Raw genomic sequence first — 72089 nt, 5'->3', positions numbered from 1 at the left:
GCTAATGTGGTGATGGTTTAAAAGGAAAATGGCACCTAGAGGATGTGCGTTGACTTCACGGACCTAAATAGAGCCTGTCCGAAGGACGTTCATTCCTTACCGAGGATCGATCAGCTAATCGACTCGACAAGTGGGCATGCCCTGCTTAGTTTCATGGACGCATTGTCGGGGTATCATCAGATCTTCATGCATCCCGACGACCGAGCAAAAAATGTCCTTCGTAACCAGCGTCGGGGTGTATAATTATAATATGATGCCCTTTGGATTGAAAAATGCGAGGGGAACATATCAAATGCTGGTTGATCAGGTCCTTCCCGAGCAAAAAGGCCGTAACATGGAAGTCTATGTTAACGATTCGATTGTTAAAAGCAAAGAGGAAGACCATGTCACGGACCTAGGCGAAACCTTCACCACCCTTAGAAAACATCAAATGAAGCTGAATCCGAAAAAGTGTGTCTTCGGCGTGAATTCAGGCAAGTTCCTTGGCTTTATGGTTAGAAAAAGGGGGATTGGTGCCAATCCCGCCAAAGTTCAAGCAGCACTTGATCTTTCCGAGCCAAGAACAGAGAGGGACATTCAGTGCCTCATTTGCAGAATTGCTGCTCTGTCCAGGTTCACCTCTACAGCCTCGGACAAAGGGTTTCCCTTCTTCAAAGCGCTTAAGCTCCCAAAATCTAAAGAGCTCATCAAGGAAGACAAGAAAAAAGAAACTTTTAAGCAACTCCGTGAACACCTGGATCAACTCCCGACGCTGGCACTCCTAGTTGAAGGAGAAACTTTGTACTTATATGTGGCAGTTAGCCCGACCACTATAAGCGCGGTTTTTCTAAGGGAAGAAGAAAAATTTCAGCAGCCGATCTACTTCGTCAGCCACATTCTGACGGATGCCAAGACTCGCTACCTCCTACTCGAGAAAGTTGCATATGCAGTAGTTGTAGCCGCTCGAAAGTTGAGTCCCTATTTTGATTGCCATCAAATAATGGTCTTAACTGATCAGCCGCTGGAAAAGGTCCTCGGCAAAGTTCAAAAATCTGGTAGGCTCACAAAGTGGTCCTTTGAGCTCACTAAGTTCAGCATTAGCTACCAGTCGAGAGCAGCTATCAAATCTCAGGCCTTGGCGGACTTCCTGGCCGGGTGTTCTTATCAAGAGACACTAGACGAGGAAAAGAAAGTGTGGACTGTTTTCACTGATGGATCCTCCACCATAAATGGTTCAGAGGTAGGGGTAGTCATAACCTTGCCCGAAGGCAAGTCCTTTGAATATGCATTGAAATTCTTATTCAAAGCTTTAAATAATGAAGCTGAATATGAAGCAATAACCGCTTGCTTAGAGTTGTGCATAGCATTAGAAGCCGAGCATGTCTGTTAAAAAACAGACTCTCAGCTTGTCGCAAATCAGATCCGAGGTGAATATGAGGCCAAAGAGCCCTCAATGATAGCTTACCTCGCAAAGATCAAAATAGTTATTGCGAAGCTGAGAACTCTTGAAGTTGAGCTGATCCCAAGGGGTTAGAACACGCAAGCCGACGTACTCTCCAAACTTGCAAGTTCAACTCTAACTGAGCTGAACCGATCTGTATATGTGGAGGTGCGCCGAGAAAGAAGTGTGGACCAAGAACCTGAGGTTTACTGCGTCACACACGAGCCGAGCTGGGTGGACCCCATCCTAGCTTATAAGCTTCAGGGAGAAATTCCCGAAGACAGAAACCTAGCCTCTAAACTGAAACGAATCGGATCAAGGTTCGTCGTCCTCAGAGGAGAGCTACTGAAGAAGTTCTTTTCAGCCCCAATATTAAAATGCGTGGGACCGACAGATGCTGACTACATCCTTCGGGAGATCCACCTCCGCATATGTGGAAACCACATCGGGGGGAGAGCTTTAGCCCATAATGTATTGAGGGCTGGGTATTATTGGCCCACCATGATCCTAGACGCTAAGGAGCTAGTTAGAAAATGCGAAAATTGTCAGAAATTCGCACTAGTTATCCATCAGACAGCCCGAGATCTTCAGTCGATTGCTTCCATTTGCTCAATGAGGGCTGGATATCTTAAGGCCATTTCTCGATGCTCTGTATTAGAAGAGATGGCTGATAGTCGGCATTGACTACTTCAGCAAATGGATCGAGGCCAAAGCAGCCTCGAACAACACAAAGCAAATTGTCAGGAAGTTCATCTAGTAGAATATTATCACTCGCTTCAGAATTCCAAAGGTCTTTGTCTTCGATCATGGGAAGCATTTTGATAATTTGCCGCTAAGGCGGTACACTGATCTGTTCTGCATCAAATTGGCATATCCTGCAGTATGTCATCCGCAGAGTAATGGTTAAGCCGAAGCTGCGAACAAACAGATTCTCAACGTTCTCAACAAGAGAGTTGAAGATCAAAAGTCTAAGTGGATAGAGGAACTTCCAGGAACCCTATGGTCACTTCGAACGACTGAAAGAGAGGTAACAAGACATTCACCTTTCGAATTGGTGTATGAATCCGAAGCCATTCTCCCTGTGGAAATTTGCACAGAAAGTCTGTGAGTAAATCTCTTCTCGACCGAAGAAAATGAGAAACTCATGAATGAATCCCTTGACTTTCAAGACAAGATCAAAGACTCAGCCCGAGACAGAATGGCTGCATATAAGCAAAGAATAAGCAAACTTTACAACCAAAGAGTCAATGCAAGACTTCTTGAAATTGGGGATCTTGTTCTTTGGAATGTTGTAGTTTTTCAAAAAGGCCGCATTCAAGGGAAACTCTTAGCCACTTGGGAGGGACCCTATCAAACTTATGATGAACTTCAGCCAGGAACATACCGACTATGGCAGTTAGATGGAATTTAGCTGAAAAACCACTAGAATGCTAATGTACTTAAGAAATATCATGTGAAGCCCTTCGGGGAAGAACAATTTATGTAAGTGCATCTTTCTGATTAATGAAAGGCCCTTGAGCCACCATTTCTTTAAATTTAGCAAGTTTCTATTTTTTGTCTTCGATGTTTTTTGAAAAAATTCAAGGTTTCCCTTCGGCGCTGTCCGAAGTAGTGCTTACCAGCAGCATTGTACTTCGGCAAGCCGTCAAACCTGCCGAGACGAGGATAAATGATTTCACCCTCTAAGTATTGCCCCCAGCGGCATTGTACTTCGGACGAATCAGTTCCTCCGGGCAAAGATGCCGTGGACGAATCTGAAGCATTGCCTAAAAAATAGGAACAATGATTTCACCCTCGAAGTATCGCCCACCAGCGGCAATGTACTTCGGATGAATCAGTTCCCTGGCATTGTGATTGGACAGTCATTCCCTCAGATGAATTATAAGGATCAGGAGAATATTGTTCTTGGAGTCTAAGACTTCAGAACAACGAAATCAGATCCTTCAAGAATAAAGTAGAAGAGAAAAGAAAAAGAGCAGAAACATCAAAATCTGAATTATTATAAAAATTTTGCCATGGCAAAGCCTCGGCTGAACTGAAAAAGTTGAAGCAAGTAGTTTAGAAACCTAAAGATTACAAATTCAGATTTATGGGAGGGCAAGAAGTCCTTAGCTAAATATTAATTCCAAGCCGAAGCTCCTTAGAATTTTTTTTGAAAATTCAAGAAAAGCTAAGCAAAGAGAGCAAGACAATGGAAGAGAAAATCAAAGTAAAGCATCAATAAATTCAAACTGAGAGTGTCAAGTCAAGTACAAAGAAACATCCTAAATCGGCAGCCGCTCACAAGCAGAAAAATACAGCTCCCGAACTAAGTACAATTACTCAAAGTAAAAAATAAATAAGAGTTTGTACAATTCAAGGCAAGCTGAAGCAAAAGAAAGGCAAAAGCAGATTCGGCAGAAATAATAGTTAGGCACAAGTAGATCTGCAAGACTCTGAAGACGAATGCCCGAATCCCTATGCTTCAGCATCAGCAAAATCAAGCTGAGCAATTAGGCCCTAAGAAGTTCCAGCACCGGCTAAAGAGGAAGTAGGTTGAGGTTCTTTTGTCTTAGCTTCTTCTGCTTCCCTCTCAGCTCGAGCCTCAGCTTCAGCCTCACGAGTAAGGAAAGCAACCTCACGATCATGGGCTATGAGAATATTCGGGTGGTTCGGATCCATTGACCACTCTTCAGCTGCATCCCAGTTAATGCTCGGATCAGCATGAAAAGCCAGGCGTCGAGCTACTTGAAATCCATTGTCAAAACCCTTTTGATATTGATCTTAGGTATAGATTTTGACTTGCACCAGCTTCTGGGTGGCCTCAAGATCAGCCTGAGCCCTAGCAGCCTCATTAGTCTGCACTTCCAGCTGGCTCTGGACGCCATTTAGCTCATCCTAGGTCTTGAAAAGTTCTACATCTTTAGCTTCTATCTGATGCCTCAGTCACTGAACCTCAGCCTCCAGCTCAGACTGCCTCTTCTTGGCTTCAGCCTTGACCAGAGCAGCCTTCTCATTAAAATCCTCGGCCAGCTTCGCCGAGCCTCAGCTTCCTTTTGCATCTTCTGCTCGATCCAAGCCTTGAAGCTAGGAATATCCGCTGCCCCATCTTCTAGATTTGGGCCTAACCCTCGACTATCCAAGGAAAGATGGACTGTTCTATTTCCTGGCAGAAGTTGTGGAAGTTGTCAGCCATTGCATCCATCAGAGCTCGGCACGCAGCGAATTCTTCCTCTGCTTTTTGGCTCTTTAGTTCAGCAAGCTGAGCTCAGCATTCAGCTTCTTCGGCCCTTTTGACCTTTCCCTTCAGCTCAACCATCATTTCCATAGCCATAAAATGGTTATGAATGGCCTACAAGGTTCAAAGGTAAATCAGCCGAAGAAAAAACTTAAGTGAAAAAGCTCAAGTATAAACAGGTTTACTTGCATCAGTAGCTTCTGATTCTCTGCAAATGGATCTAGAACCCTCACAAAGGGCTCAGACACCCCAACTGCGGCCCGAAGGGACCAGACCTTCGTCTTCTCCAAGCCGGACCGGCCAGACAGGTCACCGAAGAACTCAATTGCTGAGGTTCGGTGAGAAAGAAGAGTGTTCCTAGCAGCAGTAGGAATGGCTAGTAAGGGGGCAGACACAAACCCCATCTCAAAAGATTGGAAGGTCTTGAAAGAGTTGCTAGCCGAAGTCGAAGGCATGTCAAAGTTCTTTGCTTCCTCAACTTTTTCCTCGGCCTCCTTCTGACCCTCAGAATTGAAATTTTTGGGCTCCTCATCCAATATCTGCACATCATCATCCTTGTGCTGGATAACCAGCGCATCAGCCTCCTTCCAAACCTCATCAGCAAAAGGTTCGGCTAAGTGTCGAGGAGATGGTGAAGGAGTCAAGTTCGGGGGAGTCCTCTGCTGAACTTCCTCGTCCCGAGTCTTGGGAGGAGGAGGAGTCTTCTCTTTAATTACCTCGCCCTGGTCTTCACCTAGCCGAGGTCTCTTAGCAGCAGGTTCGGCAGCTTGAAACTGCCGAGGGTTTATGAAGATTCTTTTCCTCCTCTAACATGCCATTTATTCGGTGGAAGACTCGTCCAAAGAAGATGTTTGCTCAGCTGGCTCTCTTATGTCTTCTTCTTCTTCGTCAGACAGCAGCAGGAAAGACAGGGGGGCAAAGAGTAGTATGAGCATTATCAATTATCATAAAAAAAAACAAAAAACGAGCCGAAGCTCCTTTTCTTCGGCATTGAACTCATCTGGTCCAATCATGCTCCTCCGAGGATCTGGCTAGCTTAGATACGTCGGTCCCCCAAAATAGTTCGGATGACCCTCCTCAACAGGGTCTCGAACCCAAATCCACCGGCCACGCCAGTCCTTATCCGAAGTATCATTCGGCCAGGTGGTAAGGTATCCTCTTTGAGTCTCAATTCGCCACCAGCCAGTGCCGTGATGTTCATCAAATTGTTGGTTTGACATCAGCTTGTGATGCTTCCGAAAAACATGGAGACTCGGCGCGAAACCATAGAAAAGGCACACCTAAAGGAACATCATCACTCTTCGGATGCTGGTAGGGGTTAGCTGGCACAACGAGATGTTGTACCCATTTAGTACTTCGACCACAAAGGAGTACAGGGGGGAACCGAAACCCGAACTGCAGCTGCGTGGTGTACACCCCAACGTAACCAGGAGGAGGCCGATGAATTTTATCCTCAGCAGTGGGCATTCGGCACCAATACCCATCCTCTTCCATAATGCCGTAAAAAATTTCTATTTGTTCGGCAAGGCAATGGAGAGCACTTCCTTTGACCCACCAGTCATATGGAGCAGTGGTCATCAGCCCATAGTTTTCGGGGGGATTATCCCACTCACTGGTTCCAACTAGCAACTCCCGGGGCCCAGTCGCTGAGCCACTGCCGAAGGTGCTAGCCTCTTCCGAGCCTCGGAAAGGCACCGACGTCAGCGACACTACAGTAATGGGAGCCTCACTCGATGAAACCCCGATATCCACCTTAGGACGAGGATTTCGGTTGCTCAATGGCGGCATCGGCTCAGGTGGTCGATTGCGCCGAGGAATGAATTAAGGAATTTCCTCTTCCTCTTCCTCTTCCTCTTCTTCATTAGCAACTACCAGTCTCTAACCTCGGTCTTGAGCCATTTTTGTTCGGAAAATCGAGAAATCGGGAAAAGGGGATGCTTTAAAAATTAATGAAATCCGAACAAGTTTCAGAGAAAATTACCTATGTCATACGCGGAATTCGCTGATCTATATGCTCGGGGCAACGAACTTCAGTCTTAGGCACGGGGTCGTAGAGAATATTCAGAAAAAAGGAGAGCGTTTTGTCAAGGGTTGATTAGCGAAGAGCGGAAGTAGAATTTGCAAGAAGTGAGGAGAGAGAGTAAGACGAGTGGCTTAAAAAGGCTCTCGGGAAGAAGAATTCCAAGAGTCCGCGCCACTAAAGCCCCCACTAACTCCACTTAAATGCAACCGTTAAACACTTCCCTAATTAACTACCCATTAAACCTTCCAACTTCCTGATGAGTGACATTTATGTCACTCTTAGGGGTAGTATTTAGGTCTTTTTCCTCTTGTTTTTCTTAGGTTTTTCCACCTCATTTATCCTCTTATGGCTTCTTTATGTGTTGATGAAAAGTAATGCTTATTTGCGCTTATTTTGATAATCTTTATGCATTATTTTATCATCCCCATGATCTCATGAACTTTGGTATCTTCTGCAGGTTCCATGACGGTCCTATGCACGGTGGGAGGCCCCTTGGCCAAGTATGGAAGCCATGGACAAAGGCAAGAGGAGCAAAAGGGAAGGAGAGGAAGCAAGAAAAGGAAGTGCAAGAGGAGGTGTGGCCGAACCTCTGAAAGGTCCGGTCGAACCTAGGTGTGGTCAAACTTTTGAAAAGTTTGACCAAACCTCCAGGGTGTAGTGAAGGCAGTGTCAAACCAGTTTTCAGCAATTTTGCAGGAGAGGTCGAACCTCAAAAGTTCGACCAAACAAGGATCAGGGAGGTTCGACCGAACCTACACTGAGTCCAACCGAACCTACCCAGAGTTCGGTCGGACCTTTTCCCGATCTCAGCCAATTTTGTACGGACTATTTAAGGTCCTTTTGAGATCGAAAGGGAGAAAGATAGTAGCCTAGTTTTCAGAAACCTCTCTTAGTTTGAAACATTCCTTAGGATTAATTTAGCTTAGTTTTCATCAAATCAAATCATTGTATTAGTGAAATTCAAGAATTATTCTCAAAGTTTGGCAATTTGTATTCAACATTTGAAGCTTCAATTAGTAATTTCTCCAACCTTCTTCCTTTTAATTTCAGATTTTATTTGGTATTTGCATGTTATTTAAATCTTCTTAGTTCTTGGTAATTTGTTATTGGATGATAGTTATTTCAATTGTTAACCACTTTTCCCCAATTATTGAAGTATTTAGAACCCTAATTCTTGATTGCATGTTGATAAACATGAGTTGTGAGTAGTCTTCTTGCTAGGGGTTGGGTGAAGCTCGACCTTTTGGGTTAACTATGCAAATGTGGGAGAAGCATTGATGTTTGTATTGCAATTAAATTGATTATATGAGATTGCTTGTTAGTTCCTCATGATAGGTTTAGCTACCCTTGACTAAGGAGCTTGATAGTATGATATGCCTAATTTGACATGGAAGTGTAAATTGAGTACGTCATTACTTATTGTAATTTGATTATGTATCATATATTGCTAAAATAATGAGGAATCTAAGTTTAGTAGTGTGAGTTGTTTTCTAATTGCATGAGGTTGATTTTACGTATATTCCTTGCTATATCTTGTCTATTTTACTCCCCGTTTGCCTATTTTCCTTGGTTAAGTGGACCTCATTCCCTAGTATCTTTGATTCATTGATTTAGAACCATAGTTTGTTTGTCTTCTTGACGAACCCCAATTTACCAATTGACTTCGAGTTAGCTTAAGTGTAAAGATCTTTGGCAATCATATCCCGTTCCTTGTGGACCGAACTCTTACTTGTCATTATGCTTGGTTTGTAAGGTGTTTTTTAATAAATGTGTTTGATTGAGTGTGGAATGTACGACCGTTCTAACGCCCATCAAAATGGCGCCGTTGCCGGGGAACGGTGTTGTTGATAGCTAATTGATTACTTGAGTCTAGTTCACCATAAAAAAAATTTCAAAAAGATTGTTTCTTTTTGGCTACACTTGTAGCCTTGGTACTAATTGCGTTTGTTGAGAGTGTATGCGCAGAACTCATAACAGGATCTTGGTACCTTACGATCCCAAGATTGAGCAAACTTATAGAAGGAGAAAAAGAGCCGGTTCTAGGCCGTTTACTACTCCCCCAGCTAGAGAGACCAATTTCGAGGAGGATCGAGATCAAATGGGTGACGCGGAACCACCACCTCAAAGACCTTTAAAGGAGTTGGGAACTCCGGGAGCTTATAGAGCTTCAAGCGGCATTGCTCCACTCGTTACTCAAGCCAATGACTTCGAGATTCGGCCCGCAATGATTAATTTGATTGAAAGGAGGCAATATAGTGGAGCAAAACATGAGAGCCCTCTTGCACACTTGAAAGAGTTCGAAAAATATTGTAACACGATCAAGGTAAATGGGGTAACTCAAGAGTTTGTGAGACTAAAGTTTTTTCCTTTTTCTTTTATAGGAAGAGCTCTTGAATGGCTTGAGAAGGAGGTGAGGCCTAACTCCTTGAGAACTTGGGATGATGTCACCACGGCTTTCTTAGGAAGATTCTATTCCCAAAAGAAGACGGCCGAGGCAAGAGCTTTGATCCAAGGTTTCCGTCAAAAATCTAGTGAAACCATTTATGAAGCATGGGAACGATACAAGGAATATCAAAGGGAGTGCCCTCATCATGGCATTCCGTCATATCAAGTGCTTCAAATTTTCTATGGGGGCTTGAGCCCACAAGGAAAGACTAGCTTGGATGCAGGAGCGGGTGGCCCGATTATGAACAAGACGGAGGAGAAAGTCATAGAGATAATTGAGGATGTGGTGAGGCACCACATGGATTGGCAAGAAGGAGAGAGAGATTCTCTAAACAAGGGAGGAAATGCGGTTTACTTCGTTGATCACCTCAATGCCATCAACAATTTGACCTCCCAAATCGCCAACCTTGGAAAGGAGATGACGTCCATTAAGGCAAAACTAGAGACCTCTAGTTCAACACAAGAGCATCCCTCCCAATCTAAGGGGAGAGGTATGAATTCTAACTCTTCTCCCTCTACTTCTAATAACATGCCTCATGGATGTTTGTTTTGTGAAAATTGTGGGTCTTATGACCATGATACCTCTTCTTGTAATTATGATTTCCAACCCCAACCCCAATACGAAGATGGTAATGAAAATGAACAAGTCAATGCCTTGTCTTATGATAATAGACATAGGAATGACAATCAAAGATACTTACCACCAAATAGAAGAGAACAAGGTGGGAATTCCTATAACCAAAGAGGAAATGATTACGATTACCATAATCAAAATCAATGGGGAAGTAGGAACCAAAGGGACCAAAATCCCCAAGGTAACTACAACCAACAAGGTGGTTATGGTAACCATAATCATAATAATCAAGGAAACTATGGGAATCAAGGGCAATTTCACCAAGGGGGAAACTCTAATAATCGGAACAATTGGAACAACAATAATAATAGAGGTTCTTCTAATCAAAATTCGTCCAATTCGAATGTTAGAGGTAATAGGGCTTCCCAAGACAACCACTATGCACAAGCACCACATAGTAGGTCTAGCTTGGAGGAAATGATGGAAAATCAAACTAAAATGTTCAATTATTTCATGGCCTCAAGTGAAAAGAAATTTACTGAAGTGATGACCCATAATAAAATGCTAGAGACACAAATTTCACAATTGGCCAATGCTTTGAAGGAAGGGACTAGCACTTCTAAACTACCACCCCAAGGACTAGATCCTAAGAGGCCCGTAAATGTTATATCAACAAGGAGTGGTAAAGTTTTTGAAGAAAGTGTTCCTAAAAAAAGCAATGAGAGAATGAACATGAGTGAGCCTCCCTTTAAAAGTGATTTTGAACAAGAGAGAGAGCAAAACCATGAGAATGAAAAGGAGAAAGAATGTGAGAAAGAAAAAGAATTTGAGAAAGAGAAAGATTTTGAAAGAGAGAGTGAAGAGAGAAGAGAAAAAGAGAGAGAAACAAAACAATTGCAAAAACTACCATATCCTCACATATTTGTTAGAAACAAATTAGATGTGCAATTCGGAAAATTTCTTGAAACATTGAAACAAATTCACCTTTCAATTCCTTTTACCGATGCTATCAAGCAAATGCCTAACTATGCTAGGTTTTTGAAAGAGATTTTGAGTGGAAGGAGAAAGTGTGAATTGGTTGAAACGGTGAGTCTCACCGAGAATTGTAGTGCAATTATCATGAACAAGATGCCACTCAAATTAAAAGACCCCGGTAACTTTTCTATCCCATGTGCAATATACAAGATGCAAATTGATAATGCTTTGTGTGACCTAGGGGCTAGTGTTAGCCTAATGCCATACTCGGTATACCAAAGACTTGGGATAGGGGAACTTCTACCCACCAACATCACCCTACAATTGGCCGATCGCTCTATTAAATTCCCAAAGGGTAAGGTAGAGGATGTTCCTCTAAGGGTGGGGAAGTTTGTAATCCCGGTGGATTTTGTTGTGTTAGAGATGGATGAAGATGTTAACATTCCAATAATTCTAGGAAGACCTTTTCTTGCTACTTCGGGTGCTTTAATAGATGTTCAAAGTGCTAAAATTTCACTAAAAGTAGGAGATGAGGTGATAGAATTTGATTTGAATGAGAGCATGAAATATCCAAGCTCTAGTCTTGATAATTGCATGATGATTGATACTATTGATTCTATTGTAACTTCTATGCATGAGCACTTGCTCACTACTAACGATGCCCTTGAGAATGTCCTTTTTAACAAGGAAAAGATAGGTGACCAAAGCAAAGAGATGGCATTGTATGAAGAGATGCTTGAAGGAAGTACGGAATCAAGCAATGAGCAAGTGTGCATGGGAATCACAACACATGATGCATTAGAAGTAGCTACCTCAAGAGAAGGTAAGGGTGTTCCAATGGTAGAGTTGAAACCTCTACCATCACACCTAAGGTATGAGTTTTTGGGCCCCAATTCAACTTTTCCGGTTATTGTGAATTCTTCTTTGAACAAGTGCCAAACTCAAATGTTATGTGGTGTTTTGAGAGATCACCAAGGTGCTTTAGGCTATACCATAGATAACCTCAAAGGTATTAGCCTCGCTTTATGTATGCACCACATAACACTTGAGGAGGGTGCTAAGCCTTCCATTGAGAGGCAAAGGAAACTCAATCCTCAAATGGGGGAGGTGGTGAAGAAAGAAATCACCAAACTCCTTGATGTCGGCATCATCTTCCCCATTTCGAGTTCTAGATGGGTTTCCCCCGTTCATGTGGTCCCTAAAAAGGGAGGAATGACCGTAGTTGAAAATGAGAATGGTAATCTCATTTCAACTAGAACGGTGACTGGTTGGAGGATGTGCATAGACTATAGACGTCTAAATGCATCCACCAACAAGGATCATTTTCCTCTCCCTTTTATCGACCAAATGCTTGAAAGACTAACCAAGCACAAGTATTATTGCTTTCTTGATGGTTATTCGGGTTTCTTTCAAATCCCTATAAACCCGGATGACCAAGAGAAAACAACTTTTACTTGTCCCTATGGAACTTTTGCATATAGGAGGATGCCCTTCGGGCTTTGCAATGCACCAGCAACCTTCCAAAGATGCATGATGAGTATTTTTGGGGACATGCTTGAAGCCGAAATGGAAGTTTTCATGGATAATTTCTCGGTAGGGGGCCTTTCGTTCGAAGATTGTTTGTCCAACTTGGGCAAGTGCTTGACAAGATGTGAGAAGGTCAATTTGGTTTTAAATTGGGAGAAATGCCACTTTATGGTGGAAGAGGGAATTGTCCTTGGTCAAAAGATTTCAAACAAAGGGATCGAGGTTGACAAGGCCAAAGTTGAAGTGATAGAAAAGCTTTCGCCACCAATCAATGTGAGAGGAGTAAGGTCATTTTTGGGGCATGCCGGGTTCTATAGGAGATTCATCAAGGATTTCTCACAAATTGCTAGACCCCTAAATGCTCTTCTTCAAAAAGATGCCATATTTATTTTTGATGAAGAGTGTCTCCAAGCTTTCAACAAATTAAAGGAGGCTTTAATCTCAACTCCAATTGTGCAAGGGCCAAGATGGGATTTGCCATTTGAACTTATGTGCGATGCAAGTGATGTTGCGATTGGAGGAGTATTGGGGCAAAGGGTAGAGAAGAGGCTTCACGTGATTTACTACATGTCTAAGACCTTGAATGAAGCTCAACGGAACTACACCACAACGGAGAAAGAGTTTCTTGCCGTGGTTCATGCTTTTGAGAAGTTTTGGAACTACCTCATTGGTTCCAAAACTATTGTCTACACTGATCATGCGGCTATTAGGTACCTTGTGGCAAAGAAAGAGTCCAAGTCTCGTCTTCTTAGTTGGGTGCTATCACTTCAACAATTCGATGTAGAGATTCGGGACAAAAAGGGGGCCGAAAATATGGTTGCGGATCATCTATCCCGGTTAGAGAACGTGCAAGATAATGACGATGGGGTCCCAATTTGTGATGAGTTAAAAGATGATGTGCTTTACTTGTTGGCCGCGAAAGATCTTCCTTGGTTTGCGGATTTGGTGAACTATTTGGCTTGTGGGGAGTTTCCTCCAAATGCTTCAAGGAACCAGAAGAAGAAGTTGAAAAGGGAAGCAAGGCATTACATATGGGATGATCCGATCCTTTTCAAAAGAGGAGTAGATGGTTTACTCCGTAGATGTGTGCCAAATGATGAAGTGAAGAGTGTTTTGAAGATGTGCCACTCCGATCCTTGTGGAGGGCACATGGGTGCCAACAAAACAGCCTTGAAAGTACTACAAAGCGGGTTATGGTGGCCTCATATCTTCAAAGATTCATGGGGTTTTGTGAAAACATGTGACTCTTGCCAAAGAACTGGTAATGTTTCGAAGAGAAATGAAATGCCTCAACAACCGATTCTTGAACTTGAGGTGTTTGATGTGTGGGGCATTGATTTCATGGGACCTTTTCCCTCATCTAATGGAAATCAATACATCCTTGTGGCGGTTGATTATGTTTCTAAATGGGTTGAAGCCATTGCCTCCCCAACTAATGACCACAAGGTAGTGATGAAGATGTTCAAAAAGGTGATATTTCCAAGATTTGGGATCCCTAGAGCAGTGGTTAGCGATAATGGTTCTCATTTTATTCATAATGTGTTTCAAAAGATGCTGAGAAAGAATGGGGTCCATCAACGCTTTGGCACGACTTATCACCCACAAACAAGTGGGCAAGCGGAGGTTTCCAATCGCCAAATCAAGGTAATTCTTGAGAAAACAGTGGCTAGGAATAGGAAAGATTGGTCGGACAAGCTAGATGATGCCCTTTGGGCCTATAGAACCGCTTTCAAAACCCCCATCGGCACTACCCCCTACCGGCTTGTATATGGTAAGTCTTGTCACCTTCCGGTTGAACTTGAACACCGTGCTCAATGGGCTATCAAAAAGATCAACTTTGATTTGGCGAGTGCGGGTGAACAAAGGTGGCTAGACTTGCATGAGTTAGAGGAACTATGGATGGATGCTTATGATTGTGCAAGCTTGTACAAAACCCGGTCAAAGGAGTGGCATTACCGGCAAATTGAAAAGAAGACCTTCAATGTTGGAGATAAGGTGTTGCTTTACAATTCAAGGATGAAACTATTTCCCGGAAAGCTCATGTCAAGGTGGAGTGGTCCATTCACCGTTAAGGAGGTGTTCCCCCATGGAGCCGTTGAGCTAAATGATTTGGATGGATCGAGGTCATTCAAGGTCAATGGGCATCGCCTCAAGCTTTATTATGAGGATGCTCATGTTGGTTTGATTGAGTCAATGCAATGCAATCTCATCTTTTGAGTGTATGAAGTACGTCAAGCTAGTGACGTTAAAGAAGCGCTTCCGGGAGGCAACCCGAGTTTCTAACCCTCCTCTATTCTATTTGCTTGATGTTTTCTTTTCTTCTTTCACAACTTTGGATTGATGGTTTTGCGTTTATTTGGTTTGTGTTGGTATTCTTGTTTGTCTTGCCTTAAAAAGGAATGCATTTTCCATATACCTTAGGCATGATTGTGTTGTATTTTAGTGTGTCTTGAGGGGAAGTTTTGTGCAAATTTTCAGATAGAGGGATTTAGGGGTGTTCGACCAAACTGCAACAAGGTTCGGCCGAACTTTGCAAAAGTTTGACCGAACCACCCAAGAGTTCGGCCGCTCCTCCCCTAGGACTCAAAATGGGCTAAAAACTGTCGGATTCTGGAAAATCAAAAAGTTCGACCGAACTTTTCAAAAGTTTGGTCGAACCTATGCTGGTTCGACCGAACCCCTAGAAAGTTCGGCCGCTCCTGTTCTGGAAATCAAATTAGGCTGAATTCTGGCAGCTTCTGGAAAATCCAAAAGTTCGACCGAACTTTTCAAAAGTTTGGTCGAACTTATTATGGTCCGACCGAACCTCATAAGGTCCGACCGAACCTTTTTTGAGCTTGCCCAGAATTAATAGGCTTGAGCCGCTGCTTTCTCGCTCTTACTTCATACATTCGGCTCTCTCTCTCCCTTCTCCTCTCCTTCTCACCCTAATACTCCCATTGTCACCCCTCCTTCAACCTCAAATCTCCATAAAAATCACTCCTATCTTTTTCCCTCCTCACTTCATTAACATCCACTCCTCAATTCCTACAATCTCCTTAAATTTTCCCCAATTTCTAGGGTTTGAGTGACTTGAAACTTCTTGATTTCTACTTACTTCCAATCAATTGTGGTATGGATATTCTAGATTTTGCAAGCTCATTTCTTCAATTTCTCTTTGTTTTACCATGTTTTACATGTTCAAGTATGATATGTGGTATAATTGATATTGTTAGTCATGGCTTGTTTGATTTAAGTGGTTATTGGGATTTCCTTGTTGTAATTGGTTGGTTGTTGTTAGTAGAACTTGTTTCATGATGAATATGCATGTATGACTTGGGTTTTCATGATTTCAATTTGTTTGCTTGAATGTGTTAATATTTCACTAGGTTGTTCATGCTACATTTTGATTGAGAAATTCTTGAGTTGGATGGAATTTTGTGACTATTACTCATTGTTCTCGGTTTGATTTCGATGAGTTTTGAGTGGATTTCATGAATTTTAGGGGACATCATGCCCAATTTCGCCTAGGTTTTCTTAGGATTTGCATTCGATTGCCATACGATTTTTAGCTCATGCCTTGGTTTATAAGTGTCCATTAATGCCTTGAATTGTATTGTTGCTACCGTCTACATCTATTTCACAACTCATGGCTTTTACTCTCATTGCACACACTTTTAATCTCGACGAGCTTCTTGTGCCCCCTTTTGGCTTGAATCTTCCTAATGTTAATTCTTGGCGATTTTTGTAGATTCACAATGCATCTTTTTGGCAAAAGCAAGTCCAAGAGGAAGAGGACGGGTGAATCTTCATCGTCAAATTTTCCACCTCCACCCGGCATCTATGATCATGGCATCATCGCTCCAAACAAACACTTTTGGGATGTCTATAAAACCCTCATAGACCGTCCCATACGATCTACAAGGTTCTTCTGCGGGAACACCTAAAGAAAGCTTGGCATCATGGATGAAGTAGTCCGGCTCGCACAAAACTTTGGTTGGGGCGAGTTCATTGACCTCCATGCTCACACCTACGAGTGCGTCACATTGGAGTTCCTTGCTTCCCTCCGCAAGGAAGTCATTGAAGAAGATGATGAAGGGAATGAATCTCAAATTATTCTTCACTTTCGTATGTTCAACGAAGACCATTCCCTAACCGAGAGTGAGCTCAATGAGATCTTCCATTGGCAAGCAACCGGGATGCATCGACCTTCCGATATGACCTCAATGTGTCGCATTCCCTATAATGAACAAGAATGGTGGCAGAGCATCTCCACCAAGCCCGTCTTTCGCACTAACACCGCAAAGGTCAACAACATCATCCATATTGCTTTGAGATACTTTGCCCGGCTCCTTCAGTATGCCGTATTCTTCAAGGCAAACCTCGGCTCTATGGTGAAAGATGAGGTAGCTTGCCTTTACTTGGCCGACAATCCTCAGCGTTTAAAGTTCAAATGCTCCACCACTTTTATCTCGAGATTGTTGGACACTCGAGATGGGCGGCTTGGTGATGAGATACACATGGGGGGCATGATCACCCTCATTGCCCTTTCTTTGAATGGTGGAGCTTTCAAGGACCAAATTGATTTGCTCCCCCATGTGCTCCAAAACAAAGAAGAAGAGGTCGTCGGCTACCCTCCTTATGCTCTTTCTATTGTTGCTCTCCGCAACTAACGCTTCATCAACTACACCACCCAGAATCGCAAATTTATCCTCTTGGTTGATAATGGAGAAGAATGGTGTGTCCTCCCGGATCCTCCTCACACTTCGGTAGACCCTTCCAACCCGCTAAGGTGGAAGATTGCGCGAAAATTCATCCCCGATGAATTAAGGAAAAATCAAGTCCGCGGTGCAATCCCTCACCCTCAACCGGTCTACCAAGTGGAGCATCCCTTTCCCCCCCCCCCCCTAGTGGGGGAGGTGAGACATCTTCTTCTTCTTCCTCTTCTCCTTTTGATATGAGTGCCCTGCGTAGTACCCTCGATGGTATTCGTTATGATAATCAGGCTTCTATTGAACAATGGGGGTACTACGCAAGGATGAACTATGATAGTCTTGTGCAAGCGGGCGTTCAAACGCCCTATGTTAACTATCCCTACCACCCGCCTCAAGAGGGTCCAGTTCCACATTGGGACCCCTATGACCCTAACAACCCCTCCCCCAACACCTATGCTTATTGGGAAGGTCCTATCGACCCATCCCAACGTGTTGGTACCCCACCATAAAACCCTTATCGGCCGGGTGGGTGTGACTACGCCTATGATCCGGCAAGTCCATCAACCCCGAATCCTTTTGATGGTGGTTAGGGTACACAAGGGTGGCCCTATGAGCACTTTAACCAACCTTTCCATCCATTCATTGATCGCCCGGTGTTTGATTTCATGAACCCTCCTAAGGAACGGGAGGATAGAAACCCCTAATGAGGGTTCTCTCCTTCCCTTTTCCCCCCGGACTTTCATGCCTATTCCTTTTGCTCGAGACGTGCAAAAGACTAGCGTGGGGGAGGATGTTCCTTTTGGTTGAAGTGTACATAGGAGGGTAGTGTGGTAGGATGGTAGCTTGTGCATATGGAGAACCATCAGGGATAATGAATTTATTGTAGTTAGAGATGATTTTTGGTTGGTAATATTCTTATGATGATGATGTTATGAAGCTTCATTTCAAAAAAAAAAAAAAATATATATATATATATTTTTTTGAAGTTGTTTTTCCCTCTTCTCTCTTGATCCCATAATCCAAATCCCAAAATCCAAATCCCTTAATCCAAATTTTGTAGATAGCTTTTTGTCAATCATTTTCTTTTGTTTATAATTCTAGTCTTTTCCTTTTGTTCACTAACTTTTCTTTGTATAGTTGTAGTGTTTCTTTTCTTTTGGCTCACTTTCCTTGTAGCTTGAAAACGGAAGCACAAAACGATGGAATAAGGAGCAACTCAAGCTCCAGAAACCTTGGTGAGATCGCAATTTTGCCTTGTGTTCTATTTCAAGCAGCATTTGGTGAGATCTTTCCCTACTTTCCTTTATTTTTCTTTGTGTGCATAGTTAGTTTAGACTAGAATGGAGTTGATTGTTCGAGGTTGTTTGCATTTGATTCCACGGAATCTGGTGATCGTTGGTATTGGTGCCGAACGATCTTTGTTTGTCGATTGAGAATTATATGTTTACTAGCCTCTTATCTCTCTTGTACTCCTTGCATTAAAAAAAAAACAAAAAACAAAAAAAAAAAAAAAAAAAAAAAATTTACTACCATATCCTCACAAATTTGTTAGAAACAAATTAGATGTGCAATTTGGAAAATTTCTTGAAACATTGAAACAAATTCACCTTTCAATTCCTTTTACCGATGCTATCAAGCAAATGCCTTACTATGCTAGGTTTTTGAAAGTATTTTGAGTGGAAGGAGAAAGTGTGAATTGGTTGAAACGGTGAGTCTCACCGAGAATTGTAGTGCAATTATCATGAACAAGATGCCACCCAAATTAAAAGACCCCGGTAACTTTTCTATACCATAATCAAAATCAATGGGGAAGTAGGAACCAAAGGGACCAAAATCCCCAAGGTAACTACAACCAACAAGGTGGTTATGGTAACCATAATCATAATAATCAAGGAAACTATGGGAATCAAGGGCAATTTCACCAAGGGGGAAACTCTAATAATCGGAACAATTGGAACAACAATAATAATAGAGGTTCTTCTAATCAAAATTCGTCCAATTCGAATGTTAGAGGTAATAGGGCTTCCCAAGACAACCACTATGCAAAAGCACCACATAGTAGGTCTAGCTTGGAGGAAATGATGGAAAATCAAACTAAAATGTTCAATTATTTCATGGCCTCAAGTGAAAAGAAATTTACTGAAGTGATGACCCATAATAAAATGCTAGAGACACAAATTTCACAATTGGCCAATGCTTTGAAGGAAGGGACTAGCACTTCTAAACTACCACCCCAAGGACTAGATCCTAAGAGGCCCGTAAATGTTATATCAACAAGGAGTGGTAAAGTTTTTGAAGAAAGTGTTCCTAAAAAAAGCAATGAGAGAATGAACATGAGTGAGCCTCCCTTTAAAAGTGATTTTGAACAAGAGAGAGAGCAAAACCATGAGAATGAAAAGGAGAAAGAATGTGAGAAAGAAAAAGAATTTGAGAAAGAGAAAGATTTTGAAAGAGAGAGTGAAGAGAGAAGAGAAAAAGAGAGAGAAACAAAACAATTGCAAAAACTACCATATCCTCACATATTTGTTAGAAACAAATTAGATGTGCAATTCGGAAAATTTCTTGAAACATTGAAACAAATTCACCTTTCAATTCCTTTTACCGATGCTATCAAGCAAATGCCTAACTATGCTAGGTTTTTGAAAGAGATTTTGAGTGGAAGGAGAAAGTGTGAATTGGTTGAAACGGTGAGTCTCACCGAGAATTGTAGTGCAATTATCATGAACAAGATGCCACTCAAATTAAAAGACCCCGGTAACTTTTCTATCCCATGTGCAATATACAAGATGCAAATTGATAATGCTTTGTGTGACCTAGGGGCTAGTGTTAGCCTAATGCCATACTCGGTATACCAAAGACTTGGGATAGGGGAACTTCTACCCACCAACATCACCCTACAATTGGCCGATCGCTCTATTAAATTCCCAAAGGGTAAGGTAGAGGATGTTCCTCTAAGGGTGGGGAAGTTTGTAATCCCGGTGGATTTTGTTGTGTTAGAGATGGATGAAGATGTTAACATTCCAATAATTCTAGGAAGATCTTTTCTTGCTACTTCGGGTGCTTTAATAGATGTTCAAAGTGCTAAAATTTCACTAAAAGTAGGAGATGAGGTGATAGAATTTGATTTGAATGAGAGCATGAAATATCCAAGCTCTAGTCTTGATAATTGCATGATGATTGATATTATTGATTCTATTGTAACTTCTATGCATGAGCACTTGCTCACTACTAACGATGCCCTTGAGAATGTCCTTTTGAACAAGGAAAAGATAGGTGACCAAAGCAAAGAGATGGCATTGTATGAAGAGATGCTTGAAGGAAGTACGGAATCAAGCAATGAGCAAGTGTGCATGGGAATCACAACACATGATGCATTAGAAGTAGCTACCTCAAGAGAAGGTAAGGGTGTTCCAATGGTAGAGTTGAAACCTCTACCATCACACCTAAGGTATGAGTTTTTGGGCCCCAATTCAACTTTTCCGGTTATTGTGAATTCTTCTTTGAACGAGTGCCAAACTCAAATGTTATGTGGTGTTTTGAGAGATCACCAAGGTGCTTTAGGCTATACCATAGATAACCTCAAAGGTATTAGCCCCGCTTTATGTATGCACCACATAACATTTGAGGAGGGTGCTAAGCCTTCCATTGAGAGGCAAAGGAAACTCAATCCTCAAATGGGGGAGGTGGTGAAGAAAGAAATCACCAAACTCCTTGATGCCGGCATCATCTTCCCCATTTCGAGTTCTAGATGGGTTTCCCCCGTTCATGTGGTCCCTAAAAAGGGAGGAATGACCGTAGTTGAAAATGAGAATGGTAATCTCATTTCAACTAGAACGGTGACTGGTTGGAGGATGTGCATAGACTATAGACGTCTAAATGCATCCACCAACAAGGATCATTTTCCTCTCCCTTTTATCGACCAAATGCTTGAAAGACTAACCAAGCACAAGTATTATTGCTTTCTTGATGGTTATTCGGGTTTCTTTCAAATCCTTATAAACCCGGATGACCAAGAGAAAACAACTTTTACTTGTCCCTATGGAACTTTTGCATATAGGAGGATGCCCTTCGGGCTTTGCAACGCACCGGCAACCTTCCAAAGATGCATGATGAGTATTTTTGGGGACATGCTTGAAGCCGAAATGGAAGTGTTCATGGATGATTTCTCGGTGGGGGGCTTTCGTTCGAAGATTGTTTGTCCAACTTGGGCAAGTGCTTGACAAGATGTGAGAAGGTCAATTTGGTTTTGAATTGGGAGAAATGCCACTTTATGGTGGAAGAGGGAATTGTCCTTGGTCACAAGATTTCAAACAAAGGGATCGAGGTTGACAAGGCCAAAGTTGAAGTGATAGAAAAGCTTCCGCCACCAATCAATGTGAGAGGAGTAAGGTCATTTTTGGGGCATGCCGGGTTCTATAGGAGATTCATCAAGGATTTCTCACAAATTTCTAGACCCCTAAATGCTCTTCTTCAAAAAGATGCCATCTTTATTTTTGATGAAGAGTGTCTCCAAGCTTTTAACAAATTAAAGGAGGCTTTAATCTCAACTCCAATTGTGCAAGGGCCAAGATGGGATTTGCCATTTGAACTTATGTGCAATGCAAGTGATGTTGCGATTGGAGGAGTATTGGGGCAAAGGGTAGAGAAGAGGCTTCACGTGATTTACTACATGTCTAAGACCTTGAATGAAGCTCAACGGAACTACACCACAACGGAGAAAGAGTTTCTTGCCGTGGTTCATGCTTTTGAGAAGTTTTGGAACTACCTCATTGGTTCCAAAACTATTGTCTACACTGATCATGCGGCTATTAGGTACCTTGTGGCAAAGAAAGAGTCCAAGCTTCGTCTTCTTCGTTGGGTGCTATCACTTCAACAATTCGATGTAGAGATTCGGGACAAAAAGGGGGCCGAAAATGTGGTTGCGGATCATCTATCCCGGTTAGAGAACGTGCAAGATAATGACGATGGGGTCCTAATTTGTGATGAGTTAAAAGATGATGTGCTGTACTTGTTGGCCGAGAAAGATCTTCCTTGGTTTGCGGATTTGGTGAACTATTTGGCTTGTGGGGAGTTTCCTCCAAATGCTTCAAGGAACCAGAAAAAGAAGTTGAAAAGGGAAGCAAGGCATTACATATGGGATGATCCGATCCTTTTCAAAAGAGGAGTAGATGGTTTACTCCGTAGATGTGTGCCAAATGATGAAGTGAAGAGTGTTTTGAAGATGTGCCACTCCGATCCTTGTGGAGGGCACATGGGTGCCAACAAAACAGCCTTGAAAGTACTACAAAGAGGGTTATGGTGGCCTCATATCTTCAAAGATTCATGGGGTTTTGTGAAAACATGTGACTCTTGCCAAAGAACCGGTAATGTTTCGAAGAGAAATGAAATGCCTCAACAACCGATTCTTGAACTTGAGGTGTTTGATGTGTGGGGCATTGATTTCATGGGACCTTTTCCCTCATCTAATGGAAATCAATACATCCTTGTGGCGGTTGATTATGTTTCTAAATGGGTTGAAGCCATTGCCTCCCCAACTAATGACCACAAGGTAGTGATGAAGATGTTCAAAAAGGTGATATTTCCAATATTTGGGATCTCTAGAGCAGTGGTTAGCGATAATGGTTCTCATTTTATTCATAATGTGTTTCAAAAGATGCTGAGAAAGAATGGGGTCCATCAACGCTTTGGCACGACTTATCACCCACAAACAAGTGGGCAAGCGGAGGTTTCCAATCGCCAAATCAAGGTAATTCTGGAGAAAGACAGTAGCCTAGTTTTCAGAAACGTCTCTTAGTTTGAAACATTCCTTAGGATTAATTTTGCTTAGTTTTCATCAAATCAAATCATTGTATTAGTGAAATTCAAGAATTATTCTCAAAGTTTGGCAATTTGTATTCAACATTTGAAGCTTCAATTAGTAATATATCCAACCTTCTTCCTTTTAATTTCAGATTTTATTTGGTATTTGCACGTTATTTAAATCTTCTTAGTTCTTGGTAATTTGTGATTGGATGATAGTTATTTCGATTGTTAACCACTTTTCCCCAATTATTGAAGTATTTAGAACCCTAATTCTTGATTGCATGTTGATAAACATGAGTTGTGAGTAGTCTTCTTGCTAGGGGTTGGGTGAAGCTCGACCTTTTGGGTTAACTATGCAAATGTGGGAGAACCATTGATGTTTTTATTGCAATTAAATTGATTATATGAGATTGCTTGTTAGTTCCTCATGATAGGTTTAGCTACCCTTGACTAAGGAGCTTGATAGTATGATATGCCTAATTTGACATGGAAGTGTAAATTGAGTACGTCATTACTTATTGTAATTTGATTATGTATCATCTATTGCTAAACTAATGAGGAATATAAGTTTAGTAGTGTGAGTTGTTTTCTAATTGCATGAGGTTGATTTTACATATAGTCCTTGCTATATCTTGTCTATTTTACTCCCCGTTTGCCTATTTGCCTTGGTTGAGTGGATCTCATTCCCTAGTATCTTTAATTCATTGATTTAGAACCATAGTTTGTTTGTCTTCTTGACGAACCCCAATTCACCAATTGACTTCGAGTTAGCTTAAGTGTAAAGATCTTTGGCAATCATATCCCGTTCCTTGTGGACCGAACTCTTACTTGTCATTATGCTTGGTTTGTAAGGTGTTTGTTAATAAATGTGTTTGATTGAGTGTGGAATGTACGACCGTTCTAACGCCCCATCAAAATGGCGCCGTTGCCGGTGAAAAAAAAAAATTTGAAGTTGTTTTTCCCTCTTCTCTCTTGATCCCATAATCCAAATCCCAAAATCCAAATCCCTTAATCCAAATTTTGTAGATAGCTTTTTGTCAATCATTTTCTTTTGTTTATAATTCTAGTCTTTTCCTTTTGTTCACTAACTTTTCTTTGTATAGTTGTAGTGTTTCTTTTCTTTTGGCTCACTTTCCTTGTAGCTTGAAAACGGAAGCACAAAACGATGGAATAAGGAGCAACTCAAGCTCCGGAAACCTTGGTGAGATCGCAATTTTGCCTTGTGTTCTATTTCAAGCAGCATTTGGTGAGATCTTTCCCTACTTTCCTTTATTTTTCTTTGTGTGCATAGTTAGTTTAGACTAGAATGGAGTTGATTGTTCGAGGTTGTTTGCATTTGATTCCACGGAATCTGGTGATCGTTGGTATTGATGCCGAACGATCTTTGTTTGTCGATTGAGAATTATATGTTTACTAGCCTCTTATCTCTCTTGTACTCCTTGCATTAAAAAAAACTATAAAAAAAATTCGAAAAATGTGAAAAAATGAAAAAGATTTTCCTTTTTCTTCATGGCAAACCACGAAAAGCTTAGTTGTTTCATTTTCATTTCGAGCATAATAATGTTGACTCGTGTGTTTGAATGCTTTGCTTCTTGAGTATTATAAGTTTGCATGCTTCAGGATTGTCATTGGTTGACTCTGGGATATGTTCATGCTAAGGTAGTTGTTCTAGAACTCGTTAGGCCCATCGAACCCAAATTCACTTGTTTGTGGTAAGAAGGTGTTGCTCTCATTAGGGGATTTGAAGCCCTAGAGATGGTTTTTGTAACCCGATGTGAGCTTTATTGTTCAAGCCTCCAACATTACTTGTATGAGCGGCGTAGGATCCTCACCAAGGCATGCTTAGATCTAGAACTTGGTGTCTGGCTCCCGAGATCGAGACCGAACTAACCTACGAATGACAAAGGCATTCTTCATTCGGTGACTATTTTTGTTTTCTAGTATTAGTTTTTTTTTTTTATCTTTTGTATTTTTGGGTTGCATTTGCCCTTACCATGTTGAGTCTTCCCCTCCTTGATTATAGCACATTGCAAGCCCATGGCCCTTTTGTTTTACTTTCACCCTTAGAATCGTGAAGCTCAAGCCATGAGGGCTTATTGTAGTTTTGATTTGAAATTTGGAAGGGAATGGTTCTACTTGGAAAGTGAAGCAGTGTTTTTGTGAATATGTGTTCAAGAAAAGCAAATGTAAATCCTAGAAAAAGCCTTTGAAACTAAAAAAAAAAAAAAAAAAAAACAAAACAAAACAAAAGAATGTGACAAACGAAGAGTTGATGAATGAAGATGTAAGAGGAAAACGAAAGCTCCAAAGTGTTTGGCATTATAGTTCAAGATTGTGGCAACGTAGTTTGAAAATTGGTTGATGATTGATTTTGAAAAAGAGGCTTGATCACCCTTTGCTTCACGGTTAGGCTAAGCACCAATTTCCAAATTCCTCCACACCCTTACCCCTTAGCCAACGTTACAACCCTTTCAATGCCCTGTTGACCTAGGTTGGTTGAGTCACTAGTCGGTGGAGGGAGCTGGAACTCAAGCATATGGAGAAGGCATGACTTGGTGAGATGTCGGGTTCCTCTATTTTGCAGTGTTTTATCTTTGTTCCGGCTCCTTCGAGGAGTCACTTGATGCTATCTCTAAGGGCGGATTTGAATCTAGATGAGAGAATGCGGTAAGATTGTATGGAATGCGGGGGGGAGTGGTGCATGTTTGAGTTCTCTATGCTTAGCATAACTTATCCTTCAATAAACTTTCGGCATCCCCTTGCATGCTCACTTCTACTACTCAGAAAGTTTGACACTCATTCATGTTTGTTATCTCCAAAAGCTCGATTTGGCTATGATTTGTGTTGGATTTGTTGTTTCTCTTTCCCTTGTTTTTGGTTTGTCTTGAACACAATTTTGTAAGAGTTGTGGGGTATGCTCTCTGGAAACCCTCCCGAGATCACAACTCGTCCTCATCGGCGACCTTGGGGTTTAAATGGCTTGTTGCTTTTGCTAAAAGCAATTTCGGTTTTTCTTTTGTTCCTTGTATGTTTGAATAACTAATTCTTTCTCCCTTGTTCATTTTCCTTTGCTTTGCTCGAGGGCGAGCAAAGGCTTAGCGTGGGGGATTTTGATGAGTGACATTTATGTCACTCTTAGGGGTAGTATTTAGGTCTTTTTCCTCTTGTTTTTCTTAGGTTTTTCCACCTCATTTATCCTCTTATGGCTTCTTTATGTGTTGATGAAAAGTAATGCTTATTTGCGCTTATTTTGATAATCTTTATGCATTATTTTATCATCCCCATGCTCTCGTGAACTTTGGTATCTTCTGCAGGTTCCATGACGGTCCTTTGCACGGTGGGAGGCCCCTTGGCCAAGTATGGAAGCCATGGACAAAGGCAAGAGGAGCAAAAGGGAAGGAGAGGAAGCAAGAAAAGGAAGTGCAAGAGGAGGTGTGGCCGAACCTCTGAAAGGTCCGGTCGAACCTAGGTGTGGTCAAACTTTTGAAAAGTTTGACCGAACCTCCAGGGTGCAGTGAAGGCAGTGTCAAACCAGTTTTCAGCAATTTTGCAGGAGAGGTCGAACCTCAAAAGTTCGACCAAACAAGGATCAGGGAGGTTCGACCGAACCTACCCTGAGTCCGACCGAACCTACCCAGAGTTCGGTCGGACCTTTTCCCGATCTCAGCCAATTTTGTACGGACTATTTAAGGTCCTTTTGAGATCGTTTTTCAAAAGGGAGAAAGATAGTAGCCTAGTTTTCAGAAACCTCTCTTAGTTTGAAACATTCCTTAGGATTAATTTAGCTTAGTTTTCATCAAATCAAATCATTGTATTAGTGAAATTCAAGAATTATTCTCAAAGTTTGGCAATTTGTATTCAACATTTGAAGCTTCAATTAGTAATTTCTCCAACCTTCTTCCTTTTAATTTCAGATTTTATTTGGTATTTGCATGTTATTTAAATCTTCTTAGTTCTTGGTAATTTGTTATTGGATGATAGTTATTTCAATTGTTAACCACTTTTCCCCAATTATTGAAGTATTTAGAACCCTAATTCTTGATTGCATGTTGATAAACATGAGTTGTGAGTAGTCTTCTCGCTAGGGGTTGGGTGAAGCTCGACCTTTTGGGTTAACTATGCAAATGTGGGAGAAGCATTGATGTTTGTATTGCAATTAAATTGATTATATGAGATTGCTTGTTAGTTCCTCATGATAGGTTTAGCTACCCTTGACTAAGGAGCTTGATAGTATGATATGCCTAATTTGACATGGAAGTGTAAATTGAGTACGTCATTACTTATTGTAATTTGATTATGTATCATCTATTGCTAAACTAATGAGGAATCTAAGTTTAGTAGTGTGAGTTGTTTTCTAATTGCATGAGGTTGATTTTACATATAGTCCTTGCTATATCTTGTCTATTTTACTCCCCGTTTGCCTATTTGCCTTGGTTGAGTGGATCTCATTCCCTAGTATCTTTAAATCATTGATTTAGAACCATAGTTTGTTTGTCTTCTTGACGAACCCCAATTCACCAATTGACTTCGAGTTAGCTTAAGTGTAAAGATCTTTGGCAATCATATCCCGTTCCTTGTGGACCGAACTCTTACTTGTCATTATGCTTGGTTTGTAAGGTGATTGTTAATAAATGTGTTTTATTGAGTGTGGAATGTACGACCGTTCTAACGCCCCATCAAAATGGCGCCGTTGCCGGGGGAAAAAAAAAAACATTGAAGTTGTTTTTCCCTCTTCTCTCTTGATCCCATAATCCAAATCCCAAAATCCAAATCCCTTAATCCAAATTTTGTAGATAGCTTTTTGTCAATCATTTTCTTTTGTTTATAATTCTAGTCTTTTCCTTTTGTTCACTAACTTTTCTTTGTATAGTTGTAGTGTTTCTTTTCTTTTGGCTCACTTTCCTTGTAGCTTGAAAACGGAAGCACAAAACGATGGAATAAGGAGCAACTCAAGCTCCGGAAACCTTGGTGAGATCGCAATTTTGCCTTGTGTTCTATTTCAAGCAGCATTTGGTGAGATCTTTCCCTACTTTCCTTTATTTTTCTTTGTGTGCATAGTTAGTTTAGACTAGAATGGAGTTGATTGTTCGAGGTTGTTTGCATTTGATTCCACGGAATCTGGTGATCGTTGGTATTGATGCCGAACTATCTTTGTTTGTCGATTGAGAATTATATGTTTACTAGCCTCTTATCTCTCTTGTACTCCTTGCATTAAAAAAAAATATAAAAAAAAAAATTCGAAAAATGTGAAAAAATGAAAAAGATTTTCCTTTTTATTCATGGCAAACGACGAAAAGCTTAGTTGTTTCATTTTCATTTCGAGCATAATAATGTTGACTCGTGTGTTTGAATGCTTTGCTTCTTGAGTATTATAAGTTTGCATGCTTCAAGATTGTCATTGGTTGACTCTGGGATATGTTCATGCTAAGGTAGTTGTTCTAGAACTCGTTAGGCCCATCGAACCCAAATTCACTTGTTTGTGGTAAGAAGGTGTTGCTCTCATTAGGGGATTTGAAGCCCTAGAGATGGTTTTTGTAACCCGATGTGAGCTTTATTGTTCAAGCCTCCAACATTACTTGTATGAGCGGCGTAGGATCCTCACCAAGGCATGCTTAGATCTAGAACTTGGTGTCTGGCTCCCGAGATCGTGACCGAACTAACCTACGAATGACAAAGGCATTCTTCATTCGGTGACTATTTTTGTTTTCTAGTATTAGTTTTTTTTTTTTTTATCTTTTGTATTTTTGGGTTGCATTTTCCCTTACCATGTTGAGTCTTCCCCTCCTTGATTATAGCACATTGCAAGCCCATGGCCCTTTTGTTTTACTTTCACCCTTAGAATCGTGAAGCTCAAGCCATGATGGCTTATTGTAGTTTTGATTTGAAATTTGGAAGGGAATGGTTCTACTTGGAAAGTGAAGCAGTGTTTTTGTGAATATGTGTTCAAGAAAAGCAAATGTAAATCCTAGAAAAAGCCTTTGAAGCTAAAAAAAAAAAAAAAAAAACAAAACAAAACAAAAGAATGTGACAAATGAAGAGTTGATGAATGCAGATGTAAGAGGAAAGCGAAAGCTCAAAAGTGTTTGGCATTATAGTTCAAGATTGTGGCAACGTAGTTTGAAAATTGGTTGATGATTGATTTTGAAAAAGAGGCTTGATCACCCTTTGCTTCACGGTTAGGCTAAGCACCAATTTCCAAATTCCTCCACACCCTTACCCCCTAGCCAACGTTACAACCCTTTCAATGCCCTGTTGACCTAGGTTGGTTGAGTCACTAGTCGGTGGAGGGAGCTGGAACTCAAGCATATGGAGAAGGCATGACTTGGTGAGATGTCGGGTTCCTCTATTTTGCAGTGTTTTATCTTTGTTCCGGCTCCTTCGAGGAGTCACTTGATGCTATCTCTAAGGGCGGATTTGAATCTAGATGAGGGAACGCGGTAAGATTGTATGGAATGCGGGGAGGAGTGGTGCATGTTTGAGTTCTCTATGCTTAGCATAACTTATCCTTCAATCAACTTTCGGCATCCCCTTGCATGCTCACTTCTACTACTCAGAAAGTTTGACACTCATTCATGTTTGTTATCTCCAAAAGCTCGATTTGGCTATGATTTATGTTGGATTTGTTGTTTCTCTTTCCCTTGTTTTTGGTTTGTCTTGAACACAATTTTGTAAGAGTTGTGGGGTATGCTCTCTAGAAACCCTCACGAGATCACAACTCGTCCTCATCGGCGACCTTGGGGTTTAAATGGCTTGTTGCTTTTGCTAAAAGCAATTTCGGTTTTTCTTTTGTTCCTTGTATGTTTGAATAACTAATTCTTTCTCCCTTGTTCATTTTCCTTTGCTTTGCTCGAGGGCGAGCAAAGGCTTAGCGTGGGGGATTTTGATGAGTGACATTTATGTCACTCTTAGGGGTTGTATTTAGGTCTTTTTCCTCTTGTTTTTCTTAGGTTTTTCCACCTCATTTATCCTCTTATGGCTTCTTTATGTGTTGATGAAAAGTAATGCTTATTTGCGCTTATTTTGATAATCTTTATGCATTATTTTATCATCCCCATGCTCTCGTGAACTTTGGTATCTTCTGCAGGTTCCATGACGGTCCTTTGCACGGTGGGAGGCCCCTTGGCCAAGTATGGAAGCCATGGACAAAGGCAAGAGGAGCAAAAGGGAAGGAGAGGAAGCAAGAAAAGGAAGTGCAAGAGGAGGTGTGGCCGAACCTCGGAAAGGTCCGGTCGAACCTAGGTGTGGTCAAACTTTTGAAAAGTTTGACCGAACCTCCAGGGTGCAGTGAAGGCAGTGTCAAACCAGTTTTCAGCAATTTTGCAGGAGAGGTCGAACCTCAAAAGTTCGAGCAAACAAGGATCAGGGAGGTTCGACCGAACTTACACAGGGTTCGACCGAACCTACCCTGAGTCCGACCGAACCTACCCAGAGTTCGGTCGGACCTTTTCCCGATCTCAGCCAATTTTGTACGGACTATTTAAGGTCCTTTTGAGATCGTTTTTCAAAAGGGAGAAAGACAGTAGCCTAGTTTTCAGAAACCTCTCTTAGTTTGAAACATTCCTTAGGATTAATTTAGCTTAGTTTTCATCAAATCAAATCATTGTATTAGTGAAATTCAAGAATTATTCTCAAAGTTTGGCAATTTGTATTCAACATTTGAAGCTTCAATTAGTAATTTCTCCAACCTTCTTCCTTTTAATTTCAGATTTTATTTGGTATTTGCATGTTATTTAAATCTTCTTAGTTCTTGGTAATTTGTGATTGGATGATAGTTATTTCGATTGTTAACCACTTTTCCCCAATTATTGAAGTATTTAGAACCCTAATTCTTGATTGCATGTTGATAAACATGAGTTGTGAGTAGTCTTCTTGCTAGGGGTTGGGTGAAGCTCGACCTTTTGGGTTAACTATGCAAATGTGGGAGAACCATTGATGTTTTTATTGCAATTAAATTGATTATATGAGATTTCTTGTTAGTTCCTCATGATAGGTTTAGCTACCCTTGACTAAGGAGCTTGATAGTATGATATGCCTAATTTGACATGGAAGTGTAAATTGAGTACGTCATTACTTATTGTAATTTGATTATGTATCATCTATTGCTAAACTAATGAGGAATATAAGTTTAGTAGTGTGAGTTGTTTTCTAATTGCATGAGGTTGATTTTACATATAGTCCTTGCTATATCTTGTCTATTTTACTCCCCGTTTGCCTATTTGCCTTGGTTGAGTGGATCTCATTCCCTAGTATCTTTAATTCATTGATTTAGAACCATAGTTTGTTTGTCTTCTTGACGAACCCCAATTCACCAATTGACTTCGAGTTAGCTTAAGTGTAAAGATCTTTGGCAATCATATCCCGTTCCTTGTGGACCGAACTCTTACTTGTCATTATGCTTGGTTTGTAAGGTGTTTGTTAATAAATGTGTTTGATTGAGTGTGGAATGTACGACCGTTCTAACGCCCCATCAAAATGGCGCCGTTGCCGGGGGAAAAAAAAAATTGAAGTTGTTTTTCCCTCTTCTCTCTTGATCCCATAATCCAAATCCCAAAATCCAAATCCCTTAATCCAAATTTTGTAGATAGCTTTTTGTCAATCATTTTCTTTTGTTTATAATTCTAGTCTTTTCCTTTTGTTCACTAACTTTTCTTTGTATAGTTGTAGTGTTTCTTTTCTTTTGGCTCACTTTCCTTGTAGCTTGAAAACGGAAGCACAAAACGATGGAATAAGGAGCAACTCAAGCTCCGGAAACCTTGGTGAGATCGCAATTTTGCCTTGTGTTCTATTTCAAGCAGCATTTGGTGAGATCTTTCCCTACTTTCCTTTATTTTTCTTTGTGTGCATAGTTAGTTTAGACTAGAATGGAGTTGATTGTTCGAGGTTGTTTGCATTTGATTCCACGGAATCTGGTGATCGTTGGTATTGATGCCGAACGATCTTTGTTTGTCGATTGAGAATTATATGTTTACTAGCCTCTTATCTCTCTTGTACTCCTTGCATTAAAAAAAATATAAAAAAAAAATTCGAAAAATGTGAAAAAATGAAAAAGATTTTCCTTTTTATTCATGGCAAACGACGAAAAGCTTAGTTGTTTCATTTTCATTTCGAGCATAATAATGTTGACTCGTGTGTTTGAATGCTTTGCTTCTTGAGTATTATAAGTTTGCATGCTTCAGGATTGTCATTGGTTGACTCTGGGATATGTTCATGCTAAGGTAGTTGTTCTAGAACTCGTTAGGCCCATCGAACCCAAATTCACTTGTTTGTGGTAAGAAGGTGTTGCTCTCATTAGGGGATTTGAAGCCCTAGAGATGGTTTTTGTAACCCGATGTGAGCTTTATTGTTCAAGCCTCCAACATTACTTGTATGAGCGGCGTAGGATCCTCACCAAGGCATGCTTAGATCTAGAACTTGGTGTCTGGCTCCCGAGATCGAGACCGAACTAACCTACGAATGACAAAGGCATTCTTCATTCGGTGACTATTTTTGTTTTCTAGTATTAGTTTTTTTTTTTTATCTTTTGTATTTTTGGGTTGCATTTGCCCTTACCATGTTGAGTCTTCCCCTCCTTGATTATAGCACATTGCAAGCCCATGGCCCTTTTGTTTTACTTTCACCCTTAGAATCGTGAAGCTCAAGCCATGAGGGCTTATTGTAGTTTTGATTTGAAATTTGGAAGGGAATGGTTCTACTTGGAAAGTGAAGCAGTGTTTTTGTGAATATGTGTTCAAGAAAAGCAAATGTAAATCCTAGAAAAAGCCTTTGAAACTAAAAAAAAAAAAAAAAAAAAACAAAACAAAACAAAAGAATGTGACAAACGAAGAGTTGATGAATGAAGATGTAAGAGGAAAACGAAAGCTCCAAAGTGTTTGGCATTATAGTTCAAGATTGTGGCAACGTAGTTTGAAAATTGGTTGATGATTGATTTTGAAAAAGAGGCTTGATCACCCTTTGCTTCACGGTTAGGCTAAGCACCAATTTCCAAATTCCTCCACACCCTTACCCCTTAGCCAACGTTACAACCCTTTCAATGCCCTGTTGACCTAGGTTGGTTGAGTCACTAGTCGGTGGAGGGAGCTGGAACTCAAGCATATGGAGAAGGCATGACTTGGTGAGATGTCGGGTTCCTCTATTTTGCAGTGTTTTATCTTTGTTCCGGCTCCTTCGAGGAGTCACTTGGTGCTATCTCCAAGGGCGGATTTGAATCTAGATGAGGGAACGCGGTAAGATTGTATGGAATGCGGGGGGGAATGGTGCATGTTTGAGTTCTCTATGCTTAGCATAACTTATCCTTCAATCAACTTTCGGCATCCCCTTGCATGCTCACTTCTACTACTCAGAAAGTTTGACACTCATTCATGTTTGTTATCTCCAAAAGCTCGATTTGGCTATGATTTGTGTTGGATTTGTTGTTTCTCTTTCCCTTGTTTTTGGTTTGTCTTGAACACAATTTTGTAAGAGTTGTGGGGTATGCTCTCTGGAAACCCTCACGAGATCACAACTCGTCCTCATCGGCGACCTTGGGGTTTAAATGGCTTGTTGCTTTTGCTAAAAGCAATTTCGGTTTTTCTTTTGTTCCTTGCATGTTTGAATAACTAATTCTTTCTCCCTTGTTCATTTTCCTTTGCTTTGCTCGAGGGCGAGCAAAGGCTTAGCGTGGGGGAGTTTGATGAGTGACATTTATGTCACTCTTAGGGGTAGTATGTAGGTCTTTTTCCTCTTGTTTTTCTTAGGTTTTTCCACCTCATTTATCCTCTTATGGCTTCTTTATGTGTTGATGAAAAGTAATGCTTATTTGCGCTTTTTTTGATAATCTTTATGCATTATTTTATCATCCCCATGCTCTCGTGAACTTTGGTATCTTCTGCAGGTTCCATGACGGTCCTATGCACGGTGGGAGGCCCCTTGGCCAAGTATGGAAGCCATGGACAAAGGCAAGAGGAGCAAAAGGGAAGGAGAGGAAGCAAGAAAAGGAAGTGCAAGAGGAGGTGTGGCCGAACCTCTGAAAGGTCCGGTCGAACCTAGGTGTGGTCAAACTTTTGAAAAGTTTGACCGAACCTCCAGGGTGCAGTGAAGGCAGTGTCAAACCAGTTTTCAGCAATTTTGCAGGAGAGGTCGAACCTCAAAAGTTCGACCAAACAAGGATCAGGGAGGTTCGACCGAACCTACACAGGGTTCGACCGAACCTACCCTGAGTCCGACCGAACCTACCCAGAGTTCGGTCGGACCTTTTCCCGATCTCAACCAATTTTGTACGGACTATTTAAGGTTCTTTTGAGATCGTTTTTCAAAAGGGAGAAAGACAGTAGCCTAGTTTTCAGAAACCTCTCTTAGTTTGAAACATTCCTTAGGATTAATTTAGCTTAGTGTTCATCAAATCAAATCATTGTATTAGTGAATTTCAAGAATTATTCTCAAAGTTTGGCAATTTGTATTCAACATTTGAAGCTTCAATTAGTAATTTCTCCAACCTTCTTCCTTTTAATTTCAGATTTTATTTGGTATTTGCATGTTATTTAAATCTTCTTAGTTCTTGGTAATTTGTTATTGGATGATAGTTATTTCAATTGTTAACCACTTTTCCCCAATTATTGAAGTATTTAGAACCCTAATTCTTGATTGCATGTTGATAAACATGAGTTGTGAGTAGTCTTCTTGCTAGGGGTTGGGTGAAGCTCGACCTTTTGGGTTAACTATGCAAATGTGGGAGAAGCATTGATGTTTGTATTGCAATTAAATTGATTATATGAGATTGCTTGTTAGTTCCTCATGATAGGTTTAGCTACCCTTGACTAAGGAGCTTGATAGTATGATATGCCTAATTTGACATGGAAGTGTAAATTGAGTACGTCATTACTTATTGTAATTTGATTATGTATCATCTATTGCTAAACTAATGAGGAATCTAAGTTTAGTAGTGTGAGTTGTTTTCTAATTGCATGAGGTTGATTTTACATATAGTCCTTGCTATATCTTGTCTATTTTACTCCCCGTTTGCCTATTTGCCTTGGTTGAGTGGATCTCATTCCCTAGTATCTTTAATTCATTGATTTAGAACCATAGTTTGTTTGTCTTCTTGACGAACCCCAATTCACCAATTGACTTCGAGTTAGCTTAAGTGTAAAGATCTTTGGCAATCATATCCCGTTCCTTGTGGACCGAACTCTTACTTGTCATTATGCTTGGTTTGTAAGGTGTTTGTTAATAAATGTGTTTGATTGAGTGTGGAATGTACGACCGTTCTAACGCCCATCACTTCCCTAATTACTCTCTAAATGGCCGTTATTACCTCAATAACTACCCACATTCAAATTTTAATTAAATCATTTACTTCCCTCCATTTTACAAGTCAAAACTTGACCCGTCATGCTTCTGAATCGGGTCTAGGGGGGCAAGTTGTTTGGGTCCAATTCACTCTAATTGGGCCGGTCCAAATGTTTTAAACAAAATTCCAAAAGCAAGGTTCAACTCTCCAGTCCAAATGCCAAGTCAGTCAGTGGTCCAGTCAACGTGGCAAGCCCACTTGATCCCAAGGCCAATTCATCCATTAAGCAAAGGTATAAAAGCCTTCAATTGTCTCATTTAGAAGGGATACACATTAAGCCTCAAGCAATTCATTTTCTTGCATAGCTTTCTCTCTCTAACACTGTACTAAGTTCGGCATCGGAGGGGCCTTCATCGGCACAATCTCCGAGGCTAGTTTACGTGTGTTTGCTGTGCAGGAAATCCTCGGCCCAGTCATCACTTGGACCGAGATTAGTCTTCTCCCACCGAAAAGGACCAGCCGAAGGTCCTATTATTTTCATCCGAAACTATATATAAAAACTTACCATGAATCTCTATACCTTTCATCTCCCCAGTATGACTGACACTAAACCCCAAACTCTCCATCTCCCTCTTTTTGTATATAAATATAGTCATCCTCTTCTCCATTTTTATTACAACAAAAAATCAAAAGTGATATAGGTGTACTTAATACCTTATACTCTTTTTCCAGCAATTGTATTAAGAAAGCTAAGTCCGCCACCACAGACTCCACCACAGCAACCTTTTTATTTTTCTATCAATTCAATCTGATTTTATTTCAGATCTAAACTAGTTTTTTTTTTTTTTTTTAAAAAAAAAAATTGAGATTATTATCCACCTTTCTTCACCGATGCGTGCTTGGGCTGTTTTTGTTTCATCTGTTCTCTTACTCAAACTCCATTTTCGTATCTTTATACAAAAAGCCTCAGACTTGTTGCAAGACCATCTTCAATGGTGAGACTTGAATGAGTTTTTTAGGAGAGAGTGTTTTTTGCAAAGGATACCAATAAGTTGGTATCTAAACTTAGCAACTCCAAAAGAAAGTTGCTAAATTTAGATACTCAACTTTGAGTCTCATTTAACAAAAAGTGTCGGCCCTTTATCAATATTGTAATAAATTATGTAATTTATTTAAGTTATATTTTTTAATTTTATTTTTTTTGAAAAACTTACAATATGGATTTGGTGGGCCTTAAATTGAAAGTGGCATTAGTATATTTTAAAGAGTCTCACCATTGGAAAATTAGACTTCACATGAGTTGCTAAATTAAGAAGCGAGTTGGGTATTACCATTGAAGGTAAAAAACAACTCATTTTTTATTTCAATATTCAAAGTTGAGTTTCATCAATGGAGATGGTCTAAATACTCATTTTGTATTTCAATACTCAAAGTTGAGTTTCATCAATGGAGATGGTTTAAATACTCATTTTGTATTTCAATACTTATTTTGTATTTCAATACTCAAAGACCATCTCTAATAATGAGACTTGAGGGAGTTTTTTAGGAGAGAGGGAGTATTTTTTGCAAATGATACCACTAGGTTGTTATCCAAACTTAGCAATTCTAAAAGAAAGTTGCTAAGTTTAGATACCCAACTTTGAGTCTCATTTGACAAAAAGTGTGATCCCTTATCAATATTATAATATATTTTGTAATTTATTTAAGTTTAATTTATTTATTTAAATTTTTTTTAAAAAACTTATAATATGGATTAGGTGGTCCATAAATTATAAGTGATATTAGTATAATTTATAGAGTTTCACCATTAAAAAGTTAGACTTCACAAAAATTGTTAAATTGAGAAATGGGTTGAGTATTACCATTAGAGGTTAAAAGCAACTCATTTTGTATTTCAATACTCAAAGTTGAATCTCAACGATGAAGATGGTCTAAAAGGGTGCCTTGTGTAATGATGGGTGTTCATATTACAGAGGAGGACAAAGTTTTGTTTTGCAATGTTTTTGAAAACCGAGGACCGGCTTTTGTTTTGTAAAGTTTTTTATATAACCTTATTCCCTTTACTGATCTATATTAAAAGCAAGATATGGGATTCGGGCTTTTGATACCAAAACTCCACGCAACTTTGTGTTTTTTTTCATGCATATATATTACTTATTTTCTTTTTTTTTTAAAGAATGCATATATATTACTTATTAATTCCTTGTTTATTCTTTTATGGGCAACTAACTATAGGTTTAATAGTATCGACAAAACATGTAGGCTAATTAAGGATTTTTTTTTTTTTTTTTTTTTTTTTTTTTTTTTTTTTTTTGTAGATGGAGGTAATATAGGCGTCGATCAAGAAGCTACTAGTTTTGGACTTTTGGGTACTACTTGGTTTGGATTTTTGCGCACTTATAAGGTAATTTTTAATATCCATCAAGAACTTAGAATCCCGTTAGAAAACCATTTTGATGTGTCTATGTGATAGACGTGTTATATGAATAAATTATAAGTATGTAATTTACTTTATAAAAATTATAAACGATTTTCATTTAAGTGAATGAGAATACTTATACTACTAGTAGTATCTATGTATATAAATATGATACTTTTGAATTATTTTTGGTATGTTTGAATTTTTAGTGTGTTGTTCTGATGCGATGGCTATATCTAACATGGGTCAAGCACAGAACGTACTATGATGCTTAATTTCTTTGAAAAAACGACTTGGGTACTAAAAGTATAATTTTGGTTCTTATGTGAATTATATGAGTAAGTGTTTATTTGCAAAGATTTTAAAATATAATAATTTAAGAAGGGAAATGAAATCCTAAAAGGGTGAAGAATAGGTTGCCCTACTAGATGATGTTCTATTGGTGCACATATGTGGATACCCAATAGGCTTCTAGTAGGTTTGGTACTATATTTTCTATCAACTATCTTTCATAAGTCTTCCTCCTAATAATATTGGTGCGCGGTAAATTACGAATACCCATTAGATTAGTGAGGAGGGTGCACACCAGGGATATTTTGTTAGCATATACTTGGCCAACACAGGGTGATGTGCAACCCTTTGTAAGTAGGTGGTTACTTTGGACTTAGTCCCGACCTACTAGCGTTCTTTTTCCCTCTCTTAAACGTAATTTAAATATGTCATTCATTTGGATTATATAGTTTGTTAATGTGTGTTAGGTCTAAAGTTGATTTTGTTGTCTTATATCATCTTAAGTTAAGTATTAAATATGTTTTCAAAACAAAAATATTTACTTTATGGGATGGAGTCATAATTACTCAGTTTTTATGATTTTGGAAATTTCTCATTGTGTTTCATATTTATTTTTGCAGGTTGGTAAGACGGGTTGGTTCAAGTGAGGAAGTATCGTAGAATAAGACCATTTATCTTTGTCACTACATGTATAATATACTTTTGGTTTAAGTTTAATGTTAAGTTTGAATTGTAATAAGTTATACTTGTTTTAGATCACCTAGCTAAAGTATAACAGTTTATTATAAATTGTTTGTTTTTTTTAAAGAACTTTCTTATGCCTCTAAGTAATACTCCCAAAGTTTGAACGATCATTTAATTAAAAATATGATTTTGGTTTATATAAAAGTGTTCAAATTTTGGGGGGTGTTACAATCAGCCCCTTGCCTAACAATTTTTTTTATTCACAATAGATTTATATAAAAGACAAAGAAAATTAACTCATCTATGATATAATTACAGAGTTAGTTCATGAGATTTCTCCGAAACCTCAATCCTCAACTCTCATAAATTAAGGGCTTTTTTATTTTTATTTATTTATTTATTTTTGGTTGGCTATAACCTCCAGTTATATAACTTCCATTTCTTCATTTTTTTCATAACTTCCACCTCTCCTATTATTTTTCTTTCTAAATTTACATGTTACGTATATACCGTGAATTAGCACGGATACACTCTAGTTTTATTTAAATTTAAAACAGAAATTAAAATGTGATAAATTTAGATAAAAAAAATGGAGGAAAAGTTGTGTACTTGTATTACCTTTCTCTATTCGATAACTTAAAAGAAAGATCAAGTCGATGTTGTAACTTTTATCGGAAACAACCAATAACATTACAAGAAAATAGTTGGATTCCGTCGGAAAAATTCCGTTGGAATCAAGCCTTCCGACGGAATTCCGTCGGAAGTAGTCTGTCGCAGCACCCTTTGTAGAAAATTCGACCTTTTCCGGCGGAAATTCCGTCAGAAGGCGTTATTCCGATGAGTTTTCCGACGGATCTAATTCTGTCGGCGCTATTTTTGACTTTAATTGAAATTCCGTCTCAATTTTTCGATGGAAATTTCCGTCGGAGGTGGAAAGGTATCCGACGGAAATTTCCGTCAGAAAAGTAAAAAAAAAATAAAAAAAAAACAGCACCCCACCCTACCTGCCCAGACCACCCCCACCCCACCTGCCAAGACCACCCCCACCCACACCCACACCCACACCCACACCCAGCGCCACCATCCTACATCCCCACACACCACCAGCCTACCCCACCCCCCTGCCCCCCTACCCCCCTGACTACCCACCCACCCACACCAACACTGCCCCTCTACCCCCCTGCCCCTAAACCGAACCACCAGCCCACACCACCCACCTTGACCCACCAGCCCCCCTAACCCATACCACCAACCCACACCACCCCACCCCACAACCACCACCGAAACTTGAAAACTTCCAAAAATACCCGAAACTACCCAAAAAAACCCGAAACCACCCAGATCTACCACCCAAACCCACGCCATCAAACCCACGAAACTACCAAAAACACCCACCACCTTCAAAAATCTCCACCCACCACCAGCCCACACATCACACACTCACACACAACAACTTTACACCCAAAAATTTAAAAAAAAAAACAAAGAAAAAAAAACCGAAAATCGAAAAATTAAATAATAAAACATACCTTATTAATTGAAATGGGCTCGAATTTCACCACGAAAACGGTTTAACAAGGCCAAATTCGTCCATGAAAAATCTAGATCTAGGCTTTCAATTTTCGAATTTGGCCTAAAAAACCTTAAAAATAAACAAAACAAACCCCGTGGTGGCTAGTAGAGGCGGTTACGCAGCGGCGATGGTGGTGGTTGTGCAAGGAGAAGAGAGGAGAAATGACAAGGAGAAGATACGAGAAATGAGAAGGAGAAGGGAAAAGAAGGGAGGAGAAGGAAGGAGAAGGAGAAGAGAGAGAAAGAAAGGGCGGAGGAGAGAGGAGGGAGGAGAAGGAAGGAGAAGGAGAAGAGGAATCCAGAAGAAGAGGAAAGAGAAGAGAAGAGAAGAGGAGAGGAGAGAGAAAGAGAAAGGGAAAGTGGCGGAAATGGGGGTTTGGGCTGTTTTAGGGTTTAGTTGTTAAAAGAATTTATTTTTTATTCCGTTGGAAACTTAATGTACCAACGGAATATTCCGTCGGAAATTTCCGACGGATTTTAATTATGTCGGAAATTCAACGTTTCTACGGAATATTCCGTCGGAAGTTTCCGACGGATTTAATTTCCGTTGGAATATAAATTTTCCGACGAAATATTCTGTCGGAAAGCCCATAACTTCAGACGGATTTTTATTCCGTAGGAAATCCGTCGGAAAATTCCGACGAAATATAAATCCGCCGGAATAAATAAGATTTCCGACAGAATTTTGTGTCCGTCGGAAGATGTCCGTCGGAATCTGGTCTTTTTCTTGTAGTGTAATAAGTAGATGGGAATTGAATATATGGTGATAGATGAACTATTTTTGCTTCTATTTATCTTATTAAATATCTTAACCATTGTCATAGTATTATTAACAAAAATTAAAGGGATTGAATTTTGATAATTGAAGAACAAGTAAAGCAACGTAATTAGATATTTTTATATTTTTGGAGTTGTTATTCATGGAAGAAAACATTGTAAATTTCACCTAATTAATTGATGGGACACTAAGTAATTATTGCTAATTGCTAAATAAATGGAGTAATTAACTTTTTAGAAAGCTTTCTTTGTATACTTTAAGTTGGACAAAGAACACGGAGCCAAATCTACAATTTGGTGTGGGCCCTAGACGATCGCACTCGCGACCTACTCAAGGTCGGGACTGGTTACAGTTACCTCCTTAGAGACTGGCGGCTCTCAAGGATGCCGACACTAAAAATACTAACCTGAGAGCCCAAGTTAATGCCCTTAAGACCGAGCTTGCCAACCAAGAGATCCAACAAAAAGAAGTAATTAAGGAAAAGCAAATCTAGCTTATTACTGAGAATGAGGACAGGATGACTGCTAGACCCGCATGTGGATCGCTTGGGAACTCTGATTCCCTGATTCTCACTGTGGGGCGTGGACAACGCATTTTGATTATGACTCCCAATTCTTCAATGACGAACAGTTAGGTCATTAAGTGCAACTAGGGCTGTTAATGAGCCAAGTCTGCTCGTGAACTGTTCGAGCTCGACTCGGTAGGGCTCGGCCGGAGTTCGAATTCGGCTCGAGACTAAACAAGACGATACACAAGTCATGCTAAGCTCGACTCGAAAAACTCGTAAGCGGCACGATTTATTTTTTTTAAATAAATATTATATTTATTTTTAACATTTAAATAAGCTAATATGTCTTGTTAAAAAAAATTTCAAAAAATAATAAGCTAATAAGTTCATTGGCTCAGCCCCAATACCCAATAATATCTATACCCAATACCAAATAATTTCTAAACTCCCTAAGCTAATAAATCTAATGGCCCAACTCAAAGTTAAAACCCCAGAAGCTCTTTTCTCCACGGCCTCCAGCTTCACACAATCACACCTCATCTCCTTTTCTCTACCTCCACTCATCTCCCACGAACCTGTACCGCAACTAGAGATGTACATAAACAGGATCGGACTTGAAAACCGACCCAAACTGTACTTGTTCGGACCGGACCTTACCCGGACCTGCAAATTCAAGTCTGGTTCCGATCCTTACAAAATGGGGAATCCGATATTCAGGTCCGAAGCAGAAAACCCGTTTAACTGTAATTTTTATTTTTTTTTTATAAGAAATTTGATTATATATTAAGTTTAACCTAACCCTAAATGCCTAACTACAACACCACCTATCCCCCATCATCGCAACTCAACACCACCTCCACTTATCTCCTACCACCGCAAGCCCGCAACTCAACACCACCTCCACTCATCTCCTATCACCGCAAGTCCGCAACTAACCAATCAACATCACAGCAACTCAACTACAGGGAAAGCCTCCACTCATCGCCGCACCACAGGACAGGCCTCCCACCTATCGACCATTCGACCTAACTACAACAAGTCAATACATGTGTTTCTTCTGTTTTGATTTTCGAATTTGCAACTTATTCGAATTTGTTTAAAGTATTTGGATTTGGGTGTTCCGGCCAAGAGTTTACCTTCGATCTATTATGGAACTTGAGTTGAGCCACGAGCCGAGCTTTACTTATGGGCACTCGAGCTCAAGCCGATCTCAATTTTCAAGGCTCGACGAGCCACGAGCTCGAGCCAAGCCTCGAACCTTGATTCACGAGATCGAGCCGAGCCTACGAGTATTCGGGCTCAGCTTGGCTCGGCTCATTAACAGCCCTAGGTGCAACTTCCATTTGAGGAGTGGGCAGAGATGAAGGTTGATAGGGTGGCAACTAGTTAGGGTAAGTAGGAGGTGGATATGCTGGTTGAGAACCCTGAGCATCCTCAGCCCCATCAGCAAGAATGATTTTATTTTTTTTTTTGTCTTTCGTCTTTCCGGCCTGCTGAGTATGTGCTTTTCCAACCTTTATGCCGAGTATCTCTTTTTTTACGGACTATGGAGTCAATTTTAACAATTTGATTCTTTATCGATCGTGGGATCTGGTTCAACAATTTTAAGTTTCTATATATATATTTATGCTGACCGTATGGTCGTATTTGAAAACTTTTCATGTTTTTGAATTGGAATTTAATTTGAAGTCTTATTGAATTTTGCCTCTATAATTCATGCGGTAGTGAACTAACCGCTTATCCCTGCCCTGGATGGTTATTTTTTTGGTTTCTAAGTTACATTGATTGACTTAAAAAAATTTATACTTCTTTTAGTATGACTAATTTCTAAGTCAATCAATCATAATCGTGATTGCCCCAAACCATGTAAATAACCGACCAAAAGCAGGCGATTATTTTTATTGGAAGATACAAATATTTAATTACTGTCCTTGTTCCATTTTGGACAGGTGGTCTGAGGTTACCGTCTGTGTAGTAAGTTTATAGAGCAAGTGTTCCACCCAAATGGGCGGTGCTTTCTTTGAGTGAATTCACCCAGATGGGTGTCCCCGAATGTGTCCTACGCTTTAAAGTGGACTATTAGATTAGATTTTCCATCACTACAAAGCACAGGCTACGCTTTGCCTATTCTGAGGGAGAAGTATCCGACTTAAGATTATTAAATAAAAATAAACTGAAACAAAAGGCGTTATTCATTAATTTAGCTTTTCATTACAAAAATTTACAAGGCTAGAAGTAGTATATTTTCAAGTTATCTACATTCCAGGTCTTGGCTAGGTGCCGGCCATTTGTGGTTTCCAGACAGTAGATACCGTCTCTAACCTCTTCCCGAATGCGGTAGGGTCCTTCCCAATTGGGAATCAGCTTGCCTTGTTCATTGCCCTATCAGTTACCTCCATTTTCTGTAACACAAGGTCCCCAACTTTAATTTCACGGGTCGTTTGTGTACTCTCTTGTTGTAGGTTCTTGTCATTCTCTAACGGTATATTTCATGACGTAAAGCGGCATAGCCCCATCGTTCGGTAATAAGAAGTCCAATACCAGTTGTATGCAATGGCCTCCCAACTGGCCACTTCATCATATAACATGACTCTTAGAGTTGGCTCATACAACTTAATTGGTAAGACAGTTTCGACACCATATACCATGAAAAATGGGTCTCGCCGGTTGCCCCTGTTGTTGTTGTCCTTATAAACCAAAGCACTGCACATAGACTAACTCTTCAGCCCACAGCCCGCCAACTTTCTCAATCTTCTTTTTAATATCGTATGATATCAACTTCTTAAAGGCCTTAACCTAGCCGTTTGCTTGTGGGCGACCAACATATGCAAAGCAGTGTGAAATTCCTTGGTCTCCTAACCAATTGTTCAGGTTAGGCGTCTCAAAAAGAGGGCCATTGTCAAAGACCATAGCCATGGGGACCCCATACTGGGTGATGATGGTCTTCCAAATAAAAGAAATGATTTCTTAGGTTTTGATGCCCTAACGGCCTCAACTTCAACCCATTTGTTGAAGTAGTCAACGGCTACTAGAATATACCGCCTCTACCCTGACATAGGTGTATACGATCCCAGGATATCCAATCCCCATTTAGCAAATGGTACCAGGCTGTGAATTGATGTAGTCAAGTCAGTTGCCGAACGATCGTTGTATGAGTTTTCCAAATAGCTGACACTTGTCATCCTTCTTCACCATTTCCATGGCATCTACTTGCATAGTTGGCTAAAAATAGCCTTGTCAGATGGCTTTTCCTGCGAGTAATATACACTACAGAGTATTAAATTTGGCATTTGTATTAGAGATGGTGTAGGGTTTCGTAGTGACCTAACACTACGCGGAAGGAAACCAACCAAGACCCGCCCCTTGATTAAAACAATTAACAAGCATAATAAACTTAATCAAACAAGATTAAGAACAAGAATTATACCTTTGACGCGTGCTTCGCTCCCAAAGAGCTCTTACTTCAAAATCCCGAAAACACGATATCTCCGACGGATCGTACCCACGACCCGACCCGAGCGTCCTAAGTCTTGAAGGTTATTCAAGACCCGGACAAAAGAACTATGAGTTTTACGAATCAAAGGTTTACTCTTTCTTAGAGTTGCCTTTTTAATTCCATTCAAGGTTGTTCATTTCCCAATACCCAAGCTTGGTATTTATAGGGAAATGAACCCTTGAACTTCATTCCCCAACCAATATGGGAGAATGAATAATTTTGCTAATTAATTTATTTCTAAAATAAATTAATAAATAAATCCAATCACAAGTGTCAATGCACCAATATGGGACCATGTACCTTGGGGGGGACGATTGTCTTGCTCCCAAATGCATGGCTCTAAGCTTTGATCCCCACTCTCCTCACAAAACTGCCTCAAGCATGCTGCTAGACTGGCAGCCAGCTGACACTTCAAGCATGCCCAGCCTAGCTAGCACTAGCCCACCAGCAGCCTTTGCATCCCAATTAGGCAGTGCTGCTTGGTGCTGGGCGATGCTTGGCGCTGGTGCGTGCCAGTGCTAGGCGCTGGTGCGTGCTGGCGCTGGTGCTGCCCCTAGAATCCCACGCACCACACGCATCCACGCTTCACCCTTCGCACATGCTCGCACGCCCAGCATGCGTGCTGCTAGCTAGCCACGCATGCTGGCCAATTTTGCCTCGCACACACCTTCACAGCATCTCTCGCACACGCACTAGCCACGCACCATGCGCACTAGTTATACACAACGTGCATTGGCCTCGCACCACACGCAAGCCCACGCATCACACAACAGCCTTGGTGCGTGGTGATGCTGGGCTGCTGTGCGTGGCCTAGCACTATGCTGGCGCCCAGGCCCTCGCATATGCATGGTGCGATGCTTGGTGCTTCCATGAGAAGGCTAGCACACAAGCCAGCACGCATGCTGCGCCAATGCTAGCTAGGCACCCATGCTAGCACTCGGTGCCAGCGATGGTGCTGCCATGCCAGGCACGCACGCACACAACACCCAGTGCCTGCGATGCTGCGCCTGGTGCCTACGATGGGCAGCGATGGTGCCTAGCCTCTTGCTAAGGCTGTGATGGCTGCGATGGGTTGCTAGGTGCGCCTGGTGCGCCTATTGCTTGCGATAGGCTACCAGGCCGCACCTAGGCTGCGATAGTGCCTAGCACACCATGGTGCTCCTAGCACACACATGGTTTGCCTAGGCTTGCGATGAGCTAGCCTAGCCTAGCTACGGCTACGCTCATACTTGTTGCTTGTGATTTTGCGGCGCTCGGTCTCGACGCCCTAGGCTCGATATCCGATGTCTGTATTCGTAAAGCTTTGCTGACTCATTAAATTCTTTCAGATTAATTCGTCATCTCGGATCAGTGATTCGATTGGGTTCGACCCGAAGGGTTCAGTTAAGATTAAGCTGTAACATCAATTGTACATTGATATTACTGATCGGAAGCGGCCTCTACTTAGGCATTCCGATCACTTGACCTTACTGAAGAATTAGCTCCGTAATAATTCTGAACCCTTTATCGGAAGAATACACTTGTTTGAAGGACACCATTCCTTTCAATCTCCCACTTGTCCTTCCGGACAACTGTACATATAGTGTATATCCAATTTCCTATGCCACTTAATGTTTCTTCGTGAACTATAAGGTAAGATTCTTTGTCATCCTTATTACGTTCAGAAGTGTTTCTCGATCTCCGAGTTTGACTGTCAATAAGCAGATGATTTCTAAAATCCATCTGAGCACGGCCATGTATTTTCACAGTCTCGCTCTTCGAGCGGCCTTGTAAACAACAAAACATTTTCCCTATTGTTAGTAGGGGGACAATCCCAGTCTTGTATTGTAAGTTCTTCTTACTAAGAGGACATAGTCTCATGAGTGTTCCCGTTATGATCCCCAGTTACGGCAGACGTTTAGAAACATCAAAGAGTCTAGTACTCAAACAAGAAAACTTCACAGTACTCATGGTCGGAGGAAACAAGTTCCGATAGTCATAATGAGAAATGTAATTATGACAAAATTTAAATTTTCTTAAAGTACTCTCATAGGTCTTATCCAGTACAGTTCCAAACTGTGCCTGTGTAAATGATTTATGACCGTCACGTCCTCGCAACACAAGAAACGGTGCTGTAAATCATACTACACACTAATCTACGGCGGTCATCAATCGTCCATCTGTTAGATGACCTCGATTAGGGATACATTTCGATTTAATATTCAATGTTCACTTAACAGGTGTTTCTTTATCCAAGACATGGTCTTGATACCCTGTTTTGAATATTTCCGTAAATCGAATGGACTCATTATTTAATTCTAAACCACAATTAAATAGTAATGGAGTGAATGATAATTTCGCACAAAAATTAATTACTCCATTAATGAATGGTTTTAATATAGTGTCTTACATTAAATATCCTATTTAATTAAAACACATGTACAGGGAATTTCAAAGCCAGTCTCCAACATGCTTGATTCCCATTGCCTCAATGTGCTTGTTGTGTTTCACTTGAGGCAGCGGTTTAGTCAAAGGATCGGCTACATTATCATCCGTGCCAACCTTAGAAATTCTGATTTCACCTTCGGATTTCCATTCCCTTATCATGTGAAATCGCCTTTGCACGTGTTTGATCTTCTCGTGCTCTCTCGGCTCCCTGGCCTGAGCGATAGCTCCATTGTTATCACAATAGAGATTTATCGGCCCCTTGATTGAGGGTACAACACCAAGTTCGTTAATGAACTTGCGAATCCAAACAGCTTCCTTGGCAGCTTCTGAAGCGGCCAAGTACTCGGCTTCAGTTTTAGAGTCAGCAGTGGTGCTCTGCTTGGCACTCTTCCAACTAAACGTTCCTCCATTCAGACATAATATGTACCCCGACTGTGACTTGAAGTCGTCTCTGTCAGTCTGGAAGCTAGCGTCGATAACCTTCAACAACCAGTTCTTTGTGGCCTCCATACACCAAGAATTTATCCTTGTTCCTTTTCAAGTACTTAAGGATGTTCTTGGCCGCAGTCCAATGCGCCTCTCTTGGGTTCGATTGGTATGGACTCATTGCACTCAGTGCATACGATACATCTGGCCTTGTACATATCATGGCATACATGATCGATCCGATTAGAAAAGCATATGGGATCTGATTCATTCTTTCTCGCTTAACAGGTGTCTGTGGACACTGTTTCTTGCTGAGAGTTACGCCATGGGACATGGGTAAATGCCCTCTTTTGGCATTCTCCATGTTGAATCGAGCCAATACCTTATCAATGTAAGTACTTTGGCTTAATCCAATAATCCTCTTAGATCAATCCCTGTAGATCTTGATGCCCAATATGTACTGTGCCTCCCCTAAGTCCTTCATTGAAAAGCATTTTCCCAACCAGCCCTTTACGGACTCCAACAATTTTGTGCTGTTTCCAATGAGAAGTATGTCATCGACATACAGGACTAGGAATGCAATATCACTCCCACTGACCTTCTTGTATACACAAGATTCATCTGGATTCTTGATAAATCCAAACTTGCTAATGGCTTCATCAAATCGCAGATTCCAACTTCTGCTGGCTTGCTTTAGTCCATAAATGGACTTCTTCAGCTTGCAAACCTTTCCAGCGTTGCCTGGATCGACAAAACTTTCTGGCTGTGTCATATACACAGTTTCTTCCAAAATTCCATTAAGGAAGGTGGTTTTGACATCCATTTTCCATATTTCGTAATCGTAATATGCAGCAATCGCTAGGATGATCCGGACGAATTTTTAGCATTGCAGCTGGTGAAAAAGTTTCGTCATAGTCAATCCCGTGGACTTGTCTATAACCTTTTGCCACTAGTCTAGCTTTGTATATTGATACATTTCCATCCTTGTCTGTCTTCACTTTGAAGATCCATTTGCAACCAATGGGTGTATAACCCTCAGGCAAATTCACGAAGTCCTAGACTTGATTTTCAGACATGGAGTCCATCTCGGATTTCATGGCCTCTTACCATTTTGCAGAGTCGGGGCTCGTCATAGCTTGCTTGTATGTCGCCGGCTCATCACCATCCATAACTGGAATTTCCTGATCATCGGTTAAGACGATACCGAGGTATCTATCTGGTTGAGATCTTTGCCGTTGAGACCTACGAAGGGTAATCGGTTGAGCATTTACATTGCCTGTTTGATTCTGACCAATCTTCTTAGATGCTTCAAAAGTATCTAGATTGTCAATTTTGTCAGATTGACATTGTTGCTCGTCCTCTCGAACTTCGCCGAGTTCGATTTTCCTCCCACTTGTTATTTTGGAAAGGTGATCCTTCTCCAAAAGACACCATCACGAGCAACAAATACTTTGTTCTCGGAGTAGAAGTAATACCCTTTGGTTTCTTTTGGATATCCCACAAAGAAACACTTATCCGATTTGGGATGAAGTTTGTCCGAAATTAATCGCTTGACATATGCTTCGCATCCCCAAATCTTGAGAAAAGACAACCTAGGAGGTTTCTTAGTCCATAATTCATATGGAGTCTTTTAAACAGCTTTTGACGGAGCTCTATTCAGTGTTAGTGCTGCAGTTTGTAGCGCATGTCCCCAGAAAGAGATAGGGAGTTCACTAAGACCCATCATTGATCGAACCATGTCTAACAAGGTCCGATTCCTCCGTTCGGACACTCCGTTCCATTGAGGAGTTCCGGGAGGTGTCAACTCTGAAAGAATGCCAATTTCTTTCAAGTGATCGTCGAATTCATGGCTCAAATATTCGCCACCTCGATCCGATCGAAGTGCTTTAATTTTCTTGCCAAGTTGATTTTCAACTTCTTTCTGAAATTCTTTGAATTTCTCAAAGGATTCAGAGTTATTCGACATTAAGTAGATATAGCCATATCTACTATAATCGTCAGTGAAAGTGATGAAATATTGGTAACCTTGTCTTGCGGGTATGCTCATTGGTCCACATACATCCGTGTGTATTAGACCTAATAAGTCACTTGCCCTTTCTCCCAAGTTGGAGAATGGCAGTTTTATCATCTTGCCTAATAAGAATCCTTCGCAATTTTCAAACGACTCTAAGTCGAAAGAGTCAAGAACACCTTCTTGAAGAAGTTTCTTGATGCGCTTGATGTTAATGTGGCCAAGACGACAATGCCACAAGTAGGTTTGATTCGACTCGACGGTCTTAGCTAGTGGTATCAACTTTTGTCTAATCATATGTAAAAACATGCAATTTAATTGAACATAAATTTGTAAGACAAACTTGAAACAACTATTGTCAAGGTCTTACATGCAAAATTCCTTAGCTGTCTAACACCGTGGATCATAGTATGTTCAAAGGCATGATGAAAACTAGAATTAGTTTAATTACATGTCATAGACAAAATAGTGCATGCAAGCACGACCGAAAAACCATCTTCGTCGTCTTCTTGTCCATGCACCAACACTTGATAAGCTTCTCGCTTGGTTCCTGAAAAGGAAACATTAAGTGAGTCATAATTGGTATCCAATACCTTATGATAAGCTTAATTCACAAGTGTTTAGGAAGATACCTGAGGCGGATGCTCCATTCCTATCCTCCTCTTCCGGAAAGAGCTTGCATTCTCTCTTGAAGTGGCCTTGCCCGCCACAGTAGAAGCAACGCATCTTAGCCTTAACCTTAAAATCCCTCCTTCTTGATGGTCTTTTGGTTGCCCCAAATGATTTGGCTCGGTGAAGTAGCTCCACCACATTCTTCAAGGAATGTGTCTCCTTCGATTCAGAAATATATGCCTTTAGTGCATCATATCCTGAGTGGAGTGAAGTGAGCATAATATGACCAACCATTCCATCTTCTAATGGAATTCTGAGGAGTTCCATGTGCTTGAAGAGCTTAGTCATTCTTGCCACATGGGGTCGGAGGGGCATACCTGGTCTCAACTTGGTGTTGCAGACTGTAGACCAAATATGGTACCTCTCTTTCGCAAGACAACCTTGATCCGATGGCATTACATTCATGTCTGTAAGTGACCTAGTCACTTCAAACAGGAGTCCATCATTGTTGTCGTTGAAACTCTTAGAGAATCTCACACCGACAACATCCCTTAGTCCTCCAAGGAACAAGTCAGGGAAAGAGAATGGAAGTTTTTCTTTCCATTCTTCCGGGATGGAGTTTGCCATGAGTTGTGACACTAATTTGCAATCTTTAGACCATGCACAATAAGTTTCGTCACTCAAGAGTTTCTTGGAACAGAGGGTTGGGAGGGAAGTATCCAGAACATATTCTTTGGAACAACTCCGGAGAGTTCTCCTGAGTTCTTCTTCCCATTCTTCAAGGTTTGTTAAGTTAAGCTTGATAGCTAACTTTTCGGGGAGTGTCGGGCACATACGGTCGTTGTTTGAGTTACTAGCAGACATGATTCTACAATTGAAAGAATTTGAAGTGAGAAACCATTCATCCATCAATAAGTTGAAATTTATAACGTTCATGCATATATATTCAATCTTATTGAACTTTTTATCCACGCATTTAAAATTCTCCCTTATGGGCGAGAATAAAATGATTCCGAGATCCCAAAGATCAAGAAATGGTTAAGCATGCTTTGGCTTGTCTTAATGATTAAATATCTTAAGGTAAGCAATCCAATTGCTAATAGCTCCAAGCTACTCTCGGTTTGATAAAATGTCGCATCTAATACATCCTTGACATTTTATCTCTTTTGCCATGACATCTAAGGACTCCTTACTAATATCGTTGAGCTTAACCAAGACAACTTGTATATATAGTATACCTTACGTTCCTAGGGAATTAGTGATGCCTCGCTTTGCGTAATCCATCACGTACGCGCATTAGTTCGGTAAGTGTTGTTCTTGGAATGGCAAATTTTTAGCTCAATATTATTAAGGGACCTAGGGTTTCTATGTTGGTTGATTTAAGTGAACTTAACTAATCGTCGCAACATAATAGAAATCCTAGACATGCATCTAGAAATCATATATATAACAACAATATATAAGGCATAATAATATATGCATTTGGCAACTAGCATCACCCCTTGAAATCTTCAATTTCCATGGGTCTTCATCTTGGCTCGTCTTCGTCGAAACGCCGTCTTGAGACATCTTGGCCAAAATGAAATAAAAGAAGCTAGCTAGAACGACTAAGATTAATCTAATAGTACAAAAGTACTTAACGGTTCGCAGACCGTATTTAGATTTACAAAAATACATAACGGAACGCAGTCCGTATTTTCTATCCTAGTCGGGCCCCACTAGTTGCCATTTTCAAAGTACCTGTTTTGAAAACAATCTTCCATTCATCCATTCACTGTTTGTGAATGGCCCATGCAATTTTACGAAATACATAATTAAACACGCAAAACTAGTAACTAACTTAGGTGGTTAATCCAATTAACGCGCCTAATTAAAACTAGTCAAAGTGGTTTAATCCATTATTTCTAAACGCAAAATGCTAACGCACTTAATTAAGCTCCCACTAAATTCCGCATCCGTACTTAATTAATCCGATTAATTAAGTTGGCATAACCCATAATTTGTCAAAATTTTGCAAAATTGAAAATCGAGGTTTTTAGCCTCGTTAAAATAATTATTTAAAAATATTAAAATGGCCAAAAAATCGCAAAACATAGCTCAAACTTAAGCAAAATTGTCCCACAAAGCCCTTTGAGGGTGCGCACCATGGCTGCTAGGCAGCCCATGGCATGGCGCCTTGGAGCGTGGGCGAGGCCTGCAATGCCCAGCAAGCATCGTTGCTAGCCCAGCTGCTTGCTAGCACGCTGCGCATGCTTGCTAGCATGCTGGTGCTTGCGAGCTGCTTGCGTGCTGGGATGGCGCCTACTGCTGCTAGCCAGCATGCATAGGCAGCCTCTGCCCGGCCATAGCCCCACGCACAGCTGCGCCCAGCCAGCTCCCCGCCACACAGCCCCACGCATAATCATGCCACACCCTTGTTCTTGCCTTGATTTTCGTGCCAATTCTCGGAATTTAATTCTGATTTGTGTGTGACAATAATTAATTCCAAATTACATTTTAGAATTAATTTGAGGGAAAATAAAATAAAATAAAATAAGTCTAACTTAAATAAAATTTATTTTATTGGTGCACAAGCCTAAATTATCCAAAATTTCAATTTTGAACAAAATTAGGTCTAAATTTTATGCTTAAAATAAAATGAGCTATGTCCTAAATTAATCTTGCCAATATGCAAATTAATAATGGATTTGACAAATGGGAGTTGGAAAAATAAATTAACCATCCAATGATAAAATTTTTCCAACTTGCATACTTGTATAAAACACCAAGATTACATCTTCCAATATGTGGATTAATCAAATTTTACTCACAAGTAATAGAACTTGATGGATTTTAATCAACCAAACATGAAAAAATCCAAAATTTGTTCAACATGGAATTTAGGGTTAGGGTTCCAATCATTTAAACCTTTAAAGATTAGAACTTTAACATTATTTGGGAACTTAAAATACAAAATCACAACAAGTTTTCACACTTTATTGCAATTTATTTGCAAAATTTGTGAAAAACAAGTTTATGTGAAAAATTGGTATATCAACTTAAGCACAAATAAAAACTCCATTATTATGCTCAAGGATATATTAAAACCAGTAGATTAGTGATGCAAATGTGCATTTAATCTAACCTTGTAATGCTTGCATTAATCAAGGCTTAAAAAGAATTAAAATTTTCGTTGAAAAACGAAAAACCCCAGAAAAATTGGGTTTCTGGTTCGAATTTGGCTTCGAGACAACCCTTAAAGAATTCAATCTGTTCTAGAATGTCGATTCCACCCAAAAATCTCTATTTTTGAGCCAAAATCTGGGTTCGACAACCAAATCGAAAATAAATCGAGTTTTAAAATTAATTAAAACGAGCATCTAATCTAATTAGAAGAACATGAACAGAAAATTAAATTCTTTTAAAACACCTTAATTAAAAAATAATTGAAAAAAATTAAAAGGAGCGTGGCTCCGATACCGCTGTAGGGTTTCGTAGTGACCCGACACTACGCGGAAGGAAACCCACCAAGACCCACCCCTTAATTAAAACAATTAACAAGCATAATAAACTTAATCAAACAAGATTAAGAACAAGAATTATACCTTTGACGCGTGCTTCGCTCCTAAAGAGCTCTTACTTCAAAATCCCGAAAACACGAGATCTCCGACGGATCGTACCCTCGACCCGACCCGAGTGTCCTAAGTCTTGAAGGTTAGTCAAGACCCGGATAAAATAATTATGAGTTTTACGAATTAAAGGTTTACTCTTTCTTAGAGTTGCCTTTTTAATTCCACTCAAGGTTGTTCATTTCCCAATACCCAAGCTTGGTATTTATAGGGAAATGAACCCTTCAACTTCATTCCCCAACCAATGTGGGAGAATGAATAATTTTGCTCATTAATTTATTTCTAAAATAAATTAATAAATAAATCCAATCACAATGCAACAAGTGTCAAAGGGAGAGAGAGAGTTAGGTGAGGACCATGTACCTTGGGGGGGGGGGACCATTGCCTTGCTCCCCAAGGCATGGCTCTAAGCTTTGGTCCCCACTCTCCTCACAAAACTGCCTCAAGCATGCTGCTGGGCTGGCAGCCAGCTGGCACTGCCAGCATGCCCAGCCTACCTAGCACAAGCCCACCAGCAGCCTTCGCATCCGAGCCAGGCAGTGCTACTTGGTGCTGGGCGATGCTTGGCGTTGGTGCGTGCCAGTGCTAGGCGCTGGTGCGTGCTGGCGCTAGTGCTGCCCCTGGCATCCCACGCACCACACGCATCCACGCTTCACCCTTCGCACATGCTCGCACACCCAGCATGCGTGCTGCTAGCAAGCCACGCATGATGGCCCCTTTTTCCTCGCACACACCTTCGCAGCATCTCTCGCACACGCACTAGCCACGCACCATGTGCACTAGTCATACACAGCGTGCATTGGCCTCGCACCACACGCACGCCCACGCATCACACAACAGCCTTGGTGCGTGGTGATGCTGGGCTGATGTGTGTGGCCTAGCACTATGTTGGCGCCCAGGCCCTCGCATATGCATGGTGCGATGCTTGGTGCTGCCATGCGAAGGCTAGCACACAAGCCCGCACGCATGTTGCGCCAATGCTAGCCAAGCACCCATGCTAGCACTCGGTGCCAGCGATGGTGCTGCCATGCCAAGCACGCACGCACGCAGCACCCAGTGCCTGCGATGGTGCGCCTGGTGCCTGCGATGGGCAGCGATGGTGCCCAGCCTCATGCTAAGGTTGCGATGGCTGCGATGGGTTGTTAGGTGCGCCTATTGCTTGCGATAGGCATCCTGGCCGCGCCTAGGCTACGATAGTGCCTAGCACACCATGGTGCGCCTAGCACACACATGGTGCGCCTAGGCTTGCGATGAGCTAGCCTAGCCTAGCTACGGCTACGCTCATACTTGTTGCTTGTGATTTTGCGACGCTCGGTCTCGACGCCCTAAGCTCGATATCCGACGTCTGTATTCGTAAAACTCTGCTGACTCATTAAATCCTTTCGGATTAATTCGTCGTCTCGGATTGGTGATTCGATTGGGTTCGACCCGAAGGGTTCAGTTAAGATTAAGCTGTAACATTAATTGTACATTGATATTACTGATCGGAAGCGGCCTCCATCTAGGCATTCCGATCACTTGAACTCACTGAAAAATCAGCTCCGTAATAATTCTGAACCCTCTATCGGAAGAATACACTTGTTGGAAGGACACCATTCCTTTCAGATGGTACTGAACATTCAATTGTATCAGGGAAGGTACTCCCGGTAGAGTATTGAAGTTTCTCATCTACAGCAACCGATTAACAAGTAAATAAAAAATATGGAAACTTAATTCTGATCACACAAGTAATGGGAAGGTACTGAACTTTCAATTTGTTCCAAAAATTGTTGTTGCAACTTTCTCTCTCCTACTCTTTCTCTCTCCTACATTTATAACTTACATTACTTTATTCCCACTCTCCCCCAGCCCCTTTTTTCTTCAAACCCAAAAAACAAAATTTAAAGTAAAGATAAAACGAGAATAGCTTATGGATTCTTCTTCTTCTGTAACAATTAAAAACTTAATTTTAATTTAATTCAATTATTAGGGAAGATGGAGAAAGTGCCGGCGACGGTGAAGATGGCGACAAAGGAGGTGGTGTATGTGGGGTGGGAAGAGGTTATGTGTGTTGAGAGAAAGGGAGGAGAGAGATTCATTATGTATGGAAGAGAAAAGATGGAGGTTCTGATCTTGCTGTTATTGCTAAAGAGAAGAGTTTGAGGCATATGACTTATCGATTTTTGCTTGATTATTCTTCAATTCGTTTGTTAAGCCTAAATTGAAGGTGTTGTTTTTTGATTTTTTTGATTGATTTTTTTCTCGGATTGGGAGGTGGTTTGATTTGTTCGAGGTTAATTTCAGATCTGAAATTCTATTATTTGTTCTAATTTTTGGGAGATTTGGGTTTTTTCCCCAATTTTGTTGAGTATTTTGGAAATTTTGTTGAGGTATTTTACTGACAATTGAATTTTGTTTACCGAGGTATTTTGCTGACAATTGAACTTTTTTATTTTTTTTATCAATGAAATCGGCTAAAATAGGTAACCAACGGAAAGTTTACCTCCGGTCACCGTCAGAGTACTCTATTTGATACATTTCAAAGTTCAGGTACCCTATGTGATACATTTGCCAAAGTTTAGTACCTTCAAGTGTATATTACTCCTTTTCCTGCCAATGCTCTGCTGCCTATATGTGAGCCACAATGGCCTTTGTGCAATTCATCTAGGATGTCATATCCTTTCTCTACAGTGATGCATTTCAAATAAGGCTTGCTAAAACCCTCTTTGTACTACTCTCTTTTGTATATGACAAAAATCTGTTGCTCGCTTCTTCATGGCAACCGTTTCTTGGTAAGTACTTGGAAATATATAGTCAGTTAGGTATGTCCGAATGTCTTCCATCCAAGTTGAGCTTCGGTTGATGGGTGCCTCTTCAATACTTCTTTTTTCCATAACCTCCCAAAAAGACCGATCGTGGATAATCACAAGAAGCCGAGGATGGGTGGCCTTTTAATAGAAGTCATTCATTGTAGAACTCCCGTATACGTAGACCTTCCTAACATGATCCTGATTTTCCAGCTCTGTCGGCCGTGTCATTTCACGATGAAGTCAACAAATTCCTGGCTCTTCACTGCCTTCCTTGGTCCGAAGGAGATTTTTATACTTTAAATTTCAATGGCCCATTTAATCATGCAGCCGGATGATTCTAAGGTTGTCATTGGCCGTCTAAGGAGGTTGATCTGTATAGACCACCACCTGATATTCTAAGAAGTATGGTTTAAGCTTCTTTACCGCTTGTAACATTGCGAGGCCAAAATTTTCAACCATAGAGTACCAAAACTATGAATTTTAAAGAATGTAGCTGAAAAAATACATTAGGATTTGATTATCGTCTCTCTCAGGAAGGAGAACAACACTAAGGTCATGACTTGAGGCGGCTAAATACATGTAAAGAGTCTCTTTTGTCAAGGGGTATACAAGCCTTGTCAAAGAGTACAAATGTTGCTTCAACTTTTGAAAGGTCGCCTTAGCCTCATCTCCCCATTTAAACATTGCTTTCTTCTTTATCGCTTGGAAAAAATAGTACATCTGCCCCTAACTTAGCAAAAGCAACCATCTCCACCTTAACAGTTTGGTCCTGACATGCATCGTCCAGAACGATATCGATGTGCTCACCAACTTGCTGGGGACGGAGTTCATCTGATTGTTCATCTGATTCTTTTTTGACATTCACCAAGTGGTCGGGCTTTATTTTCTTGTCGCCAGAGGTGAAGTCTCAGGTAGTTGGTCATCCTCAATGTCAATCGGCTCTGGATCATTGCCGACTGTTGTGGGCTTAACCTTTGTGAGGTAGCAATCTCGTGTCATCCTCTTATCTCCATATATAGAACTGACTTTACCATCATCACGTTCAAACTTCATTAGCGTAAGGGAGGGAATAATGACAGCCTTAGTCGTATTCAGAGTTGGACGGTCAAATATAATATTGTAGGCCGACAGCTGCTCTATGACTAAGAACCAAACGACCATAGTTCGTCCCTTCACCTTATCTCACAGCCTTACTAGCAAGTCAATCTTGTTGACTGGATGTATAACTTCACCCCCAAAACTGACTAAGGGATGTCAGACCTCATGGAAGCTGCTTCTTTCATATCTTAGCTTTGTTAGGTATGCCCTACTGATGATGTCAGAAGATCTACCTGTATCCACTAATATCCGTGACACTCTAAGATTGGAAACTTTGCATTCTATGACCATAAGATCATCATGTGGCATGCGTACCTTACCCGGTCCTTCTCAATAATAACAACATCCTGGAACGGTTCAACATACAGCGGTTCATCATCAACCAACATTACCAGTATTCTTGTATAGTCCTTTGTTCCTCGAATGGTTTGACCGCCTGAGGAAAAACCACCTACAATCACACACACAAACCCATAGTCCGTGTTTGAGCCATTATTAACGTTCTTCTTTTTCGGCTACTTGGGCTCTGTCCGTAGAGTCTATTTAGACTGTAGGACGTATGATTTCAGCAACCCTTTCTCAGCCAATTTGTCCAATAACTTCTTCAGGCTGTAACAGTTTTCGGTATCATGACCCACATCCTCATAGAAGTGACAATACTTGTTTTTATCATGGTACTTGGTCGGACCTTTCATCGCCTATGGCTTATCAAAATGCAACTTGTTCTTGATTTCCATGAGGATGAAGCAACAATCTTTGTTAAACTCGTACTTGAGGACATACGGTTTAAATTCTTTCTTCTTCTTCTTGGACGACTGATTAAAGTCATCAACTGCCCAGACATCTTTTCTTTCCTTGCTTTCTTCGCTCGTTTTTCTGAGCCGGCAATTCATTCTGACTCTCCTTTGATTTTTTAGATCACTTTTGATCCGTCTGTTTGCTGGAAAGGCACAACTCTACCGCCTGAATGTAAGTTTCAAATTCTCTTAAGGCTTTCGGAAGGTGAATATCCTTTTCCGAATGTGGTCGAACGTGAAAGTCGACCCGTCTTTTAAACCTTTGAAAAAGTCTGTGTACACAACCTCATCAAACAACCCTGGAATCTGAATTCTATCCAAGTTGAACAGTAACACCCCACCGAGGAACATGAACCCACTAATAGATATTATCCTCTCTGGGCTCTGGCCCTTAAGGATTTGCTTTGGTGTGGGAACGGCCCACCCAAAAGGCCTCTACTAGGTTGAGGTTTTCACCTCTGTATTAAGGAGGCTTCGTTCTCCTCAACTTCCGATGTAGGATGAAACACTAGTTCCCTGTCACCCACCCTTGAAAGGAAGCATGCGTCCTCGAAGGCACAAAAGGACACCGGAATGGGCCCTGGCTCTAATTGGGGAACATGAACCCACTAGTAGATATTTTCCTCTCTAAGCCCTAGCCTACAAAGATTTGATTTGGTGTGGGAACAACCCACCTAAAAGGCCTCTAGTAGGTTGAGGTTTCCACCTCTATATAAAGAAGGCTTTGTTCTCATCAACTTCTGATGTGGGATGGAACACTAGTTCCATGTCACCCACCCTTGAAAGGGAGCCTGCGTCCTCGAATGCACAATATGACACTGGAATGAGCCTTGGCTCTGATACCATCTGTAACACCCTAACGGGGAACATGAACCCACTAGTAGATATTATCCTCTCTAGGCCCTAGCCCTCAAGGATTTTCTTTGGTGTGGTAATTGCCAACCCAAAAGGCCTCTATATAAAGAAGGCTACGTTCTTGTAGGCGTCATTCAAAGCGCGCCTACCTAAGCATGTTGTGAATATGTTTGGCACTCATAGAATTGGGAATTGACATACGATTAAGGAAACGATTATGGACAAAGAAAAGTAGGGAGTCGCCAACAAGTTTTTATGGAACTTGTAAACCGTTCACGGATCATTAAAAGGAAACCACAAAAAGGGACAATGATAGGCAACAACATTGACTCATGAGGTTACACCCCATTCATAATCCATGAGATTACTAACTCCATATGGTTCGGAACCACGAAAGGAGGATCGAAGATGATGGTACAAAGTGAGTCATGGAGTCACATTCGCCCGTATTGGCCTCTACTCAATTCTTGTAGTGAAAAGTATTCCCTACGATCTCAAAGGCATACAAACAAAGATTCAATTTGCTCCAAACTAAATTAGGCTAAATTGGTTTAATGTTAATGCACCCATATAATTCTAAATATCATGATCACTTGATTAAACAACGAGATTAAAAGGAACCTAAACCGGTTATCCAAATTATCTTATTAGTCGTGATTTTCAATTACATATTCCTTTTAAACATGCAATATGGTTATCAATAATATATAAAATAAGCAATAATATTGGAGGTAATTTAACCATAGTAACAACGATTAATATATGACAAACATAATAAAACCGTTAGAAATATACTAGGAACAAAAGGAATATGATTCCTTACTTTGATTGCGTTTTCTTGCAACTATAAAACAATAAACACGTTAGTAACTTCAAGGAAAATAATAAACAATAATGGAAATTAAATCATTGATTTAGGGCCAAACCCTCAACTAGTTCTACCTTTCACGCCTTGGTTTAAGTATAGAATTTCAGGTAAAGTACAGACTCCGGGGAGTGCTTAAGGGATGAATTGTGAGAATAAGGAAGGCAAGTATTTAGGCTAGAGCATAAGAGAGAAAGAGAGAATTATTTGGTGCCCTAAAACTATGAAATCAGCCTCATATTTTAGAGGAAAAGTGAAGGGTGAGGTCCAAAACCATAGATATGAGGCGCCGCAGAATAATAAAGCGCCGTGGGTCAAACTAATTGTCATGTCATGTCAATGTTTGTCGTGTCACGGTATATTTATCGTGGCACGGTAATTTCCAAATTTTACGCGTTTTTAAAATTTCTATACCTTTTGATCCGTAACTCGGAATAAGGCGTATAATATATCATTGGAAATATATTCAAGTATACTTTCCAACCCAATTATAATCAGGTCAAAATCTTTTGTATTTTTTGATATATGGCCGTTTTAGTGCAAGGGTATCGGTTTTGGGCCGAGTTTTAGTGTTTTGCTCATATCTTCTTCGTTTTAAATCGAAATTAGACTTATGATATACCGTTAGAAATCTTATTCAAGGCCTATCCGACCAAATAATATTTGGATCAAAATTATAGGGCAAGAAATCAATTTTAGCTTGGTTTTGTGATGTGCACACGAAAAGAGGAAAATAAGTTATGGTTTGGAGAAGTTGGCTAAGAATTGGGTAGGTTTATAAAATGTATTGGATTGAATACGGATTTAAGCACTCCAAATATTAAATACTCAACTAGAACAATAATGACAGTGAAATATTGTTCATCATTGGGTTTGGTCTTAGGGAGACATTTTTAGGTTTCTATAGTTTTCCTTAACTTCCGATTTCCAACTAGTGTTCCATCACACATGGGATCTACATAGGCCTTTTGCAGCCATTGACTGGAAACATTGAGTCAGTCGTCAACAGGGTCTACATAGGCCTCTGCTTCTAGTCCACCATCTGAGTCAAAGTCGGTGTGAACTTCTCTCTCATTCGGGTCTACTCGTGGTACATCATCATCTTGAACCATCTTAGCTTAGAGGTACACCCCCACATATGGCACCAAATATTTTGGGGTTTTTTGTATGTCATACGTGAGAGTTACAACACCATGAATGAAAGGAATGGTGTCCTTCCAACAAGTGTATTCTTCTGATAGAGGGTTCAGAACTATTACAGAGTTAATTCTTCAATAAGATCAAGTGATCGGAATGTCTAGGTGGAGGCCACTTCTGATCAGTAATATCAAGGTACAATTGATATTACAGCTTAATCTTAACTAAACCCTTCGGGTTGAACCAAATCGAATCACCGATCCGAGACGATGAATTAATCCGAAAGGATTTAATGAGTCGACAGAGTTTTACGAATACAGACGTTGGATATCGAGCCTAGGGCGTCGAGACCGAGCGTCGCAAAATCACATGCGACAAGTACGAGCGTAGCCGTAGCACCACAGTGGTCTAACCATGTGGATGCTAGGCTAGTTTGAGCTAGCATGCACCTAGCATGGCTAGGCGCAAGCCTAAGAACACTAGGTGTGCTAGGCGCACCATCGCAGCCCATCATAGCCCATCGCAACCCAAACATCATCTCTAGGCGCAACATGCGTGCCCTAGGATGGCTGGGCACCATCGCAACCCAAGCAGCATCTCTAGGTGCACCATGCATGCCCTAGGATGGCTAGGTGCCGTAGCAGCCCTAGCACAATGTTGGGCGCGCATGGCAGGACCACACGCACCAAGCACGGCTAGTGCTAGGCACTGGCGCATGCGAAGTGCGTGGTGCATGGCCGAGGCTGGTGCGTGTGGATGGCGAGGCAAGGGGCTAGCATGCGTGGCTTGCTAACAGCACGCATGCTAGCTATGCGACTGTATGCGAGGAAGAGCTAGCAAGCAGCACCAAGCCTAGCATGCGTGACTCGCTAGCAGCACGCATGCTATGCCTTGCGTGCATCAGGGGGCTGGCTGGCGGCTGCTTGTAGTATGCGAGTGTGTGTGCGAGGCGATGTGTGGGAGTGCTAGGGGCCAGCGCCAGCATAACGTGCTAGCAGTGCCTAGCACCAGCACGCACCAGCGCCTAGCACTAGCACGCACCAGCGCCAAGCATCGCCCAGCACCAAGCATGCACTGCCTGGCTGGGATGCGAGGCTGCGTGCTGGGCTGGTGCTAGCTGGCTGGGCTAGCTGGCACTGCTAGTTGGCGTGCTAGCTGGCAGCAGCCCAACAGCCTTTGCTTAAAGGGGTTTTGTGAGGGGTGGGGACCAAGGCTTGGGCAAAGCCTTGGGGAGCAAGGCAATGGTCCCCCCCACCTCTTCATGGTCCTCACCTAACCCTCTCTCTCCCCTTGACACTTGTTGCATTGTGATTGAATTTAATTATTAATTTATTTTGGAAATAAATTAATTATCAAAATTATTCATTCTCCCACATTGGTTGGGGAATGAAGTTCAAGGGTGCATTTCCCTATAAATACCAAAGGCATGGTATTGGGAAACACACAACCTTGAGTGGAATTAAAAAGGCGACTCTTGTAATTAGAGTAAACCTTTGATTCGTAAAATTTATAGTTTTATTTTGTCCGGGTATTGACTAACCTTCAAGACTTGGGACGCTCGGTTCGGGTCGAGGGTACGATCCGTCGGAGATCACGTAGTTTCGAGATTTTGAAGTAAGAGCTCTTCGGGAGCGAAGCACGCAACAAAGGTATAATTCTTGTTCTTAGTCTTGCTTGATTAAGTTTGTTATGCTTGTTAATTTCTTTAATTAAGGGGCGGGTCTTGGGGGGTTTCCTTCCGCGTAGTGTCGGGTCACTACGAAACCCTACAATGAATAGTCTATCGGATGCACTGTACCTGAAACAATATGGAAGCCCCGGTTGTTCAGAGTTTGCCTCTAACAGTCAAGTTAGTACCGGAATGAGGTGATAAAAGGAAAGTGAAAAGTTAAGAGTAGTTGTCTCGGTTTTCAAGATGTGTGCAATGAATGATGTAGTAATAATTGAAAAGTGAATCCTCTTCCACAGTCATAAATGTACAATATTTATAGGTATGTGGGAATGCGTGCCCACCTTAGGTCATTTTAACCTACATAAAAAGGTTGCGTCGTTTTTACTGCTCCTCGGGATTTGGGCCTAAAAGCCGCAATTTCCCTACTGATGATGGGTGCCACGTGTCTTGCCTTTGTTTGCTCAATTTGAGCACGGGCCTAGGGGACACGTGTCACCATTTTATTGCTCCACATGTTCATCAGGGTATTTTTACCCTAAACAGCTACAAAATGTGGTGAAAAAATAGGTAATTGATCTAACAATTTTTTACTTTAAAAAAAATTAATTTATTAGCCTTTTTTTTACTTTAAAAAATCAAATTTATTTCGGAAGTATTATGTGTAGCCTAAATTTAAGACACTATCATTTTCTTGGGTTAAATAGAAATGTTGAAGGAGCATTAGTCAGGTTATTGAAAATTTTGGCTGTTGGATAATTTTTTATTTTAACTGGAAACATATTGTTGGCATGTCAACATATCCGTATGAATTTAATTTTAATATTGAAGTAATCAATAACTAGTGAGTGACCCAACCCCTGGGATGTTATTTTGAGTAATTTGTTTAAAAACAAAATTATTTGAATTATTTAGTAAAATAATTTAGAGTATACTGTTGATTAGTGAAAATAATATAGTTTTACTCTTTATAAGTCTCATTTGTTTTTAGTTTGAATGTTATTTTTTATTTAATTTTGAATATATTTATGTAGATAAATATATAGAGCATAAATTATTGCTAGTTAAGATGACAAGACATGTGGTATTAGGAGTTCAAACCTCTTTTTAAGTGTTTTTTAGTTAACATTGTCATGGGTTATTGAGTGGTGACATGCACGGTGTCATAGGTTATTGATATTGAGTGTTAGTGTTTTAATATGTACGTGCAACCTAGAGCTGTCAAATCGGGTATTCAAGTCGGGTTCAGGTCGGGTCATATCAAGTTTCAGGTTAAATTCAAGTCGAATCATGTCAATTTTTTTTTACTTAAAAGTCGGGTTTAGGTCAAATTAGGTAAAGTTTGATTCAGATTATGACAGGCTTTATATCTTTTCGATTGCAGTTCGCATTCGATTCGAGTCAATTTTGGGTCAGGTAATATTTTGGGTATGATTCGTGTCAAGTCGAGTTACAAACAAGTTTGCACCAAGTAAATTTCGGTCGGATAAACTTCAGGTCGAGTCATTCTTAGACTCGGGTCAAATTTTAGTCAAGTTGGGTAAAGTCAAGTCGGGTCGGGATGGGTTTAATTTCAAACTTAAGTCATGCTAAAATATTAGGTCCATGCAAGTCAAAATATGAATCAGATATTTTTTCGGGTTAGTTTCAGATCGGGTCGGCCGAGTTAGGTTTAGACACCATTAGGCTCGTGTCAAATATGAGTCAAGTTAAGTTTGGTTGACTGGAAGTCTGGAACACAATAACAAAATGAGAACACCTTGAGCTTGATCAAGTCAAATCAAGTTTTGATAGACTAAATCATGAATGTGGACAATTTTTGATAAATTAAACCACAATTAGATTAGACTAAGTCAATCCTTGGTTCATGTCTTGTTTAGGTTAAAATGATTTCAGGCCAATTACTTTTGAATCGGGTCATATTGAACTGAGTCAAAGTTTGATTCAAAAATTTTTATTATAAGAAAACAACATATTGTAATGTTGTTCATTTAATTTTAAAATTTTATATATAGATTGAGTTTTTTTCATGTCTATTGCAAGACTAGACATGATATACAGTTTGACGGAGGCAGTAATGTCTTTAATTTTGTATTAATATAAATTATAAAATATTAATATTATGATAATATACATTGTAACTAATTCAAAAGCATAATGTATGACAAAATTCGGTTGAGGTCAAACCATAGCAATTATTTTAAAAAAAAAGAGAGAATATATGTTTCGCATTTATTATTATATATTTTTCATATGTCTTTAATTTTGTATTTGTATAAATTATAAAATGTTGATATTATGAAAAATATACATATTATACGTAACTAATTCAATACTTCCTTATTTGGTAAGCATCTACTTATATTTTATTATTTCACTTTCCTACCAACCTCGCTTGCACAACTTTTTTTTTTTAATTATTATTTCTCTATCTTATAAACAACTAAATATTATACCCTACTAATTATAATATATATGAAATATTTTGTAATTCTCCATTTGGTCCTCACCCTAAAATTTTTCTATAACAACGTGTAGCACTAAGTTCTGCGTTTTTTATGAAACGAAGGGACTAATATATTGCATGATAAAATTTGTTTGTTAATTTATTACTCCATAGTTAAAAATATAAGTCAATGGTACTAAATAAATAGTAGAAAAAGTCAAGCCACTGCAATTATAAAAAAAAAATAATAAAAAAAATAATAATTAAAAAAAATTAAATAAATAAATAAATAAATAAAAGAGAGTGTATGTTTTACATTTATTATTAATATTATTAATTATTATATATGACATTGTCACTAACTTTTATTTTAAAAAGCTTTAAGAAGAGAGATCAGTATAATAAATCAAGCACCAAATAGTTTGGCACTTCATTAGTTGGTGAAACTTTGTGGGAAACTAGGTTAGGTTCCATGCCATGCACGGTAATTTTCAATAACTAAGATATTTTTTCATATCTTTCTTGGCAAGCTTTTCATACATGATTAAATAAAAAAAATCTTTTTTTCAAAAAAATCCTTGTTTTTATTAATGGTAAAGTAGTATGTAACTCTACACATGTCATAAATTAGGTTAAGAAGTTTATGGTATCAATATAAATTTGGAAGGATACAGTAAATCTTATCTAATTATTTTTTTGAAGGAAATTCTTTTGCAATATTTTATTTATGTATAATATTTATTTCCTATATAGATATTTAAAAAAAATAAGGGACACACCAAAAAATGACACGTGTCATTGCTGGTGTGTCTTTTAGTATATAGTTATTATTATTGATGGGCTTGGCGGCAATCAATGAGTAATTATTACTCCTAAAAGCACTGCCAAAAGCAATACAAAGTTTTTTTTTCTCCAGTAAAACCTAAAACTAATTTCTCAATTCTCTTAAAATTAATTCCTCTCGTCTCCACCAAATAACGCCACCTTAAAGCTCCGAGTTGTGGCTTCCTCTGATTCTTGGTAAGAGTTCATTGTTTCTTCTCTTGATTCTCTATGTGTGCTTGTTAACTTTTATTTTTTTTTAAAAAAAAGAATTACTCAATTTGATTGTGAATATGAGTTTTGTTTGATGAAATATCTATAATTCATTATTGTTTCCCTATAATCAAGTTGAATTTCACTATATCCAATTATCCATAGGAATTTTGCATGCATCAAATTTGGGTTTTATGAGTTTACAAGTTTGTCATAGTTTAAGAACCTTGTTAAGCTGCTACCGACTTAGTTACTGGTCGTACCACTACTATAGTAAGTACAGTGCTATCTATCCTATGTGTAGACACCTGATTGTGTCTCCCCAAAAACCAAATCTAGTGATGAGTACCTTTCACGTCTTTAATTATCAAGTTAGGTGAAGAGTTGAAGAGTTTCGTGAAGTTGCCTTTAACCTTTACCATTTCTAACCTTTCTTTAAATATTTTAAGCCAAAATCATTTATTTCATGCCCTAAAACCCAAAATCATTCATTTCATGCCTTTAAACCCAAAATAGTTCATTTCGTGTCCTCTTTATAATGACGTCCAAACAAGATTATTTTGGTCCATAATATGGGTCCAATAATTGTGTAGTTGAATGGGGTTTGAAAATATTTTTCCAATGATATATTATAAGCCCAAATCCGAGTTATAACGAGGAAGTTATGGCCAAAATACTAAACTGAGCCCAAACCGAACCTTACCTACGACCCACTAACCACGTAGAGGGTCCATTAACCTTTAACATCATTTCTAAAACCCTTAGGATTTGTTATTAGCTTTTAGAATCCTCTAGAAGTTTCTAATTTATCCTGTTTTTGTAAAGATAAAAATTTAAGAATATTACTTCGGATAAAACACTTGTTTTTCAATAGGTTTAATTCTGATAAAACTAGAATACGTACGGAAATACGATTAACCCAATTTGATTGGAAGTTGGATTCCATACGGATTATATCTTCCTAAAAGTATCGCAGAACGATGCTTATATCGCGTTGCGATATATGTATCGCGTCGCGATATATGTATCGCGCTGCGATATAGCTGGCGTTTCGCGATTCAATCTGTTTGACTATGAGTCAAATTCTGACTCTTTTTTTGATCTTTTTCCTCGTTTTTCTTTATAAATAGAGGACGTTTTCCCCCGTTTTGATTCACCAACAATCATCATCTAGTCCCTCTCTATGCCATAAGCTTCTCTTTCTCTCTCTTTCTTAGTCTTAGCCTAAACACATCACACACCATACATTGCGAGACTTGAATACTCCAAGCCCTTCTTGAGTTTCCTTCGACCTCGACGTGAAAGGTTGATATTTTAGAGGGTTTGGTCCCTAATCTATATTTCATTTCTTATTTTATTTGTTTAATTTAAATTTTCTTGAAGTTACTAACGTTTATATTGTTTTCAGAGAAAAAGATACGAGACATCAAAGTGAGTAGATCTACTATCTTTATTCCTTTCTTTTATGATTTGTAGTATCATGTTAGGTTTTTATTTTAATATTTCTAATATCATTTTCCTAGTATTATGTTTAGGATAAAGCTTTGATCTTTATTATTTAGTGACAAGCTACAGTTTGTTATTAATCCTTTTAGTATCATGCCTAGGATCTTGCTAATGATGTTTTGATTATAATGATGATATATTGTGTTATAATTATTATTTACATTGCTGGATTATTCATGATTTATAGTTATTTCTTGATCATGCCCTTTCTTGCAGGTTTAAAGGGAATTTGTACTTGAAATCACGTCTTATAAGATAATTAATAATTTGATTTTAGGCTTAATATAATTTTAATTCAACTGATCTCCAATAATAGATTTATTTTTGCATTAATAATCAACCAATATAGATTAAACAGGTTTAGGATTAATCTAATGATTGTATGTTGATCGGAAAGCGCACATGTTTAGGGTAAAAAAAACCCCTCGACACGTGGCCCTATAAAGGCTTGCCACGTGTCAAGCTTGCAACGGTTAGCAAGGGCCCAATCCCTTTGCGACACGTGTCATTGTACCCTAAATTGGGGTACAGCTCTCCCCTACTATAAATAGTAGGGGCAGACCTCATTTATGGGGATCGACAATATTTCCAACAACTCACCAAACACAAAACCCATTGCAAAAACGCTCTCCAATCGAGAAGCATTTATTGCTCTTTATACCTCTTTTAAGAAAGATTCTAACTTAATCTTCGGAGGCGGAACTCCCAACCCCCAGTCGGAGTCTCCGTTATTTGTGCAGGTACAGGCGAAGGAAGGAGCATACTAGGAAATTGTTACTCTCCCGTAGAGACGAACTCATGAATATGATGATGAGTTTCAAAGGAGAAATCAAAGGCCTCCTAGATAAATCAGCCAACCCCCGCAAGGGGCAGGCGGAAGAAAGACGTCTTGGGAAAAAGACATCCAAGGCGGTAAAAGATAGAGCACCTACTCCGCACCCAAAGCCAAAGGTGCCGGTTAGGTCCATTGATATCTCAAAAATTCGCATTCCCATGGAGAAGACCAGAAAACCCTGATGTTCGAAATCTTATCCAGGATAAAAAGATTCAGCAACGCTCCGAGTCGCCATCGACATCGACCTTTCAAGACAGCTTCCATGTTACATCAGGGAGGCACTCGCGAACAAGTAAGGAGAGTCGGTCGACCGAGGTTTCCGCTCGACCCGACCCTCATATAATCCAACCGGTAGTGCATGGGTCATCATACATGCCCTTTGGATCTCCTTACTCATAGCCGGCCCTATTCGGGGGTCAGCCGCCACCTGTCCAGCCTATGGACTGGAAGCTCCGGCTGCTCAACCTTGGGGAACAGCCAACGGTGTTCTCCAGGGAAATCACTGAGATGGCTCAGCCGTCAAAAATCAAAAATGTGTTGGTAGGTGCCTATGACGGCACCACCAACCCAGAATATCACCTTTTGGCATACACCAACCTGATGTATTTGCAGGGTTTGGATGATGCCTCTTGGTGTAGGTGTTTCCCGACAACATTGAAAGGGATTGCTTAACATTGGTTTGGTAACCTACCTGTCGGATGCATCAATAACTTTAGAACGTTGGCATACTGGTTCACGTCCAACTTCTCAATGAACATCCCTGCTAAAAAGACAAGCCTTGATCTGGGGGCAATACAATAGGGGGACAAGGAAGGGCTCAGGTCATATGTCAAGCGGTTTAACCTGATGAGAATCCAAATCCATGGATTGTCTGATGATGTCGCCTATACCGACTTCTTCAAAGGTTTAAAGGACGGGTCAGCTTTTAAGTTTGACTTGGTCAGAAAAAGGGTCTCTACCCTTCATGAGGCATTAATGAAGGCAGAGGCTTACATACAGGCAATGGAACTTTGTGCTGTTAAACTCCCAATGGATTACAAAAGATCCGATAGAAGAGAAAGCCGGCCTACTCAGCCGGCCAAAGGGGAAGAAAAGAAACGAAAAGAAGTCTGGGCGGCAGAGCCATCCGGTCAACCGTTCCAAAAGAGAAAGAGGTCGGATCCGTATGTCCCAAGGTACGAATTCACCAAGGATTGCGCCTCCATTCTCAAGGACGTTAAAGACCGGTTAAATCTTGAAAAACCGGCAGCAATGAAGAGTCCCGTGAGTAGCCGGGATAATAGTAAATATTTTCATTTCCTCAAAGAGATAGACCATGACACTAAAGGTTGTTATAGTCTCAGGCGACTCTTTGACCGCCTTGCAGATGAGGGGGCTCTAAAATCTTCTTTGCCCTAATCAAAGGGTACTCCCAAGCAGGTCAAGAGACAACCTCCAAAGACACCGGTAACTCATTCTCACACTGATGAGGAAACCATCTTAACCATAGCTGGTGGATTTGCAGGCGGTGGTCCTACCATCCGGGGTACAAAGGATAACATAAGAAGGCTGATCAACTCAGTGGATGAGGGTCAGTCGTCTAAAAATTCATTCCTAGAGGTCAATATCTCCAAAAAGGATAGAGGAGAGGTCAGGCGGCCCCATGATGATCCCATAGTCATCGAATGTAAAATTGCCAATCAACGAGTTGGCCGGATCTTAGATACTGGGAGCTCGTCCGACCTCATAAGCTATCGGTGCTTAGAAAAGCTCAAGTACAAGCCCAGTAATCATGGTTGTCAAGTTTCTTATTGTTGATGAACTAACGGCCTACAACGTAATCATTGGCCGCCAACCCTTAACATCTCCAAAGCAGTGATCATCCCGTCTCTCATGTTGATTAAATTCGAGAGGGATGATGGTATAGTCGGTTCCTTTAGTGGTAACCAAAAGACGGCGAGAGAGTGTTACCTCTCAGACGTCAAACCAACATTGGTCACAGACAGTAAAAAAAAGGAAATAGTTGAACTTGACGAATGTGATCAAGAAGCACCGGCCCTGAAAGCAGCCGGTAAAAAGAGAAAGGCGGATGAAATGGCACCCGTCAAAGAGAAACAATAGAAATTACTGTCAGGGGAGAGATCAGACGACCTTCGCCCCCAGCCGGTGGGAGAAATTATAGACATCATCTTAGATGACAGTCGGCTTGACATAATTGTCAAAGTTGGGACGGTTGCTTTTGACAACTTGGGAACCAGCTTGCTCCGATTGCTGAGAGAATTCAAAGATGTGTTTGCCTTTGAAGTGGAAGAAATGTCGGGTGTAAGCCCGAATCTTGCTGTTCATAAAATCGCTGTGGATCCTAAAAAGAAGCCGGTTAGGCAAAAGAAGAGGAACCATGGCAAAGAAAGATCTCAGGCGGCAGCAGCTGAGGTCAAGAAGCTCTTAGATGCCGCGTTCATTCGGCAATGCTACTACCCGGATTGGGTAGCCAATGTTGTCCTCGTGAAAAAGCCGAATGGTACCTAGCGGATGTGTGTAGATTACACGGACTTAAACAGAGCTTTTCCCGAAAGATAGTTACCCGCTTTCAAAGATCGACCACTTGGTAGACTCTACAGCCGGTCAGGCTCTGATGAGTTTTATGGATGCCTATTCTGGCTTCCATCAGATACCCCTGTGGAAGAAAGACCAAGAAAAGACGACTTTTGTCACAGATCAGGGTTTATACTGTTACACGATGATGCCGTTTGGGTTGAAAAATGCGCCTGCTACCTTCCAACGAATGATAAACTCGGTCTTTTATGATCAGATTGGGATAAATGTAGAGGCGTACATTGATGACATGATAGTCAAATCCAAGCTGCAGGTGGATCATCTATCTGACCTCCGAGAAACCTTCACCACCCTCAGGCGGCATAAAGTCATTTAACCCAAAAAAGTGCGTCTTTGGTGTTGAGGCTGGGAAGTTTCTCGGATTTTTTATTGACTAGAGAGGTATAGAGGCTAATCCGGACAAGGTACAGGCAGTAATCGACATGCAGTCGCCTCGTACCGTCTGAGAGGCTCAAAAGCTTACCGGTTGCTTGGCGGCATTGGGAAGACTCCTCAGCCGGTCAGGTGAAAAGTGCCTTTACTTTTTTCAAGGAATCAAAAAGAGGTCCAGGTTTGGATGGGGTGAAGAGGCTGAGGCGGCATTCCAAAGGCTAAAGCAACACCTGCATTCTTTGCCAAGATTAGTGAGTCCCCTACCCCAGGAGGCTCTCTATATGTACTTAGCCGTCTCGGATCATTCCCTAAGTGT

The sequence above is a fragment of the Chenopodium quinoa genome, unplaced genomic scaffold, assembly GCF_001683475.1.
Source record: "Chenopodium quinoa cultivar QQ74 unplaced genomic scaffold, ASM168347v1, whole genome shotgun sequence".
NCBI lineage: Eukaryota > Viridiplantae > Streptophyta > Magnoliopsida > Caryophyllales > Amaranthaceae > Chenopodium > Chenopodium quinoa.
The sequence above is the reverse complement of the archived record's forward strand: the minus strand, read 5'-3'. Positions refer to the sequence as shown.